This window comes from Vicia villosa, unplaced genomic scaffold (genome assembly GCF_029867415.1).
Source record: "Vicia villosa cultivar HV-30 ecotype Madison, WI unplaced genomic scaffold, Vvil1.0 ctg.000418F_1_1, whole genome shotgun sequence".
Classification (NCBI taxonomy): Eukaryota; Viridiplantae; Streptophyta; class Magnoliopsida; order Fabales; family Fabaceae; genus Vicia; species Vicia villosa.
In genome coordinates this window covers 53,442-124,940 of record NW_026705196.1, presented here as the reverse complement: position 1 = coordinate 124,940, position 71,499 = coordinate 53,442, and the positions used below count along the sequence as shown (strand labels likewise).

Here is a 71,499-nt window from a genome sequence, read left to right as displayed (position 1 = left end):
TAGGCTCTTTAAAACAAAAACAAAGATTGATGGTGCTGGCCTATTAGCTTCTAGGGTTTTATCACTTTATGCTTTCGTTCAATTACATTTATAGCATTCGATCAAATCATCAATTCGAAGCTGTTTTTGTTTTACCTTCATAAATTGACTATTTTGTCTTTCTTTTATGAACGAGTTCAGGAATCCAGGCGGTATGATCTACTACGAGATGAGGTGGCCCAGAGGAAACCCGGATGGGAGTTTCTGCAGGACGTAAGTTTCTTATACTGCGCGCTAAATATCGTTGCTTGTAGTCGGGGCTGGCCATGCTCTTGGCCTTGGACGCAAGCAGCGTAAATGTAGCTATGCAACATTTGATATTCATCTGGTTGATAAATGAAAAATGGATTATCTTTTACAATTTGTGATAATCAAGGTGATTTTTTAACTAGGTTGCTTGATATATTGTGTTATTCATATATTTGAAATTATAGCCTCTCAAATTTTGTCTTCCCTCTTGCTCAATTTTGCTTTTCTTTTAATTTATATTTTATAATCTTATCACAGGCCTTGATATCTATAGATCCTGACCGAGCAAGGGAGGATCCTGTCATAGTTAAAAATGTCCCATACTATAAGGCTAAGAAGGCGCTGGAGGAAGAGGTTATGAAGCTTGATCCTCCACCAAGACCATCGAATTGGGGTGTATGTATTCACTATCTTACGTTTTATTTATGCCAGTACATGTATATCCATTGAATTTGTTTTTTAAAAGTAATGTAAGTTGTAGTCACTTCTCTGAAACAAAGATGTAACTAACCAACGAGAATTAACAGGAGCTTGACCTTCCATTAAGCTCATCATCTTGGGGCGAGGAGGAGCTCAAAGATCCAGAAAAATTCCAGGAAATGACTGTTCTTCTCAAAGCTCAAAGAGAAATCTCTGAAAACATATTGAATGTACAGTGGGAAACTAAATGGCGTCAAGAAAAGGTTCGTGATTTGTTTTCTCGTTTCATCTCTTGTTTGTTTGCTCGTGCTAAAGTATTTAGCATACCTCGTGCTTTTTCTTCCATGCGAGTTTTGTATCTTTTTGTGCCGAGTGCTGACTGATCTTTGATTTGACCTTCAGGTGAATGAGCTGTTGGAAGAAAAGGTGCAGCCATACATTCAGAACATAGACAATGAAGTTCTTTCTGAGCCTATTTTATTAAAACCAAAAAAGCAAGAAAAGGTCTCTCTCACTCTCTCTGACTCAATGTATATATTATATAGTGATGATGTGACTTCCATAACATACATGTTACTCTCGCAGAATCATCGACAACGGAAGTGGTTCTTCTTTTTTTGACACGGCGGAATCACTTTTATTTGCCAGAACATGTTTGTATCCATAATTTTGTATACGTAGCACTCAGCGTCAAGCACACATGTTGCGCCTGTCTGCCATGGTCATTATTTTGCTGAGGAAACAATTGTTGGAGACACAAGAAATACAATTTATGAAAAGGAGAAGTTTCTGTTAAGTCTAGATGAACAGGCAACAAACAGCAATAACCTGCATGTACCAGAGCCTAAGCTTATGTTACACATGTCATAAGATGTTATATTTAGATTATTCATTTTCAGATTGTTTTAATTTTTGTTTTATGTAATGATATAAGTATTTATGCTAGTGTTTTGATATACTTGCAAAAATAACTTCTAGTATTATAAAGTTTTCAGATTATTTCAATAATTTTTGCAGAATAGTTTATGAATGTATGCTTGGGGGTGCTTATTCATTGTTTATTTGATTTTATCTGAAGGCATAAGGACTATTGAAGAGTAATTCAATATTCAGAAGATGGACTGATCTTCTGATGGTTACTCAGAAGATAGTATTGACCAGAAGATGCTGTCTGGGTCCCATTAGCTTAGTAAGGGTACTTTAGTATTTTGTAGTACTGTTTGTACCTTAGACTTGTTCACTAAGTCTAAGTGTTTTAGGGCTTATGTGGCAAGATTTTCTTTTCTTATAAATAGCCTTGTAGTAGCTGTCATTTAAGATAACGCAAGTAGAATACAACATTTATTCTCTCATCTCTTTTGCGCCGTTATTCTATTATTCTCTTTGTCACCATCTTTATTCATTGTGCACCAACAATTGGTATCTAGAGCTCCGGTTCCAAACACAGGGAAACACGAGTGAACGTGAGTTTGTGTGACTGTGTGATTGATTTTGTTTCTGGGAAACAAAGTTGTGTTGAATCACATTTTTCTTGATTGTTTGTGGGTTGGGAAACACTGTGTGAGTGTGAGTGAAATCTGTTTTTGTTTGCACAAGTTTAAAGATGAGTGGAAGCAACTTGAATACCAAACTTCCAGTTCTTGATGGTAAAAACTGGAATAGATGGATGATTCAAATGCGTGTATTATTTGGTGCTCAAGATGTTCTAGATCTTGTCACTGGAGGATATATTCCGGTTGCAGCGGATGCAACGGAAGAACAAAGAGAAGCGCAGAGAGAGACGAAGAAGAGAGACCAAAAGGCGTTGTTCTTCATCCATCAGTGTGTGGATGTGAATGTGTTTGAGAAGATTGCTGATTCTATGACGTCAAAGGAGGCGTGGGATATACTGGTCAGGTGTTACGGTGGTGACGTATCAGTGAAGAAGGTGAAGCTTCAATCCCTGAGAAAGCAATATGAAAATCTCAACATGAAGAACAATGAGAAAGTCTCTGAGTATATCTCTAGAGTGATTGTGATCACTAATGAGATGAAGGCTTGTGGAGAAACTCTTTCTGAACAAGTAATCATAGAGAAGATATTGAGGTCACTTACTCCTCAATTTGATTATATTGTTGTATCCATTGAACATTCTAAAGATCTGGAAACCATGAGAATAGAAGAGTTGCAAAGCAGTTTAGAAGCACAAGAGTTGCGTCTGACTGAGAGAACTTCTGAGAGAGAAGTTGAGCAAGCTCTGAAGGCTTCTTTTGTCAAGAAGGACCAGAAGCATAGACGTGGTGATAGATTCCAGAAGGAAGCCTTAACTTCTGATGATAAGAGATATCAGAAGGGAAAGGATAAGAAGAAAGTTCAATGTTACTGTTGCAAACAGTTTGGCCATTTTGCTAGAGACTGTTTGGCAAACAAAGGAAGGAGATCAGAAGAAGCAAATATAGCCAGAGGAGGATCAGATGATGAACCTGTGCTATTGATGGCTTCAGAGTCGGACAAAAGATGTTCGTCAGAATGGTGGTACATGGACACTGGGTGTTCAAATCACTTGACTGGAAACAAACAATGGCTGATAGACTTTGACTCTGAAAGGAGGACAAAGATCAGATGTGCTGATGATAAGTACCTATATGCAGAAGGTATGGGAAATGTCAAAGCCAAAGTGAAGAATGGAAGGACTGTTCTGATCAAGGATGTTTGGTATGTTCCTGGAATCAGAAGCAATCTGATGAGTGTAGGTCAGCTCATTGAGAAAGGTTTCTCAGTTGTTATGAAGAATAACCTCTTGAAGTTGTATGATTCCAATCAGAAGTTGATTATGCAATCTGAACAGGGAAGCAACAGAACATTCAAGGTGAATGTAGAAACAGCTGAAATAGAGTGTCTGAGTGCTGAAGGCTCGGAAGGTGATAGTAAGCTGTGGCACAAGAGGTTGGGGCACTTGAACTATAGAAGCCTGGGGCATCTAAGTTCTAAGAAGCTTGTACATGGCATTCCAAAGATTGTGAAGCCTGAGAAGTCATGTGAGGTATGCATGAAAGGCAAACAACCCAGATTGCCATTTGTATCAGAAGTTGCTCCAAGGGCAAAGCATGCTCTGGGAGTAGTGCACTCTGATGTGTGTGGACCATTTCCAGAACCTTCACTTGGAGAAAATAGGTATTTTGTGTCTTTTGTGGATGAGTTCACAAGAATGACGTGGGTAACTCTCATTAAGTTTAAGAATGAGGTGTTTACAGAATTCCAGAAGTTCAAGGTGAAGGCTGAGAAGCAGAGTGGTCAGAAGATAAAGATTCTCAGAACGGATGGTGGAGGCGAGTATAACTCTACAGAATTCCAGAAATTCTGTGATGATAATGGAATTGAGCATGAAGTTACTGCTCCTTATACTCCTCAACACAATGGTCTTGCTGAACGTAGAAACCGTACTTTGCTTGATATGACGAGAAGTATGCTTAAAGAGAAGAAGCTTCCTCATAATCTATGGGGAGAAGCTGTTGCTACAGCAGCATATGTGCTCAACAGGTGTCCAACGAAGAGGCTGAAGGAAATTGTTCCTTTAGAGAAGTGGACTAAAGAGAAACAGAGTGTTAGTCATCTGAAGGTTTTTGGTTCTGTGTGTTACAAACACGTTCCAGAAGCAAGAAGGAAGAAGCTGGATGATAGAAGCAAAGTGATGTTATTGGTAGGGTACCACAGTACAGGTGCATACAAGCTCTATTGTCCAGAGACTAACAAAGTTGAAGTCAGCAGAGACGTCATTGTGAAGGAATCAGAAGTTTGGGATTGGAAAGAGTCTCAACCAACTTCTGATGTAGAGATAACTTTTGAAGAAAAGTTAGAGTCAGAAGATGAATCTTCTGAAGACGAGTCAGAAGATGAAGCATCTTCTGAAGATGAGTCAGAAGGAGAATCTGATTCTGATCCAGATTCTGATGATGATCCAGATTCTGGTGGTAGTCATGATCCTGGAAGGGAAAACTCTGAAGACATAAGGTCTGGAGGACAAGCTTCTGGAGATGATCATGGAGGTGGTGACTCAGGAGTAGCTGACTCTGAAGTAGCTCAGCGACCACAAAGAGTCAGAACTATACCAAGAAGGTTTGCAGATTTTGACATGTTGCACGACACAGAAGTTGACTCAGAAGGAGAGGTCATTCAGTGTGCTATGTTAGTAGATTCTGAACCAGTGAGTATAGAAGAAGCGCTCAAGAAGAAGGTCTGGCTGAATGCCATGAAAGAAGAACTTGAGGCTATAGAAAGAAACAAGACTTGGAAGCTGACAGAACTTCCAAAGAATAAGAAAGCCATCAGCGTCAGATGGATTTTCAAGGTAAAGCTGAAGCCAGATGGATCAGTTGGTAAACACAAAGCAAGGCTAGTGGCTAGAGGTTTTCTTCAGAAACCTGGACTAGATTACTTTGAGGTGTTTGCTCCTGTAGCTAGACATGAAACAATCAGACTGGTGATTGCGTTAGCTGCGAACAGAGGTTGGTCCTTGATGCATCTGGATGTAAAGTCTGCATTTCTGAACGGTCCATTACAAGAGGAGGTATACGTGTCACAACCCCCTGGCTTTGTGAAAAAGAATAAGGAAGGGATGGTGTACAAATTACACAAAGCTCTGTATGGATTGAAGCAAGCACCCAGAGCTTGGAATTTGAAGATTGATTCATTTTTCAAGAAGCAAGGGTTTCAGAAGTGTGAGATGGAATATGGAGTTTATGTACAACATTCTGGAAGCAATATGATTCTGCTGTGTCTGTATGTTGATGACATATTGCTTACAGGGAGTTGTCCAGAAGATCTGATGAAGTTCAAGAAGGTGCTGATGAATGAGTTTGAGATTACAGACCTTGGGAAAATGTCATATTTTCTAGGGATGGAGATTCTGTACTCGGAAGATGGTATCATTCTGCATCAGTTGAAGTATGAGTTAGAACTTCTGAAGAAATTCAAGTTGGAGAATTGCAAAGCTGCTGTTACACCGTCAGAAGTAAATCAGAAGTTGGACTCTGATTCTGAAGGTGAAGATGTTGATGCTACGGTATTCAAACAGCTGGTTGGTTCTCTAAGGTATTTGTGTAATACCAGGCCTGATATATGCTATGCAGTTGGATTGGTTAGTAGGTTCATGAGTAAACCTAAGTGGTCCCATTACCAAGCTGCTGTCAGAGTCTTGAGATATGTCAAGGGAACTCTGAAGTTTGGCATATTATTTCCTTCTGGGAGAAAGGAAGAATCAGAGCTATTGAGTTATTCTGATTCTGATTGGTGTGGAGACAGAGTTGATAGAAGGAGTACTTCTGGATATTTGTTCATGTTTCTGGGAGGCCCTATCTCTTGGAGTTCCAAGAAGCAACCTGTTGTTGCTCTATCAACCTGTGAAGCTGAGTACATCGCAGGCGCTGTAGCTGCATGTCAAGCTGTGTGGCTTCTGAATCTATTAGAAGATCTGAAGATTAGAGTGAAGAAGCCTTTGAAGCTGATGATTGATAACAAGTCTGCAATCAATCTTGCCAAGAATCCGGTGTTACACGGAAGAAGCAAGCATATTGAGACTAAGTATCATTTCTTGAGAAGCCAAGTCCAGAATGGAACATTAGAAGTAGTGCACTGTAGCACTCAGAAGCAAGTGGCAGATGTTCTGACAAAGGCGATCAAGACGGATCAATTTCTGCTCTTGAGGGATGGAATTGGCGTTGTCAGTTTTGATTAAAGAATATGAATTAAGGGATGGTATTGAAGAGTAATTCAATATTCAGAAGATGGACTGATCTTCTGATGGTTACTCAGAAGATAGTATTGACCAGAAGATGCTGTCTGGGTCCCATTAGCTTAGTAAGGGTACTTTAGTATTTTGTAGTACTGTTTGTACCTTAGACTTGTTCACTAAGTCTAAGTGTTTTAGGGCTTATGTGGCAAGATTTTCTTTTCTTATAAATAGCCTTGTAGTAGCTGTCATTTAAGATAACGCAAGTAGAATACAACATTTATTCTCTCATCTCTTTTGCGCCGTTATTCTATTATTCTCTTTGTCACCATCTTTATTCATTGTGCACCAACAAGGACGTGTATATATGTTTGAGAGAGAATTTGTAAAAGTAACTAGACTAGTTTATTTGACTAAATATTTATTTCTGTTTCTTCAAACCTATTTAATCTTGTGTTGCTGATATTTTCCTGCATACTGTTCTTGTTCATTGGTGAGGAGGACCAAGTCTTATTCTGAGAAAAAAAAAGTTTCCTATATGTTTAGACAAGTCTTTTTCATATGCAACAACAATAACATCCGAACCTTGTCCCACTAATTAGAGTCGGTTACATGGATCAACTTTTGTTATAACGTTCTATTTAAAATCATGCTTTTATCCAAAATTTTAAACTCAAGATCTTTCTCAATAACTTCTCTTATAGTTTTTCTCAGTCTTCATCTTCTTCTAGTTTGATTTTTCTCCATCTAATCTACTCTCAATCTAATCTACTCTCCTTACTACAAAATCTACTACAAAATCCACAGGTCTTCTCTCTACATGCTTAAACACCTAAATTTACTTTCTACCATCTTCTCTGTTATAGGTGATACCTAACACTCTCTAATATTTTTATTTCTAATTCTATCCTTTCTAGTTTTATTACACATCCAACGCAACATCTTCATCTCTGTCACACTTATTTTATTCTCGTGTTGATACTTAAGTGCCAAATATTCTGTCCCATGTAGTATCACAGGTCTTATCACAATTCGATTAAATTTTCCTTCAATCTAAACAGTACTTTTACATTATATGAAACTCCTCGAACCGAACAATTTCCTCGAACCAAAAAAAAATTGTGGCGTGAATGATTCATGTTTGTAATTAGTTTTGCATTTTATATATTTAACTTATGATTTAGAGGGTAAATAGTTCTCTCGACGTAATATTCATCATAGAAAATGGTGTCGTTGAATGATTAATGTAGTTGATCTAGGATTGGTCGTTGTTTATATATTGTTGCATATGTATAGGTTGTGATAAATCATTATTATGATTCTAAGATATATAACCATATAATAGTGTTTAGATGAGTTAACATCCCAAACACCTACAGTCATAAGCTTTATGAGTATTAAGATTTAATTAAACTCCTCTCAATATGACTAGAAATCAAACAGAGGTTGTACAAAATTATTGTGTCTTATAGGTATCATTGTGCCATACAGGATATCGTTGCGTTCCTACGAGGTATTGTTTCGTCCAAAGGGATATCTTTGCACTTTACAGGGTATCATTGTATTCTATGAAGGGTTTTTCATATTAAACACTACATGGGAAACCTCACTTTAATATCATAAGCACTTATCTCACAAACGATAAATCAATACACACAAATGACGTTGTTCAAAGTCGTCCAAACTCCCACGGGAAAGACATTAACAATGAAGTTGATTAGCGAGCTATATCAATCATTTAATCTTTGCCTTCAGTCATAAAAAACCCTTCATACCCCAATACGAGGGACAGGATAAAGTCACGTAACCTTTAATGCAAACTTGTTTATTTTCAACGGTGAGAACAAGATAAACTCACTTAATTATTTAATATGAATGACAATATAGCCGTTAGAATAACGAGATAGTTGATCATTTTGGCTCATGAGATTGATCATCTAGATCAACTCGTCGAGCTTAAATAGTGTCATCGAATAAATATGTTAGCTTGTTTAAAACAAGTTAAATGACTCATCAAAATGCCAAGAAGAGAAAAATAACAAGATATGATCATTATGTTATCTCGCTTAAAATAAATTAAATGACTCATCAAATTTCAAGAAGGAAAAAATGATACAATATGATCATTAGAATAATAGTCGGGATCAAATCAGTATTCAGGGCTCATATTGAACCTATTAAGCTAATCTTAGGTCGTGGAATACTTTTTAATCACCATACTAATAATTAGATGTAGATAAAGTAAAACAAATCACAATTCATTCATATAGATTGACAAATACAAACATGAACCGTTCATGACTTAAAATAAGCATAGGTGAAGTGATACACGTACCGAGTCATAAAGACGAACTCAACACGCTACATATTCAAGGGTGAGTTTTTCACCATTTTGTTCAATGGAGTGAGGTCAAGTTAGGTGTATTTGAGATTTTTATCTTAAACCACATCATGCTACAATTTCGATGGTGAGTCATTAACCAATATCCCAAATAAATCATGGTCATACGCACTGCTATGTGATTAAACCATGATATCCTGCACAATTCATCCAGGTTAAATGAGTTATGTATATACATGCCTCTAAGGCAAGGTATTATTAAACATTTTTCCTTATTTTTCAACCACTTCACCCTTTGCACGTCTTATATCTGACAAAGGAACTGTGGATTATCATGTCTTCACCCTTAACCACTTTTCCATTTGCAGGCCTCGTGCCCGATGGACTCGGGTCGTAGACATCACATTAACCACTTCGTCTTTCATAAGCCTTGTGCTTGAGTAGTTGTGGAATTTTATGTCATAATCTAAGCCCAATAAATAAAAAACGGGTCAAACTATAAGATTCTTAACTTGCAAATTGGGTAGAAAGCACGATACAAAAGTAAGGTGATGGCACATGATAAACATACAAGATCTTCACATTCCCTAACTATGTAGGAGTGACATACTAAGACATTTCCTAAGCAGATTGATCATATCTCCTTCTTAAAACGCTAATTCATTCACTATTATAAATATTTGGTCAAAACTCGACTGCATGTGACCGTAAGAATTGACAAATGAATCGGTCTCTCTAGAAATAAGCCAATACTATAAATATCTAACTGGTCAGTTAAGTCATAGATATATTCACATATGGCCAGTTAAGTCATAGATATATTCACATATTAGAAGAAGAAAAAAACCACACACACATATATTCACATTAAATTTCAACAAAATTGAATTCACACGACAATAGTTGACCACATGCATAGTGGCTACATGCATTTACGTGATCAATGACTTGGTGATAATTCAATCTATAGATCTAAAACCACTCAATTTGAGATTTAAACATTTGCACGATGATCGAATGGTCATGCAATCATTGACTGTGTCACACTACACACAATCTCGATCGATCCAAAGTTAACGTTTGTGAGAATGCGACACTGCAGTACAATAGTCAGTTTGGTGCTACATCACTATCATTTGGCTTACACTTGGACAGAATGAATTGAATGCATGGGTTATTTGACTTTACTACCAATATAAGATACGTTAGGTCGTGGCCCCCATGGTCATGTTCTTGCCGACGGTATGCCCCATCTCATCCCTCTTTTTTCTTTATTCATCAACGGAAAAAATGTGACTTCTTAATGATGCCAAAGAATGGGTCAAAAGCATTTACCAATGGGAAGCATGAAAAATAATGAAGAAAGCAACCCGACATATTAACAATATTTGTTCCCATTTACTCAAATAATAAGACATTGCTACATTACCATGGTTGAAATCCAAAAGCACTAAATTGCTACTTTAGCTTAACTTATGGTTGAATAGTGTTGTATTTATTACACCTTATTTCCATATTTACAAGATATATATGGACACAAAATAGAATGTCAATATTTCTTTGCTAAATGCTATCTTGTCCTATCTAGATTTAATTATAATTATAAAATAAGAATATAATTGTCGTATTATGGCATGATCTTATCTTTATATAAATAAAACAGTAATAAAATAATCATAGATAAGAAGACTCACCCTTCTAATCATGCATTAGTTTTTTTATAAGGCATAATCATGTTTGACACACGTTTAAACACTAAATTAAAATATAATTCTTTTGTTGGAGTTCAAATCAAAACATGCATTTTAAATGTTACACAGTTTGAATACAACGATTATTGATTTAAGAATCTACAATTTCATACTATCTTACAAGGAATACTTCTTCATTTCATATAGTAAAGGAACACCAATTTTAAAAAAAATAATAAAGGAATACTATTTTTAATAATACGTACAGGACCTGTTTGTTTTAAGTGATTTTTTTTAATTTCAAAAAATTATTTAAATAATTTTTTTTTTTAAAAAAAAAAGGACTTTATTAGAATTAGATTAGATTATAAGGTTATGGATGCCACTTTAATATAAAGTATTTTCAAGTTATATGTGATTTTAAAATTTTTCAATACATTTTAATTAATTGTTTATAATAATTCAATTTTAGCGAAGTATATCCTCTTGGTGAAGAAGTGCAATTTATACTGTTGCACTAGATTATAGACATTGTTTAGAAGACCGTTTGTCCCTTGCGTGCCTAAACTAGCTTGCAACGAAGGAATATTTCATGTCTAGGAGTTATAGGTTGCAACGAAGGTTGCTTCAATGTTTTACCTTAAAGCGACCGTATAGAAAGTTGAAAGGTTGCAAGATCTTGGAAGGTTCCCTATCAACTGCCAGAGGTGATAGATTTTGCGGTGTTTGAACTGTAGGAGGAAATGGGATCTCTCTCACTAGATAAAAACAATGGTTGCATCAGTAATCACATTGTTGAAGTCACATTTTGTGGCTTAACAAGTGGCTTCAGTGTTGCCAAGATGGTAGGAATTGGATTGACGATTTGTATGAGGAAGAGATTGATGTTTCGAAAGAGAAAAGACTAAAGGTGAAAAAAATACACAAGAAGGGATGGGGGAGGGGGGGTTTAAATTGTGTATATGATAATTATTGTCTTTTCAAACTACAGCTTTTGAATTGACCAAGTTCAAATTATAAGCTAGAGTATGCAACAACAGAATAAATTAAAGTGTAGAAGCAATAAGTAAATCACACAACAATTATCCTAGTTCCTCTATAACGAGATTAGTCCAGTGCCCTTGTCACACAAGAGCTTTTAAATATAATCAGAACCTGATTACAATTTGCTTAGACACACCAGTCCAAGACTTCATGCTCAATCTCACTAGAAAGAGACTTCTTGCCTAAACCAACTATTTAGGACTTCCTGCTCAATAACACTAGAAAGAGACTTCCTTGCCTAAACAAACAGTTTAGGACTTCCTTTCTCAATCAAACTAGAAAGAGACTTCCTTGCCTAAATCAATAGTTCAGGACTTCCTTGCTCAATCAAACTAGAAAGAGATTTTCTTGCTCAAACACTAAGTCTGAGACTTTTACAAGTTCTAAACACAATGTTTAGGATTACAACAAGATGTACGTGATATACAATCAGAGGTATAAATAATACAACACACACAAAGACCTTGGTTTTTGAGATTTCTAAGATATACAAGTGTAAGAAACTCTAACGACTATGTGCAGCCACAACAACTATGTACATAATCTAAGAGAGCGAAACTATTTTTGTTCTTGTTGTATTATCTTGTTATTTCTTTTGAATCTTCTGCTCCTTTTATAGAGAGAACGAACGATACGTTGAAAGCTTACTTGAATAAGTGTCTTGGCTAAAGAAGCAGTTTTCAAGAGAGAGAGAGACGTTGGAGTTAGTACGATGAGGATCTTCATCTTCTGAATAAATGCTTTATCCATTGTGTCTTTCAAGTAAGGCGTTCATAGGCATGTTGGAGTAAACTGAAGAAATCATGTCAAGATGCCTTGAGCCTTATGCTAAAACCTCTAGTTGACTTTCTCCATAATTCTAGCAGTTTGATAAGATGAAGCTGCTTTTGCACAGAGTATGGAGAAGTAAATGTTTGCACTATGTTTCCAGCAAGGCGCTTAAAGCTCCATTTGAATATTAGAGGTTGAGTCAACATTGCACTGACGTCTTATTAGAACATTGGAGGCTGAGATAGTTTTGGCACCGAGATTCTATATGAAAATCAAATTCTGCTTCAATAGAATCTGAATTGCTTTTTCTTTATAATCAATTTAACTTAGTCAGAACCTAGTCAAATACCAACTTAATGTTCCTGCGCACTTAAGCAAATGTTAGTAAACCTTATTGTTCTTTAAGTACTTTGTTATCATCAAAATCCAAGGAGCGTGAACAAATTTTGTTTCAACAATGACTGGTAATCTGAAAGAGAAACGATGGGCGATCTGGAATCGTGGTGAAGAGATGATGATTCTTTGTGGAAATTCGTAAGAATTAAAAATCAACTCCTATAGATGGTATCATTGTTCCGAACTTAAACCAGAAACTAGTAAATATAAAATGGAATTGAGTTTTGATGTGGTGGAGTGAACTTCCAGTGCGGCGGAGCAGAAGTAGATTTACAAGGTTAACACTCTAACGATAAAAATCGTGAATGGGTGAAAAATTAATATAAGTGTATGAATGAGGAAATACTTGAAATAAGCAAGTTGGACTTTATATAATGTGAACTATTAAAATTGTTCCTGTGGAATAAAATGTAATGATCCCAGTCCAAGTTATATAAAGTCCCCCATTTCATACTTCTTTCTTTTTTGTGCAATGCTTATTATGGACTTATCGAATATTGCAGTTTTAGAATATAAATATCTAAATAACTTTTTTTTCAAGTAAAATTACTTATGTGTAGCCAAAGTTGAATTTTGAAATAATCATTTTTGGTACCACTCTATCATCTCTTTTTTATAAGTACTTCAATGTCATTTAGCTTAAAATACCTACACTTTCGACATTAATAACACTATTTTTTAAGGAAATTAATAACTCTAACTTAAGAGTAACTAATGAAATTAAATTTTATAGACCAGAAGAAAATTGAATCCAGCAAATTTGATGGAACAAAATTGAACTCCATAACACATTGCTAAACTTATAAAATACACATATTATACATAATATTAATTACGAGATAAATACCTCTTAATTATGTCCAACAACACTTACAGAACAAAAATGTTCACCAATATACATATATGAAAATTGAAAAGTAAAATAATAATTATATAATAATAACAGTAACATGTTTGATTTTTCTATCCAAGAATAGTAACAACACCGACCAAAATTGTAATGAAGTAAGCCCATACCCCCGACGGATTTGCATACGACACTCCAGCTGACTTCCCTGGCGCTGTTTCATTCGATGATGTCGGTGATGGACTTCCTGTGATGGTAGATGACGGTGTTCCTCGTGTTCCAGGGGTTGTGGATGAAGGTGACGGAGTTGTTGCTGCCGGAACGGATCCTGCAGGAGATGCTGCTGGAGCAGTGGTTGTCACTGGGGAACCTGCTGGAGTGGGAGCAGGAGGTGAAGTAGTTGTTGATATCGGCGAGCTTGCTGGAGTGGGAGCCGGTGGTGAAGCAGGGGTTGATATTGGGGAACTCGCTAGAGGTGAAGTTGATGGTGATGGAAAATTGTTTGATGGGTATGGAGATAGAGGAGATGGTGCTATTCCATTTCCATATGGTGTATCTGCTATCGATGGAGGCTGAGAGGATATTTGAGGTGATTGGGAAGATGAAGGAGTTTGAATGTAAGGTGGTTGAGATGTTGGTGAATGAGAGTTTGGGGGTGTTTGAATATATGGAGGTTGTGAAATTGGTGAATGAACACCTGGAGGTGTTTGAGAAGATGGAGATGGAGTACTTTTTGGAGGGGCTGAAATGTATGGTGGTTGTGATGTTGGTGAAGAAGGGGAGTTTGGAGGTGTTTGTATGTATGGTGGTTGTGATCTTGGTGAAGAAGTGATTGGTGGTGTTTGAATATAAGGTGCTTGTGATGATGTTGGAGAAGGAGTGTTTGGAGGTGTTGGAACATATGGAGGTTGAGAAATTGGAGAAGGGGTTTTTGGTGGTGTAGGAACATTGGGAGGGTGGCTGCTAGGGGAAGGAGTTATTGGAGGTGTGTAAGGAACATTAGGAGAATTGTGATTAGGAGAAGGTGATTTTGGTGGTGTAGTTGGTACATAGGGTGGTTGAGAGATTGGAGAAGGGGTTTTAGGAGGAATTGGTGTATATGGTGGTTCATTTTTAGGGGAAGGAGCTTTTGGGGGAGTGTATGGAATATTACTAGGAGGAATAGGATGGTAAGTAGGAGAGGGTGTTTTTGGTGGTACTGCTGGAACATAAGGTGGGTGATTGCTGGGAGAAGGAGCTTTTGGAGGAGTGTAGGGATGATTTGGTGGGGTGTGAATAGGAGAAGGAGTGTTTGGTGGTGTAATTGGTACATAAGGTGGTTGATTGCCAGGGGCAGGTGTTTTTGGAGGATTATATGGAGCATTAGGAGGGGTGTGAATAGGCGAAGGTGATTTCGGAGGAGTATATGGAACATTAGGAGGGGAGTGAGTGGGAGAAGGCGTTTTTGGAGGTGCAATTGGTGTATAGGGTGGTTCATTTCCAGGTGAAGGTGATTTTGGAGGAGTATATGGAACATTAGGAGGGGTGTGAGTGGGAGAAGGTGTCTTCGGAGGTGTAATTGGTGTATAGGGTGGTTCATTTCCAGGAGAAGGTGCTTTTGGAGGAGTATATGGAACATTAGGAGGGGTGTGAGTGGGAGAAGGTGTTTTTGGAGGTGTAATTGGTGTATATGGTGGTTCATTTCTCGGCGAAGGGGTTTTTGGAGGAGTATAAGGAACACTAGGAGGAGTGTGAATTGGAGAAGGAGTTTTGGGAGGTGTTATTGGTATATATGGTGGTTCATTTCTCGGCGAAGGGGCTTTTGGAGGAGTATAAGGAACACTAGGAGGAGTGTATATAGGAGAAGGAGTCTTAGGAGGTATTATTGGTATATATGGTGGTTCATTTCCCGGCGAAGGGGCTTTTGGAGGAGTATAAGGAACACTAGGAGGAGTGTGTATAGGAGAAGGAGTCTTAGGAGGTGTTATTGGTATATATGGTGGTTCATTTTTAGGAGATGGTGCTTTAGGAGGAGTATAAGGAACATTAGGAGGGTTGTAAACAGGAGAAGGTGTTTTTGGAGGTGTTATTGGTACATAGGGCGGTTGATTAGAAGGTGAAGGAGTATTTTTAGGGGGTGTGTAAGGAACATTGGGTGGTGTATAACTAGGAGATGGTGTTTTTGGAGGTGTAATTGGAACATAAGGAGGTGTAGGAAGCTTAGGAGGAGTTTGTCTTACAGCCAAGACCACAACAATTAACTTTTGACCATTCTCACAATTATGATCTTTTCCACTTATGAAATAAAAAGGACCAGATCTATCTAACTGAAACTCAGAATCACCATCTTCAAATTTCTTGATTGGATTCTCCTTGTTACACTTATCATAATCCTCTTTGTTCACCACCAACACTGAGTTTGACTCCTTCTTGTACTTAAAAACTATAACAAAACAAAATCATAATCACAATTAAACACTACTAATCCTCAATCAAGCAAATTAATTCACATAATAATTGATACTATTTTTTGTTGCATTAAATGAAAGTTACCAAGAATATCATTGACTTGGAACCTATTCCTCCCTGTCCATTGATTGTAACTTTCAGAAGGGTTCAACACCCATCCATCTTTTCCACCAGCATAAAATGTATAGCCTTGTGACCTTGAAATTAAACTAAAAAGAAACAACAAGATGTAAATATGTTTACTAAGAAGCTTCATGAGTATATTATTTGTACATATGAAATTGATGTGCTAGTATATAGGTTGAAGAAAAAAATTAATTGAAGATGATGAGTGAGAGTTGTGGAAATTATGTGAGTTTGGAAAAGTGATGGTGAAGAGAGTGAAATATAAAGAGAAAGTTTTAGTTGTTACCGTTGTTGTATAGTGATGAATGAATTATTAATTGGTGTACGAACAAGCGTGTGTAGCACGAGGGAGTTTCGTGTGAATTATGAGGGGCTTACAAGTGGCATAAATTATATAGTATGATAGAGATATTAATTTGATATATACTAAAGTTCATTTAATATGATGAGATGGATTTATACTAGTATATATTAACATGCAATTGCAAAGAAATTTCAAAAGTTAGAAAAACATTAATTATGAGATATTATTTTGTGGGTCGGGTCGGGTCGTGTCGTGTAGTGAGATTGAGAACTTTATTTTCCTACCGACGAGACTTGAGGGCAATACGTGTTTGGCCAAATGATAGAGATGTGAAGTTGGAATAAAAGAATTATTTGAATTAACTTTCATTGTTTACTTGCAATTATTTTAGATTCTTACTTTAAGTAAAGATGTAAAGGTAAAAGGTTAATAAAGATAATTGAAAGTTATGATTAAATTAATCAATCATGGCTTTACTTTTAAGCCTATGATCATGGTAAAGTTGAATTTGGGGATTGGAAGAGTTGTGCTTTGCTTTGCTTTACTTTTTGTTTACAAATTTTTTGGTAACACAAATTAGTGATCTAAGTATGGTTTGGTTGAGTCAACTTTATTTACATTAGTTAACTTTTCTGGTGAGTGAATTAGTTGAATCTATTGGTATTATTTATTACATGGTTACAACTTACAATAAGAGCCTGTATATTCTAATAGCTTCTTTACTATCCATGTTTACTACAAGTTGTGATCATAATTTTTGTCTGTGTTTGCTTCAACGTTCGAAAGTCTTCAGCGCACTCCAAGCCTGAATCTCACGAGTTATAGTTTGCATACATTCAATTGTCAAACAACAATAGGTTGGTCATTATCTTTGTTCTCTGAGAGGTTCAGTTTAGTCCATTTGACATGCCTTGTTAAAAGTAAGAGTGCCCCAGCTTGACACACCAGCCCACAAATCATACCAATCCATAAACCCTGTATCATAATTCAAAAGATGCATAATGATTAAGAATGAGGTTCAGAGTTTAGGCCATGCTGTTAACAAATACTATTTATTCTAACAAATTGACTGCTAACATTTATCAATAAAACATATTTTACCTTAAATTTCAAATTGGTCTTAAATCCAAGGACACTGATTTGTATGCTTTGCAGTCATACAATCACATTGTTCCGCCGCAGATCTTGATCCTTAGATGAAAATGTGTTGTCTCGTATTTTAAAGTTGATTTGATGAAAGTTAAAGAGAGTCATCGATCTTCATCTAACGATCAATCTCTTGATCGCGTACTTTCCTAGACTCTAGGAAATCTAAGTCCATAATGGAATATGCAACAATTATGGCAAAAGAGAGCATGTTAACGTAAACCAACTAACCTTGCAGATGCACTAAGACCATAAGTGATCATGTAAGCAACCAGTTGTGTATCTGTACTGCATAACAATAGTGAATCATATGAATACTTCTTCTCTTCATTTTAGTGATAGAAATATAAAGATATAAGAATCATACCATATTGCAATCAATGAAGTTGTTATTTCCGAGTCAGGCATTAATCCAGCTAAGAAAACCAAAACTTCCATAGCCCAATACTCCAAACTTGCAAAATATAAAAAGTAGTAAGCAAGATTCATAATATAAGGATCTTATCTTGATGCCGCAATTACGCGGTTAGGCTTTTAGAGACTTGTACCATAACATTGCTGCAGAGGGAAGAGCTAGTTTAATGGTTGTGGTTAAGTAATGAAATGATTTCATTGAAAATCCTCTCCATGTATTCTTAAACTTCTTTGCATACATAACATATGATCCTAACAATATTATTGATATCCATAGTGAAATAGAAGTTGCAATTGGCCCCCCTTTGAAATTAAGACCTGCCCAATAAACAAGTCCATAAGCAATACCAACATGAACAATTGCTGGGAGAGCCGAAAGGATAACGAGTGGCATTACTACAGATTACGTTTCTAGAAACCTCAATATGTTTTGCAAGATACTAAATGCAAATAATCCTGGTATAAGAAACTTCATGTAGAGTGCAGCCGTTGTAGCAATGTCTTGTGATTGATGAATTAGCACACTAGAATGTGTTCCGTAAGAAACCAAATAATGGATATAATGATGGAAGAAGAAATAGATATAATGCAGGAGCTTTGCAGATAAATTCCCAACATGTGATATTCCTCTGAACCAAATCCTTGTCCGCAGAGTGCGTCTAGTGCACCACTTAAACCAATCTAAGACAAAGAAAAATAAGGCAAAGAACATAGAGTTTAATAGTGTGACAATATTTACTTTGGATAAACATTTTAATTAAGTGTTTATAGCATAAGTGTGTAATAATAATAGTTGTGTCGGATAGTTAGATCAAACAAGGACATAAAACAACATTAGGTTTTCAAGGGCAAATACTCAAACAAACAAAAGAAATGTATGACCAAACCATATGTTTATATAATATAATTTATCAATACAAGTTCAAGGATAAAGACAAACAGACATTAAAGTTATTTAATAACATTATATCTAATGTTTTTTTATTGGCTGTATTTAATTAATGAACACATACAAGAATTCATTGTTCATATCAACATCTATTGAAATGGAAAAAAAATAATGCAAAAATTGTAAAGTACCGTAACACGACACCAGTGACACCAAACCATGAGTTAGCAAGATTAGCACCACTAACTAACAATTAAGACAGAAACCACCCATAGTGATTGAGTAATATAATAATTTTGTAAGAATCATTAGTAGTGAAAACATGAGTTGAGGAAGAATACTTTCTGACAGAAAGAAAAACGTATTTTTATTTGGAACATAATTTTAGATACAAAATTCTTGATTATTACAAGATGTAATCGTCTTTTTAGTCCGTGTTTGTTAATACGTTTGAAGAGTCTTCACTGGACGCTGATCCTAAAGCTCCAAGTTATAGTTTCGCCAACATCATGTATTCTAACGCAGATGTCATTGTGGTTCCAAACACAAATGAATTCTAATTGGCAGACATTCATTTTTCTAAACAACAATAGGCTGGTCTTTAACTTTGTCCTCTGAGAGATTCAGTTTAGTCCATTTGACATGCCATGTCAAAAATAAGAGTGTCCCAGTTTGACACACAAGCCCACAAATGAGACCGATCCATAAACCCTATATCATAAACCAAATTCAAAAGAAAACACGGTGAATATACAAATGAATTGAAAATCAAGATGATTTTTCTCGGCATCAACACGAGCAAGTTTTTGGTTTAAATTTAGATTAAATATTTGTACCTAGTTTTTGCTTATATTTAAAACTAGATGAAGTCACTATTTTACCTTATATTGCAAATTGGTCTTAAATCCGAGGAGACATGAGATTGGTAAACCAATGAGATAAAAAGTTGCAAGGTTGACATAAACAGCTAAATGCTGCCAACCACATCCTCTAGCCACCCCTGCATTATTTGAGACATGTTTATTCCTAAGAATGTCTGTTAAAGATCATGTTATGGAGAAAAAGTTAAAAGAGATAAAGAATTCAAACCTGATAAGACACCTTGGACAGAATCTAGTAATATTGAAATAGCAAGCAAGGGTGTTATTGAAGCAAACTCCTCTTTGATAACAGGACTATTACTAAACAGCTGAATCCATAAATCATGACCAAATACAAGTAACAAAACAAAACCCAATCCAAGGAGAAGAGAGAGCTTTAGAGAGACTCTCATTGCATGTTTAGCTCTTTCTGGGTGGCCTGCTCCCAATTCATTGGAAACTCTTGTACTATAAAATTTAAGATCAAACTTTTCAACATAAGTACAAGAACGTAGATTAAAATGCTTATGTCGAAAGAGAAATCCAATAAAATGCACCCATTGAAGGAGATTGAACTGTTTGCAGTCATACAATCGCGTTGCCGCAGATCTCAGCCGTTGGATGAAAATTGTGTTACAATTTCTTCATCGAACAACTGAGATCTCTTGACTGCTTGATTTCCTAGGCTATACGAAATTCAGGTCTAGAAGGAAATATAAAACAATACTAGAGAAGGAGAGTATGTTAACTTAGATCAACTAACCTTGCAGCTGCACCAAGACCGTAAGTGATCATGTAAGCAAATGATTCTGTATTTGCACTGCATAATATATATTTTTGGAAGAATAGGTCATACGAATCTTTATTCTTCGTTTTAGTAACGAAAATGTAAAGGTATGAGAAGCATACCATATTGCAATCAATGAAGTTGTGATTTGTGAGTTAGGCAGTAATCCAGCTAGGAAAACCATAATTTCAAAAGCCCAATACTCCAAACTAGAAATAATATAAAGTAAAATAGTAAGATTCATAATATAAGTATTTTACATTAAACAGAACAAGTGAAAGGTATTAGAAATTCCTACCACACCATTGCTGCAGAAGGCAGAGCAAGTTTCATGTTTGCAAACAAGTAATGAAATGACTGCATTGAAAATCCTCTCCACGTTTTCTCGAACTTCTTTGCATACAAGACATATAAGCCTAACAATATCATTATTATCCACATCGAAACAGAAGTTGCAATAGGTCCACCTATGAAATTCAAACCTGCCCATTCAACAAACCCATAAGCAATTCCCACATGAAGCAAAGCTGGAATAGCTGAAAGGTAAACCAGCGGCATGACTACAGATTGTGTTTGTAGAAACCTCAAGATGTTTTGCAAGAAACTATATGCAAATATTCCTGGTATAAGAAACTTCATATAGAGTGCTGCTGTTCTAGCAATGTCTTGTGATTGATGAAGAAACACAAGAATGTGTTGTGTATAGAACCAAATAACGGATATAATGATTGAAAAAATAAACGATATGATGCAGGAGCTTTGTAAATAAATTCCCAACATGTGATATTCCTTTGCACCAAATCCTTGTCCACAGAGTGTTTCTAGTGAACCACTTAAACCAACCTAAAACAGAAGAATAAGGCAAAGAGTTTAATCAAGTGACAACCTAAAATGATGTGTTTTTTTAATTTCAGCTACATAAAATGAGGTGAAAATTCCTAATTAATGAACACATACAGTTTTTTAAGGAAACAAACAAAAATTGTAAATTACCATAACAGCGGAGCCGGTGACACTAAACCAGGAATGAGCGAGAGTAGAACCGGCTAACTGAAGCTCACCAAGGTGACCAACAAGCATGACAGAAACCAAAGTGATTAAGTAATAGAACAAGTTTGTAAGAATCATTGGCAGTGAAAACATGAGTTGATGTTTGGCTTCCTCCATGTCCAAGACTTTGTTCCACCATCTCTGTGTCTTGTGGTTTCCGTTATCATCATGAGTTGAGAGTAACAGAGGTGTTTCTGAAATGCTACTTCCCGTTGTCGCCATGTTGAGAGAGATTTTCTTGCTGGTCAAATTTCTCAAAGCAGCATCACGAGAAGCACGGGGTTGCAAGAAATGAGGTGGACTGATTTAATAATGTTGTTTGGTATAGACCACACAAAATGTTTTTTTTCTTCTAAGGTTTCTAAGCCGTTGGATACTTGGATTTGGCGGAAGACAAGAATACAAGATGATCTGTTTCCTATTATTGCGCCTTTTAGAGTGTGAGTAGAAAATAAATGCATACTCTATTTAGCATGTGATGTGACATTAAGATCATCATCATTAATGTGAGATTTCTTATGGGTTGTACTGTATGATAAATTCAGTTGACTTTTATGAGCCATGTTTGCTTAGTTAAAAAACAAAATATCTATCCCATAAATTTAAGAAATTCTTGAAAATGACAAAATGTCTTCTAGATTTTACAATCCTAGAGTGTGTTTTTGAAGTCTCTAATGCTTGAATTCAAGTACATTTACGTGTTCGAAAATATAAAACCAAACTCATCATATTTTTACTATCTTTTCAAGTCTCTTAAATATTATAAATTTGTGTTTTAAATGACAATCAAATCATTATTTTAGACGCATCATTTTAGTCTAAAAGTAAAGGCATCTCAAACAACAAAAATAAATATTGTACTTTTTTTGTTGCAAAATTTTCAGCTAAAGAATATGAATGACGGAAGTCTTGAAATAATCTTTGTGATAGATAATTAAATGTAAAGGACTTAGATTTTGTCCTTCGACGAGCAGAAAGAAACGAGATGATAAAAAATAAATAGATCGTCTCTAGATTGCATTCTAGTGCATAGATCGGCCGAAAAGTAAGTGATCATCGTCAGACGACACGTTGGTTCTTAGATCGATAGGAAAATAAATGATCCGCGTCAGGTGGTACATTGATTCTTAGATCGACAGAAACGTAAATGATCGTCGCCAGACGGTACACTGATTCTTAGATCGATAGAAAAATAAATGATCATCGTAGGTTGCCTTTTTTGGATTGTGAAGCGAGCAGTGGAATTCTCAGACAAGCTGGTCCACGAATCAATGCTTTCGTTGGGGGAATATTTGAACCAGATCATAGTTAACTCGGTCAAAGTTAGTGACAAGAGCTTGCACTTTACCTCGTCAACACGTTGCCCATGTTCATCCGGATCCCCCTTTCCATCATAACTATTCTGCTTTGAGGGGGGGTGTTCTCTAGTGATTTCAATATCCAACTATCGAGGATACGAAGTAAAATATCGCAATTTTTAATTTGAAACTTCTCCATTTATACCTCAGGGAATGCGTGACATCCTCGGCCTCCTTCAAGGCAGAGAGGAGAAGTTTGGCGTCTTTGGCTTCTCTGATGACTCAGACATCTTGGCGCTGCATTCCAGCGAGATGCAGTTATATTAGGGACGATAGTATGACTCCTTCAGGAAGCAACCTCTTGCACCGTGTTGCCCTTCAGATTTGTATTGTGTAGGCTTTCTTTAAGGCGAAGCAACCTCTTATCTGTTGCCCGCGAATTCTGATGTGTAAACATTATGCAACAGTTCGTTAGAACCTTGCACGCCAAGGTTGGCTTGCAACATTTGAAATCAAGGCATCATCTCTAGTCTTGGTACCATCGGCGATGTTGGAGGTATGAACGACAATTCACCTTGTTGAAATTGTGGAGTTAAACCTACGAACATGGGGGGCTGAATGGGATCTTTATGTGGCGGAATGCTCATAATGACTTGATCACCGTTGTTTTTAGGAGGAGACAGTTGATCTATTGCAGTTGCGACTACTTCACGCAATGCAATTGAGCGAGTGACTTTGGAACCTATCATTGCAAACGTATTCGTATGAAGATTTGAGAAGAGTTATTGGTTTTCATTCGGAGAGGGTCAAAAATATAAATTCGATGTTCAAATTTAGAAGATGTAAATTTCTAAGTTGAGGAAGCTTTGATTCAGTGGATCGATATATGAATGTTCAAATATAGAAAACGCAAGAATCAGATAGTGAGTCTCATATAAGGCACATTTTTTTTGCAAGGGAATCATAATGGATCGGTGATCGCAGGATGCAGATCGATGAATACAAATTGTAGTTAAGAAATGACACGCCTCACTCTTATATAGCAGAGCAGTTATAACAACTTCTTGATCTTTAGACGTGGAATACAAAGATCCATTTGATGGATCCTAGATTGGGATCACGTGTGCTCTAGACTAGAATATCATACCTACACCGTGAGAGACGTGATGGCCATCCTTCTCTAGGCTGCAATTATTGGACTTTTTGGCTAGCCCAAAATATTTCGTTACCGACACGTTAAAGACAGAACACAAATATATATATATATATATATATATATATATATATATATATATATATATATATATATATATATAGAAGCTCCTTTCGTTTGCACGGCTAAGTTCATTCATATCTTATATCATTTAATAAGTCTTTATTGTTACTTATATATACAAAAAGAAGAAAAAAAAAAGACTGCTGAGATGGGAATTTTGTCTCTAAATTAAATACAATTGTTAATTAAAATAAAATAAATTATACTCGTAATGAATCGTAAGATAAAAAATTAGTTGCAACACGACTATTGATATTCAATTAAATAAAAAAAATTAATTTTATTAAAAAATAAAAAATTAATTAATTAGTAATATTTTTAGTGATAATAAATAAACAAAATTGATTATATATATATATATATATATATATATATATATATATGAGGACGTATCAAATGAGAACTTTGGCTATTATGAGAACTAAGAACTTTTAATAATAACCCTACGATTTAAAATTGAAGTGAAATCTGAAGCATTGATTTTAAATCGTAGGGTTATTATTAAAAGTTCTCAGTTCTCGTAATAGCTAAAGTTCTCATTATTTATATATATATATATATATATATATATATATATATATATATATATATATATATATATATATATATATATATATATATATATATATATATATATATATATATATATATATATATATATATATATATATATATATATATATATATATATATATATAGGAGGGTTATATTTACTCCACGAGTAAGTTATTATAACTTAATCCAAATCTAGACCAATTACTTATTATTTTTAACCATTAGATTTAGAAGAATCAATGGTCTAGATTTGGAGTAAGTTATAATAACTTACTCCTGTAGTAAATATAACCCTCCTATATATATATATATATATATATATATATATATATATATATATATATATATATATATATATATATATATATATATATATATATATATATAGGGAGCGTATCCGGTGAGAACTGATATCTTTTATGAGAAACGAGAACTAACAATATTAACCATCAGATTTAATTAACGCTTAAGATTTAATAATTCCACATAAGGAGTACTTTATTGATTCTTTTCTATTATGTTTAATAATTTCATAAAAATATAATCTTACCAAAAATATTTTTCAATATGCTATTTAATTTTACCATTAATATATAAAATTTAATTTTTTCCCTCATATCTGTACAAATTTTTTAACTCTCCTGATCCTTCATATTTATTGCAAAATAAAATCATATTTTTTTATTGTTATGGAATTGTAATATTATTTATGTTACTGAAATATACATAAAATATACACGTATGAAATATACAAATTTTTTTATATTAATATTTATTGTATTGTTAGGTAGTTCCAGATATTATTATTTATATATAAAAAATCATATTCTATATTTTTGAATTGTTAAATATTTTAATTTGGTTGATTTCTTTATTTCCCAATTTTTTTAACTTTACAAATTTTACCATGAGGACTATTTTAAATAAGTTTTACTATTGCTATAATATTTTAATAATTATGGCCTCTTTTTGATATTGACAAACTAGAAATTTTAATCTTATTATTTATTTAATTTTTTTTCTGTTATCATTCTTGCAAGTAGTATATTGAAAAATATTTTCATTCTTGCAAGAAGGATAAATTTATATTGAAAATAAATAAATAAATAATAAAATTAAAATTTATAATTTGCCAATAGTTAAGAGGTATCATAATTATTAAAATATTATAACAATAGTATAAATTATTAAAATAGTCACAATGGTAAAATTTGTAAAAATAAAAATTTCCAAACATGCAAATAAATAAATCAACAAAATTAAAACACTGGTAATATGTTTACATTTTTATATATTTTTAATAAAACATAAAGAATAAATTAAATGAAAATATTTTTTTCTTATAAAAGAAATATTTTTAATCAAATAAAAATATAGATAATAAATCAATAATGTATTTTTATTTAGTAGAACTTGTTAAAATAATAATTTCCTAAATAAATCATCCAAAGTAAAATATAGGTTATAATTTCAAATTCTTCAATATTTTTAATAAATGAAGATATAGGTGATAAATAAATAAAATTCTTAGTCAACAAAAATTAAATAAAGTTCTACACCTTAGACATGTCTATTCTACGGTCATGTCTATTTTAATAAAATAAATAAAATTCTTAGTCAACAAAAATATAGAATATGATTTATTTTTTTAATAATAAATTTAAAGAATCAAGAGAGTTTAAAAAAAGTTCGAGATAACATGGAAAAATTAAAATTGATATGTTTTTGATATAAAATTAAATAGCATATACAATAATATTTTTGGTAAGATTCAATTTTTATAAAATTTTTAAATATTAAGAATAATAGAAAAAGATTCTATAAAGTGTTCTTTATATGAAATTATTAAATCTGGAGCATTAATCAAATCAAATGGTTGATATCGATAGTTCTCATTTCTCACAAAAGATATCAGTTCTCACTGGATACGCTCCCAGCGGGAACACTTGGTTATTATGAGAAATGAGAACAATGAATCACGATCATTAAATTTTGATTTTGTTGATTTTAATGAACATGATTGATTTCTCTTTCTATATTGATTTAAAATAAATATTAAGGATCCTAGAAGGAGAAACCAATCCAGTCCATTAAAATCTAACAAAATCAAAATTTAATGGTCGTGATTCATTGTTCTCATTTCTCATTATAACCAAGTGTTCTCACTTGAGTCGTCCCATATATATATATATATATATATATATATATATATATATATATATATATATATATATATATATATATATATATATATATATATATATATATATATATATATATATATAGAGAGAGAGAAAAGGTGGAAATTGTTTTTTTCTCTCTCCTCAATTATTTATTTTAATAATGGAGGAGGGAGAAAAAAAATTAACACATACACATGTTTGTTTTAAAATAAATAGTAAAATGAAAATGGACAAGAAAATAATTAAAAATAATTTTGATGAAAAAAATACATTTTATTAATTACATAAAAACTTAACATATATATAAATTTAAATTTAATAATTTAGCATGATACACCAAATTAATAAATGTAATAACAATTTTAATGTCAAATGTAACAATCAGCATGCTATTTATTATGGAGGTTTTTTTTTGACAAAATTTATTATGGAGGTTAAAATTTAAAAGTTTTTTCTGCATTACAGGGAGTTAGTAGCAAAGATACTGACAATATAATTTTTTCTCCATTAAATTACTAACCATGCTTTTAAAGGAAATAAAAAGATAAAATATTTAATTTATGAGAATAGTACAAATTAAGAGATAAATATATAAAATATTTAAAAATCAAATGAATATATAGTATTTATTTTAATTATGTAATTAATTAAAATAAATATATAGTCAACTTTAAATTTAGTAATTAATTATATCACTAATTCATAAATTTAATAATTAATCATATTACACTAAATAAGTAAACTTATGCACATTTTTTAATTATCAATTCATTCTTTAATTAGAACTCTTGTAATATAATTTTTTAAACAGCAAAAGAAATATATTAATATCAGGCATAAGAAATGCCCAAGAACTAAACAAAATATTTTACAATTCTAAACCATCAGCGCAAGAGACCATGAACTAAAAAACACACACCTGACAGAACAGATACAGCCATAAGGAAACAAATTAAGGATAATACACTCCAAGACTTGCAGACACAAAACCAACATATCCCATGGCTACTTCAGGTGGATTTGGAATCAAACAACACGATATTCGGCGAAGGATAGCACAGCCAAAACCTATTAACTCATATATGCTTTGAACACACCAACAGTTTAGAACAACGATGCTAAACCCCTGTTATTAACTTAGAAACCTATTCCACTTAGCAAAGGCACTTGCTGCCAGTAGGTGTTAGATATATGGTATGATAATCCTGAATATCTTCAAGAATCGTGTTCGTTCACTTTCCGAACAAAGTATTTCGACCCTATTCTTGTCTGGGTTCACGAAATCTTTGCGGGGATAATTCTTGAAGAACAATCTGTTTCTGACAATGGAGAACATATCAGAATGTAGAGAGGAAGTATGTAATTTCGTATATCAAATCGAGACCAAAAGACTCCTTATATAGGAGACCAATAATAGAAACGAACAGACACACCTTTTCGGAAAACAGTTATGTCTGTTGGAACGGGTGCAACTATTCAAACGAATCGTTATGTCCGTTGGGAACGGGTGCAACTATTCAAACGAAACGTTATGCCCGTTTCTATTATTCATATTCAATTACGCGTTTGGCTCGACGAGCGTGCACTCCGCACTACCCTAACTCGTTTCAAACTTAACGCATAATTGCATTGGCCTATAGTAAATCACATTACTACCAAAATGCATTGATGATACTAAAATCACCAACAAACTCCCCCCATTTTAGTATAATCCTTGATTTACTTTACAGGTATAACGATCAAACAAATGCATAGAAGAAAATGTCTTACGATTGAATTTTCATCTTAGTACAAATACACATTCCAAATATTCGAAAATCAGGGTGTCATAATGATTGAACCCGTCAATCCATTTGAATATCTAAAGATATAGTACACATATGTTTCTTACAATACTCTACTATTCATACTTGACACTTTACAAGCCATGTGTCCTTATCCATTAATAAGCATATAGGAAGCCAAGTCCAGGCTTCTTGAAGCGGCAAAACTTCATGCTCATATAGGTGATCCTTTTAATCTTGCACCTGCTTTAGCAATTTTTCAAAAGAACCATTAAGAAGATATACTTCAACCTAGCCATCACTTGCAGATCTGAGCACATACCTTGGGAAGATAAACACAATTGCTCCAATCTTTAACTATGATCTTTCCACATTGAATTCTGCTTCTAACGTTGTATTAGAAGGGAATTGGGTATACCATAACTAATAGATTTAAATGGACTTTAATACCATCCCAATTACCGACTTCTTCACTAAGTCTCTTGCTAACTCCTTCGTCAAGTGGTCAGCTAAGTTTTGTTGCAACCGAACAAACTCAATAGATATCACCCCATTCATGATTAATTCCCTAATCATACTATGTCTAATACCCAAATGTCTAGACTTTCCATTGTATATTTGAATATATGCTTTAGCCAGTGTGGCACTACTATCACAACGGATAGAAATTGGTGATATCGGTTTAGGCCATATCGGAATCTCATATACCAAGTTCCTTAGTCATTCTGCTTCTTTACCAGCAGCAGCTAATGCTACAAACTCAGATTCCATTGTGGAACTAGTTATACATGTTTGCTTCTTGGAAGCCCATGAGATGGCACCTCCCCCAAGCAAGAACACCCATCCACTTGTAGAGGATGAATCTTCAACATTATTTATCCAACTAGCATCTGAATAACCCTCTAACACCGAAGGAAATCCCATATATGACAATCCATAATCTATAGTACCCTTCAAGTACTTGAATACCCTAGTTATTGCATGCCAATGATGTCTACTAGGATTACTAGAAAATCTGCTCAACTTTCCAACCGCATAAGCAATATCCGGTCTAGTGCTAATCATAGCATACATCAAAGAGCCTATAGCTCTTGAGTATTCGAGTTGATCCCCAGGTTTACCTGTATTTGGCATAAGCTTTTCTCCTAGATCCATGGGAGTACTTACTGGAGAACAATTTCCATAATTAAACTTCTTAAGTATTTTCTCAATGTAATGAGATTGCATAATTACAATCCCCTTATTCTCCCGTTTAATCTTAATACCAAGAATAACGTCTGCTTCTCCCATATCTTTCATGGAGAACTTTGACGACAAGAAATTCTTTGTTTTATCAACTTGATTTTGGTCGGTGCCAAAGATCAACATGTCATCAACATATAGACAAATGAAAACTCCTTTACCGGATGTATCAAATTTGCTATATACACATTTGTCAGCTTGGTTTAGAATGAAACCATTAGACAAAACAACCTCATCAAACTTTTGATGCCACTGCTTTGGAGCTTGTTTCAGCCCATACAACGACTTAACTAGCTTACACACTTTATGCTCATTACCAGGCATTACAAAACCTTCAGGTTGCTTCATATACACATCTTCTTCCAAATCACCATTCAGAAATGCTGTTTTGACATCCATTTGATGAATCACTAGATTATGAATAGCCGCCAAGGCAATCAATAATCTAATAGTAGTGATACGGGCAACTGGAGCATAGGTATTGAAATAATCAATCCCTTCTTTTTGTCTGAAGCCTTTGGTTACTAATCAATTCTTGTAGAAGTTTTGTGTATCATCACTATGATACTTCCTTTTAAATATATATCCAAAATATATTTAATGCATAGTAATCGTTGACGAACTTTTGATTTGTGTTTTCAACAATCCTTTGAGAACTTTCCTCACAAGGTTTTTAACTTGTGAGAATCTCGAATTCTTTATCCTCCGCAATAAGGTTCTCAAAATTCTATATAAGGGGATTTAATAAGACTCCAAATTCATAGAAGTCATGAACCATCTTTAAATGATCTTCATGTGTCTTATAATAAAAAGTCTCATTGAACATAAACATGTTAGTCACATAGAATACAAATCAAAACTCAATTGCATAATTTAAAATCATGAAATTTGATTACTCTAGTAATCAACCAGTCCATAATTTAATTTTTCAAAAAAGTATGTGCACATATAAAATCTTTATGAAGAGACACGACAGTTCAAAAGAAACTATCAAAAATTAAAAAAAATATTTAAAAGTTACAACTTTTCATCCGGATGCTATCGGTTTAATTTTAAGCGTTGCAAATAAATTTTCATTACCAATTTTCTTTTTCTAGTATGTATTCATGGCTTTCCATTTCAAATTAATTACAAATATGAATTCATGTTACTATGAATTAAAAAAAAAAAACTTACAATCCAATCTAAAATTTAGATAGGCTACTGTTACTATGCTATATGTTAGTGGCAAGGAAACATATGCCGTAAAATTAATTACGTAGTGTCGTACAGTACGTTTACGCGTATGCATGAAACAATCTTATTATGATTTCATTTAAAATCTAAATATTAATTTTCAGAGTGCTTTACGAAAATCATATTAGCGTACCTGAATCTGCGACAACAATTCTTGTTCGGTTTTTGATCTATGATGTAAAAGCCTCGGTTATCATTATTTGATTACTATAAGATTGTTAGAAAAATCAATTTCAGTCGAATGAAATCGAGGCTAGAATCGTGTACGAAACACTTTTCTTATAGTATTTCAAGCACTCCCAATTTGTCTTGGAGTTTCTACGCAGGAATACCCAGGATAATTCAGCCTTCTCGAGTTTGCGTAAGACCGGTGAAAACTTGAATGTAGCGAAGAGTGCTCTGGAATTATTTTAGAGGATTTGCATTTTTGTGATGTCGATTATTGTCCATGAAACTTGTCCAATTTTCTGAAACTTTTAGTCATCTCCTTGACGGTGCTTCCTCCTCCAGCCATGATTATCAGAAAGAATACTTTGTTCGTTTGTTAGATATATGGTATGATAATCCTGGATATCTTCAAGAATCGTGTTCGTTCACTTTCCGAACAAAGTATTTCGACCCTATTCTTGTCTGGGTTCACGAAATCTTTGCGGGGATAATTCTTGAAGAACAATCTGTTTCTGACAATGGAGAACAGATCAGAATGTAGAGAGGAAGTATGTAATTTCGTATATCAAATCGAGACCAAAAGACTCCTTATATAGGAGACCAATAATAGAAACGAACAGACACACCTTTTCGGAAAACAGTTATGTCTGTTGGAACGGGTGCAACTATTCAAACGAATCGTTATGTCCGTTGGGAACGGGTGCAACTATTCAAACGAAACGTTATGCCCGTTTCTATTATTCATATTCAATTACGCGTTTGGCTCGACGAGCGTGCACTCCGCACTACCCTAACTCGTTTCAAACTTAACGCATAATTGCATTGGCCTATAGTAAATCACATTACTACCAAAATGCATTGATGATACTAAAATCACCAACAGTAGGCCAATCTCTAGGACAGCCCCGAGACAACTCACAGATGAAAACACCAGCTCAACACGCAAACCTGTTGCTACCTACTTGAGTACTAAGATTATGCAGTATGTACCAGAACTGGCCGATTCACTGCTTGCGAGATAGTAGTTAAATTCAGGTGGCATATAATGTACCAGAACTGGCGAGAAAAATCTGTCATCTGATAATAGACTATATTTTGGGTTATAATATATGTCAAAGTACAAATGGCTAATAGTCCTGCAGGAAATATCAAGTATCAGCACTCAATCGATAAATCCAATGCATTTAAGATAGGTAAGTTGATATGTATAGAACGCTTCTCTGAATTGTCCGACATGTGTCATATGATTTTCATACGAGTATGAGACATCTATTCAAGTGTCGAAAACCCCAACACGCTCAATCCGGTGTCCGCCTCATAATTATACTACTTTCCTTTGGCAGCAAAACTAATTATCTAGTTGAAAGAATTTGTGGGATGCAGCAATTGGAGTTCCTGTCCTATTCTGGAATAGAAACCACTTTATAGAAAACTTAGTTACATCATATGTGTAAATATTTAACTCTGCAACACATGAACACTGTGGTTCTAAACACAGACTTATTTAGTCCTAATAGGCAGACATTCAGTTGTTAAACAACAATATGTTGGTCTTGATTTTTGTTCTCTGAGAAATTCAGTTTAGTCCATTTGGCAAGCCTTGTCAAAAGTAAAAGTGCCCCAGTTTGACACACCAGCCCACAAATCAGACCGATCCATAAACCCTATATCATAATTCAAAAGAAACATAATGATTAAAAATGTCGTTCAGAATTCGGTTCATGCTGCTAACAAATTCTCTTTCTCCAAACACAACACAGTTACGCTGCGAATTTGTGAGATAGCTATTTTACCTTAAATTGCAAATTAGTCTTAAATCCAAGGAGACATGAAATGGGCAAACCGATGAGATAAAAAGTTGTAAGGTTGACATAAACAGCTAAGTGCTGCCAACCACAAGCTCTAACCACCCCTGCAGTATTTCAGACATTTTCGCCCTAAGATTATTTTGATAATGATCATGATGTATAGAAAGCCTAAGTTACAACAGATGATTCAAACCTGATAAGACACCTTGGATAGAATCTAAAGGTATAGAAATAGCAAGCAAGGGTGCTATTGAAGAAAACTCCTGCTTGATAGTAGGACTACTACTGAACAGTTGAATCCATACACCATTACCAAATACAAGTATCAAAACAAAACATAAACTAAGGAGGAGAGAGAGCTTTAGAGTGACTCTCATCGCATGTTTAGCTCTTTCCGGTTGGCCTGCTCCCAATTCGTTGGAAACCCTTGTGCTATAAAATTTGAGTTCAAAATTTTCAATATATGTTCAATAAATGCAACTGAGGAAGGAAATTGGATTGTCAGCAGTCATACAATCACATTGTTTCATCGCAGATCTTGACAGTTGGATGAAAATGTGATGTCTCATATTTTAAAATTGATTTGATAAAGTTAGAATGAGTCATTGATCTACATCCAACGATTAAGATTTGTAGACCGCGTGCTTTCTTAAACCGTTGGTTCAGAAGAGAGTATGCAATAATATCGAAAAAGGAGAGTAATTCAACTTAGACCAACTAACCTTGCAGCGGCACTAAGACCATAAGTGATCATGTAAGCAACGAGTTGTGTGATTGTACTGCAATTTATTTTGAAGAATAACAACCGTGAATCTTATGAATATTTCTTCTCTTCGTTCTAGTGACAAAAAAAAGATATAAAAATCATACCATATTGCAATCAATGAAGTTGTTACTTGCGAGTCAGACATTAATCCAGCTAAAAAAACCAGAACTTCAAAAGCCCAATACTCCAAACTTGCAAAAGTATAAAAATAGTAAAATTCATAATATAAGCCCAATACTCCAAACTATCCATAAACCCTATATCATAAACCAAATTCAAGAGAAAACACGGTGAATATACAAATGAATGCAAAATGATTTTTCTCGGCATCAACAGGAGCAAGTATTTGGTCTAAATTTAGACTAAACACTTGTACCTAGTTTTTGCATATATTTAAAACTAGATGAAGTCACTATTTTACCTTATATTGCAAATTGGTCTTAAATCCAAGGAGACATGAAATTGGTAAACCAATGAGATAAAAAGTTGCAAGGTTGACATAAACAGCTAAATGCTGCCAACCACATCCTCTAGCCACCCCTGCATTATTTAAGACATGTTTACACCTAACAGTTTTTGTTAATGATCATATTGTGGAGAAAAAGTTAATAGAGATAAAGAATTCAAACCTGATAAGACCCCTTGGACAGAATCTAGTAATATGGAAATAGCAAGCAAGGGTGTTATTGAAGCAAACTCCTCTTTGATAACAGGACTATTACTAAACAGCTGAATCCATAAATCATGACCAAATACAAGTAACAAAACGAAACCCAATCCAAGGAGAAGAGAGAGCTTTAGAGAGACTCTCATTGCATGTTTGGCTCTTTCTGGGTGACCTGCTCCCAATTCATTGGAAACTCTTGTACTATAAAATTTAAGATCAAACTTTTCAATATAAGTACAAGAACATAGATTAAAATGCTTATGTCGAAAGATAAATCCAATAAAATGCACCCATTGAAGGAGATTGAACTGTTTGCAGTCATACAATCGCGTTGCCGCAGATCTCAGCCGTTGGATGAAAATTGTGTTACAATATCTTCATCGAACAACTGAGATCTCTTGACTGCTTGATTTCCTAGGCTATACGAAATTCAGGTCTAGAAAGAAATATAAAACGATACTAGAGAAAGAGAGTATGTTAACTTAGATCAACTGACCTTGCAGCAGCACCAAGACCGTAAGTGATCATGTAAGCAAATGATTCTGTGTTTGCACTGCATAATATATTTTTCCGAAGAATTAGTCATACGAATCCTTATTCTTCGTTTTAGTAATGAAAATGTAAAGGTATGAGAACCATACCATATTGCAATCAACGAAGTTGTGATTTGTGAGTTAGGCAGTAATCCAGCTAGGAAAACCATGATTTCAAAAGCCCAATACTCCAAACTAGAAATAATATATAGTAAAATAGTAAGATTCATAACAGAAGTATTTTACATTAAACAGAAGACGTATGATATTGTTGAAACTAGAGACTAATATTTTATCCGATGAAGTATATTATTTTTAGTCAATTTTAGCAAAACTATGTTTTCTAAGTTTGATCATCAAAAGGGACAAATAAAGTGAAAGGTATTTAGAAACTCATACCACACCATTGCTGCAGAAGGCAGAGCAAGTTTCATGTTTGTAAACAAGTAATGAAATGACTGCATTGTAAATCCTCTCCATGTTTTCTCGAACTTCTTTGCATACAAGACATATAAGCCTAACAATGTCATTATTATCCACATCGAAACTGAAGTTGCAATAGGTCCACCTATGAAATTCAAACCTGCCCATTCAACAAACCCATAAGCAATTCCCACGTGAAGCAATGCTGGAATAGCTGAAAGGTAAACCAGTGGCATGACTACAGATTGTGTTTGTAGAAACCTCAAGATGTTTTGCAAGAAGCTATATGCAAATATTCCTGGTATAAGAAACTTCATATAGAGTGCTGCTGTTCTAGCAATGTCTTGCGATTGATGAAGAAACACAAGAATGTGTTGTGTATAGAACCAAATAACGGATATAATGATTGAAAAAATAAAAGATATAATGCAGGAGCTTTGTAAATAAATTCCCAACATTTGATATTCCTTTGCACCAAATCCTTGTCCACAGAGTGTTTCTAGTGAACCACTTAAACCAACCTAAGACAAAGAAGAATAAGGCAAAGTGTTAGGATGCTAATACAAGAACTGTAACAAAATCATGAAAACTTCTAAAACTAATAAAGACAATAAAACTATCTAAGAAAATAAAGACATTTTTCATTCATTTGATAATTTTCACTCTCTCAATAAGAGTACATATATAGTGATAATAGTAGTGGATAGCGAAGTAAAGGCCCAAAGACTAAAACACCAACTAAACATTATTTAGCCCAACTAGGATAATTATCTTTCTAACTTAAATAATTAAGTTGTTTAAAAACTAATTCCACTTCCTATCATTACTCACCGCTTCAAGAACAACCTTGACCTCAAGGTTGTAAAATCTTATTACTACCTTTCCTGGATCCCACAGTCTGAACTAAAGACTCTGCTAGTGAAACCACATTCAGCCACAAATTTAGCATAATCAATGCGCATGTTTCTGTATACAAGGGCCTTGCCACATGTGAATGTGTATTTGCCTTTATATTTGCTAAAAAAACTCTTCTGTCAATCTTGATCTCACTGAAAATTGATAGGCCACAGTGAAGCTCACTAACCCCTTTTCTTGCATTCCAAAAAACAACCCAAAGTAATGGAAAGAGCTTTGTTGATCCATGTTACAATATACTGATAGAAAAACTCTTGCCCCCTCAAGTAAAACACCTGAGAATAAACCCGGCTAGATATGAACAAATTGTCACACTCATCACATTTTAGATAAAAGTTCACCACACACAGCGACAGTTGGCGATTCCAAACCTGTTCTATGAAAAATAGGGCCAAGGTCATAACCTCTTTTTGGAACTTTGTTATATTCCCGTATCGGCTAGGAAGATACTGCCTTGAAACATCAGTCACAGATATAACTGCCTCAGTCATTAGGATGCTAGAAGGCAGCTCCAAGTACATCAATGCAAATTCAGGAGTCATGGTAATAATGCGCCACAACCCGCTACAATACAGCATGCATGAAACAATTTGTTCAAGCTTTATTTTAGAATTTGCATAAGCATCCTGAAGCAATTTTACATTCTGGTGCAGAGCAGCAATAAAACCATATTTGGAGGCCAATAATGCTTAAGTATGTATACCCTATGAAAATTAACAGTAAGAATATCCAACCGGTGAATATCGAAGAGAACTCAATCCAAGCAAATTAAGTTCTTATGTCCATCTTCAACCAATAATTAATCTCAAAGGACAATGAGGTTCCCACAAGTCCAAGTCTCTGAGGTCCAATGAAGCCAATAATTGTTTTAACCCAACTAGGATAACTATATTTCTAACTTAAGGAACACATACAATTTTTTAAGGAAACAAACAAAAATTGTAAATTACCATAACCGCGGAGCCGGTGACACTAAACCAAGAATGAGCGAGAGTTGAACCGGCTAACTGAAGCTCACCAAGGTGACCAACAAGCATGACAGAAACCAAAGTGATTAAGTAATAGAACAAGTTTGTAAGAATCATTGGCAGTGAAAACATGAGTTGATGTTTGGCTTCCTCCATGTCCAAGACTTTGTTCCACCATCTCTCTGTCTTGTGGTTTCCGTTATCATCATGAGTTGCGAGTAATAGAGGTGTTTCTGAAATGCTACTTGCCGTTGTCGCCATGTTGAGAGAGCGAAAGAGAGATTTTCTTACTGGTTAAACCTCTCAAAGCACCCTCACGAGAAGCACGAGGTTGCAAAAAATGAGGTTGATTGATTTAATAATGTTGTTTGGTATAAACCACACAAAATGTTTTTTTTTCTTCTAAGGTTTCTTAGCCGTTGGATACTTGGATTTGGCGGAAGACAAGAATACAAGAAGATCCGTTTCCTATTATTGCGCCTTTTAGAGTGTAAGTAAAAAATAAATGCATACTCTATTTAGCATGTGATGTGACATTAAGATCATCATTAATGGAAGATTTCTTATGGGTTGTACTGTATGATAAATTCAGTTGACTTTTATGAGCCATGTTTGCTTAGTAAAAAAAATAAAAATTCTATCCCTTAAATTTAAGAAATTCTTGAAAATGACAAAATGTCTTCTAGATTTTACAATCCTAGAGTGTGTTTTTGAGGTTTCTGATGCTTAAATTCAAGTACATTTACATGTTCGAAAATATAAAACCAAGCTCATCATATTTTTACCTTTTCAAGTCTCTCAAATATTATAAATTTGAGTTTTAAACGACAATCAAATCATTATTTTAGACGCATCGTTTTAATCTAAAACTAAAAGCATTTTAAACAACAGAAATAAATATTGTATTTTTATTTTTTGCAAAATTTTCAATTGGACAGAAAACAAGTCAGCAGTATGGTATTACAGCTGTCTCTATTTAATTATATTTAACTATTGAATATGAATGACGAAAGTCTTGAAATAATCTTTTGTGATAGATAATTAAATATAAAGGACTTAAATTTTGTCCTTTGACGAGCAGAAAGAAACGAGATGATAAAAAATAAATAGATTGTCTCTAGATTGCATACTAGTGCATAGATCGACCGAAAAGTAAGTGATCATCGTCAGACGACACGTTGGTTCTTAGATCGATAGGAAAATAAATGATCCTCGTCAGGTGGTACATTGGTTCTTAGATCGACAGAAACGTAAATGATCGTCGCCAGACGGTACACTGATTCTTAGATCGATAGAAAAATAAATGATCATCGTAGGTTGCCTTTTTTGGATTGTGAAGCGAGCAGTGGAATTCTCAGACAAGTCGGTCCACAAATCAATGCTTCCGTTGGGGAAATATTTGAACCAGATCATAGTTAACTCGGTCAAAGTTAGTGACAAGAGCTTGCACTTTACCTCGTCATCCACATGATAGTAGTTCAGACAATCGTCAACACGTTGCCCATGTTCATCCGGATCCCCCTTTCCATCATAACTATTCTGCTTTGGGGGGGTGTTCTCTAGTGATTTCAATATCCAACTATCGAGGATACGAAGTAAAATATGATGTTTCTCGCAATTTTTAATTTGAAACTTCTCCATTTATTCCTCAGGGATTGCGTGACATCCTCAGCCTCTTTCAAGGCAGAGAGGAGAAGTTTGGCGTCTTTGGCTTCTCTGATGACTCAGACATCTTGGCGCTGCATTCCAGCGAGATGCAGTTATATTAGGGACGATAATATGACTCCTTCAGGAAGCAACCTCTTGCACCGTGTTGCTCTTCAGATTTGTATTGTGTAGGCTTTCTTTAAGGCGAAGCAACCTCTTATCCGTTGCCCGCAAATTCTGATGTGTAAACATTATGTAATAGTTCGTTAGAACCTTGCACGCCAAGGTTGGCTTGCAACATTTGAAATCAAGGCAGCATCTTTAGTCTTGGTACCATCGGCGATGTTGGAGGTATGAACGACAATTCACCTTGTTGAAATTGTGGAGTTAAACCTACGAACATGGGGGGCTGAATGAGATCTTTATGTGGCAGAATGTTCATAATGACTTGATCACCGTTGTTTTTAGGAGGAGACGGTTGATCTATTGTAGTTGCGACTACTTCACGCAATGCAATTGAGCGAGTGACTTTGGAACCTATCATTGCAATTGAGGAGTAAGTTATGATTGTGTTTAACATTTAATCACATGTTTATTTTAAATAAGATATAATCTATACCACAAATTTCATTTAATAGAATCTAAGGGCTATAATTGATTGTTCTCATTTCTCATTATAACCAAGTATTCTCACTTGAGTCGCCCCCTATATATATATATATATATATATATATATATATATATATATATATATATATATATATATATATATAAACTAATCTAGTCTATTAAAACCAACAAAATCAAAATTTAATGGTCGTGATTCATTGTTCTCATTTCTCATAATAACCAAGTGTTTTCACTTGAGTCGTCCCTATATATATATATATATATATATATATATATATATATATATATAATATATATATATATATATATATATATATATATATATATATATATATTATGAGAATGAGTAAGTTATATGAGAATGTGAGAATGAATATGAACAATTAGATTTTAAAATAAGATGGAAATTGTTTTTTTCTCTCTCCTCAATCATTTATTTTTATAATGGAGGAGAGAGAAAAAAGATTAACACATAGACATGTTTGTTTTAAAATAAATAGTAAAATGAAAATGGACAAGAAAATAATTAAAAATAATTTTGATGAAAAAAATACATTTTATTAATTACATAAAAACTTAACATATATATAAATTTAAATTTAATACTTTAGCATGATACACCAAATTAATAAATGTAATAACAATTTTAATGTCAAATGTAACAATCGCGTGCTATTTATTATGGAGGTTAAAACATAAAAGTTTTTTCTGCATTAAAGTGCATTACAGGGAGTTTTTTTTTTTTTTTTGGTAAAAACATTACAGGGAGTTAGTAGCAAAGATACTGACAATATAATTTTTTTCTCCATTAAATTACTAACCATAAATAAAAAGATAAAATATTTAAATATGAGAATAGTACAAATTAAGAGATAAATATATAGTAAAAAAAAAAAGAGATAAATATATAAAATATTTAAAAATCAAATGAATATATAGTATTTATTTTAATTATGTAATTAATTAAAATAAATATATAGTCAACTTTTAATTTAGTAATTAATTATGTCACTAATTCACAAATTTAATAATTAACCATATTACACTAAATAAGTAAACTTATGCACATTTTTTAATTATCAATTCATTCTTTAATTAGAACTCTTGTAATATAATTTTTTAAACAGCAAAAGAAATATATTAATATCAGGCATAAGAAATGCCCAAGAACTAAACAAAATATTTTACAATTCTAACCATCAGCGCAAGAGATATGAACTATAAAACACACACCTGACAGAACAGATACAGCCATAAGGAAACAAATTAAGGATAATACACTCCAAGACTTGCAGACACAAAACCAACATATCCCATGGCTACTTCTGTTTGGCGGTTTTGCAGAGTTTCAGGTGGATTTGGAATCAAACAACACGATATTCGGCGAAAGATAGCACAGCCAAAACCTATACGAACGACTCATATATGCTTTGAACACACCCAACAGTTTAGACCAACGATGCCAAACCCCTGTTATTAACTTAGAAACCTATTCCACTTAGCAAAGGCACTTGCTGCCAGTAGGCCAATCTCTAGGACAGCCCCGAGACAACTCACAGATGAAAACACCAGCTCAACACGCAAACCTGTTGCTACCTACTTGAGTACTAAGATTATGCAGTATGTACCAGAACTGGCCGATTCACTGCTTGCGAGATAGTTAAATTCAGGTGGCATATAATGTACCAGAACTGGCGAGAAAAATCTGTCATCTGATAATAGACTATATTTTGGGTTATAATTTATGTCAAAGTACAAATGGCTAATAGTCCTGCAGGAAATATCAAGTATCAGCACTTGATCGATAAATCCAATGCATTTAAGATAGGTAAGTTGATATGTATAGAACGCTTCTCTGAATTGTCCGACATGTGTCATATGATTTTCATACGAGTATGAGACATCTATTCAAAGGGTGGGTGTTGGAAAAAAATATTTTTTGAGAAGACTTGTTTATGTTTTCCAATAAGTGTCATACGATTGTTACACAAGTGTCGAAAACTCCAACACGCTCAATCTGGTGTCCGCCTCATAGTTATACTACTTTCCTTTGGCAGCAAAACTAATTATCTCTTTGATGATAGAATTTGTGGGATGCTGCAATTGGAGTTCCTGTCCTATTCTGGAATAGAAACCACTTTATAGAAAACTTAGTTACATCATATATGTAAGTATTTAACTCTGCAACACATCAACACCGTGGTACCAAAAACAGACTTATTTAGTCCTAATTGGCAGACACTCAGTTGTCAAACAACAATATGTTGGTCTTGATTTTTGTTCTCTGAGAGATTCAGTTTAGTCCATTTGGCAAGCCTTGTCAAAAGTAAGAGTGCCCCAGTTTGACACACCAGCCCACAGATCAGACCAATCCATAAACCCTATATCATAATTCAAAAGAAACATAATGATTAAGAATGTGGTTCAGAATTCAGTTCATGCTGCTAACAAATTCTCTCTCTCCAAACACAACACAGTTACGCTGCGAATTTGTGAGATAGCTATTTTACCTTAAATTGCAAATTAGTCTTAAATCCAAGGAGACATGAAATGGGCAAACCGATGAGATAAAAAGTTGTAAGGTTGACATAAACAGCTAAGTGCTGCCAACCACAAGCTCTAACCACCCCTGCAGTATTTCAGACATTTTCGCCCTAAGATTATTTTGATAATGATCATGATGTATAGAAAGCCTAAGTTACAACAGATGATTCAAACCTGATAAGACACCTTGGATAGAATCTAAAGGTATAGAAATAGCAAGCAAGGGTGCTATTGAAGAAAACTCCTGCTTGATAGTAGGACTACTACTGAACAGTTGAATCCATACACCATTACCAAATACAAGTATCAAAACAAAACATAAACTAAGGAGGAGAGAGAGCTTTAGAGTGACTCTCATCGCATGTTTAGCTCTTTCCGGTTGGCCTGCTCCCAATTCGTTGGAAACCCTTGTGCTATAAAATTTGAGTTCAAAATTTTCAATATATGTTCAATAAATGCAACTGAGGAAGGAAATTGGATTGTCAGCAGTCATACAATCACATTGTTTCATCGCAGATCTTGACAGTTGGATGAAAATGTGATGTCTCATATTTTAAAATTGATTTGATAAAGTTAGAATGAGTCATTGATCTACATCCAACGATTAAGATTTGTAGACCGCGTGCTTTCTTAAACCGTTGGTTCAGAAGAGAGTATGCAATAATATCGAAAAAGGAGAGTAATTCAACTTAGACCAACTAACCTTGCAGCGGCACTAAGACCATAAGTGATCATGTAAGCAACGAGTTGTGTGATTGTACTGCAATTTATTTTGAAGAATAACAACCGTGAATCTTATGAATATTTCTTCTCTTCGTTCTAGTGACAAAAAAAAGATATAAAAATCATACCATATTGCAATCAATGAAGTTGTTACTTGCGAGTCAGACATTAATCCAGCTAAAAAAACCAGAACTTCAAAAGCCCAATACTCCAAACTTGCAAAGTATAAAAATAGTAAGATTCATAATATAAGGATCTTAGCTTTTGTGTAACCTAGAAGATAATGTTTTAGCAAACTTTTCTTTCTAAGATAAATCATCAAAAGAGACAAATAAAGCGAAAGGCTTTTAGAAACTCATACCATAGCATTGCTGCGGATGGAAGAGCTAGCTTAGTGTTTGTGATTAAGTAATGAAATGATTGCATTGAAAATCCTCTCCATGTATTCTTGAACTTCTTTGCATACATAATATATGATACTAAAAGTACTATTGATATCCATAGTGAAATAGAAGTTGCAATTGGTCCTCCTTTGAACTTAAGACTTGTCCAATGAACAAGTCCATATGCAATACCAAAATGAACAAGTGCCGGGAGTGCTGAAAGGATTACCAGTGGCATTACTACAGATTGTGTTTGTAGAAATTTCAATATGTTTTGCAAGATGCTCAATGCAAGTAATCCTGGTATAAGAAACTTCATATAGAGTGCAGTTGTTCTAGCAATGTCTTGTGATTGATGAAGAAACACTAGAATGTGTTCTGTAAAAAACCAAATAATGGATATGATGACAGAAAAAGTAAAAGATATAATGCATGAGGTTTGTAGATAAATTCCCAACATGTGATATTCCTCTGCACCAAATCCTTGTCCGCAGAGTGTGTCTAGCGCGCCACTTAAACCAACCTAAGACAAAGAAGAATAATGCAAAGAACATAGAGTTTACTTTTATTGACTGTCTAATTAATGAACACATACAAGAATTCATTGTTCATATCAACATCTATGGAAATGGAAAAATAATAATGCATAAATTGTAAAGTACCGTAACAGCGACACCAGTGACACCAAACCATGAGTTAGCAAGAGTAGCACCAGCTAACTCAAGCTCACCAAGATGACCAACAAGCATGACAGAAACCATAGCGATAGAGTAATATAATAATTTTGTAAGAATCATTGGGAGTGAAAACATGACTTGATGTTTGGCCTCCTCAATGTCTAAGATTTTGTTCCGCCATTTCTGTTTCCTATCGTCCACAGTTGCATGCAAATTAGGTGTTGCTGTGCCATCCGGAATGCTACTGGTTGCCATGTGAACTATCTTACTCTTATCTTCTCTTCATTTGTTCTACCTATTTAATTTATCATATATCTGATTTTTTTACAGAAGAGAATTGTTGCATGTCATTGATCAAAGCAAAATTAGTGCATGATGGGACCATCACTAAAAAACAAAGCCTGAATTAGTGAAGCAAAACTTAAAAAGTTACCGTAGTAAATGGATTCTGCAACAGTCATAAGTGAAAATTAAAATGTTTGGAAGCATAGTTTTGGACAACATATTTTTAGGTACAAAATTCGTGTTTATTACAAGATGTAATCATCTTTTAAGTCAATGCTTGTTCCAAATTATAGTTTCGCCCAGATGTCATTGTAGTTCCAAACACAGACTTATTGAATTCAAATTGGCAGACATTCATTTTTTAAACAACAATAGGCTGGTCTTTATCTTTGTCTGCTGAGAGATTCAGTTTAGTCCATTTGATACGCCATGTCAAAAGTAAGAGTGTCCCAGTTTGACATACAAGACCACAAATCAGACCAATCCATAAACCCTATATCATAAACCGAATTCAAAAGAAAACACGGTGAATAAACAAATTGACGCAAAATATATGTACATACTTTTTGCTTATATTTAAAACTGGATGGAGTAACTATTTTACCTTATATTGCAAATTGGTCTTAAACCCGAGGAAGCATGAAATTGGTAAACCAATGAGATAAAAAGTTGCAAGGTTGACATAAACAGCTAAATGCTGCCAACCGCATCCTCTAGCCACCCCTGCATTATTTAAGACATGTTTACACCTAACAGTTTTTGTTAAGGATCATATTATGGAGAAAAAGTAAATAGAGATAAAGAATTCAAACCTGATAAGACACCTTGGACAGCATCTAGTAGTATGGAAATAGCAAGCAAAGGTGTTATTGAAGCAAACTCCTCTTTGATAATAGGACTATTACTAAACAGCTGAATCCATAAATCATGACCAAATACGAGTAACAAAACAAAACCCAATCCAAGGATAAGAGAGAGCTTTAGAGTGACTTTCATTGCATTTTTAGCTCTTTCTGGTTGGCCTGCTCCCAATTCATTGGAAACTCTTGTGCTATCAAAGTTAAGTTCAAACTTTTCAATATAAATACAAGAACGTAGATTAAAATGCTTATGTCGAAAGATAACTTATACTAACTAACCTTGCAGCAGCACTAAGACCGTAAGTAATCATGTAAGCAAATAATTCTGTGTTTGCACTGCATAATATATATTTTTCGAAGAATTAGTCTTACGAATCTTTATTCTTCGTTTTAGTAACAAAAATGTAAAGGTATAAGAACCATACCATATTGCAATCAATGAAGTTGTGATTTGTGAGTTAGGCAGTAATCCAGCTAGGAAAACCATAATTTCAAAAGCCCAATACTCCAAACTAGAAATAATATAAAGTAAAATAGTAAGATTCATAATATAAGTATTTTACATTAAACAGAAAAAGTGAAAGGTATTAGAAACTCATACCACACCATTCCTGCAGAAGGCAGAGCTAGTTTCATGTTTGTAAACAAATAATGAAATGATTGCATTGAAAATCCTCTCCATGTTTTCTCAAACTTCTTCGCATACATGACATATAAACCTAACAATATCACTGATATCCACATTGAAACAGAAGTTGCAATAGGTCCACCTATGAAATTCAAGCCAGTCCATTCAACAAATCCATAAGCAATCCCAACATGAATCAATGTTGGAATAGCTGAAAGGATAACCAGTGGCACGACTACAGATTGTGTTTGTAGAAACCTCAAGATATTTTGCAAGATGCTATATGCAAGTAATCCTGGTATAAGAAACTTCATATAGAGTGCAGCTGTCCTTGCAATGTCTTGTGATTGATGAAGAAACACAAGAATATGTTGTGTATAGAACCAAATAATGGATATAATGATTGAAAAAATAAACGATATGATGCATGAGCTTTGTAAATAAATTCCCAACATGTGATATTCCTTTGCTCCAAAACCTTGTCCACAGAGTGTTTCTAGCGCACCGCTTAAACCAACCTAAGACAAACAAGAACACATATAATATACAAGAACTCTTGTCATGATCAAAATTTAAGAAAACAAACAAAAATTGTATAAATTACCATAACAGCCACGCCAGTGACACTAAACCAAGAATTAGCGAGAGTAGAACCGGCTAACTCAAGCTCACCGAGGTGACCAACAAGCATGACTGAAACCAAAGTGATCAAGTAATAGAACAAGTTTGTAAGAATCATTGGAAGTGAGAACATGAGTTGATGTTTGGCTTCCTCCATATCCAAGATTTTGTTCCACCATCTCTGTGTGTTGTGGTTTCCATTATCTTCTTGAGTTGCGAGTAATAGAGGTGTTTCTGAAATGCTACTTGCCATGTTAGCTTATCTTGTTTCTTTTGTTATGTTATGATTTTGTTGTATATAAAGACGGGTCAAATCTCTCATCGCACAGTCGCTAGATGCAACCAGGTCGCGACAAATGTGAAATAATGTAACGAGTTCAACTCAGATACAAACTCATGATTCGTTTCGTATCACAAAATTAGATGAAAGGATAAAAAATTTGGCAACGCAAAACACATGGTATCGTAGAGAATTGGGTGAAAAACATCATGAAAGGCAAAACACATGTGTTCAGTTTATTAAAGGTGAAATTTGCTTATAATATGGGACGGAGGGAGTACATACTTGCAAAAGTACCTTTCACTATGTTTTCATTATTGGCTGCTCAGTATCACTCATTACATTGAAAGAGCATTACCAGATTAAAAAGGCGATATATTATTTGACAAAAATGGAATATATAATAAATTATTAATTCATTTATTATATTTAAAATAAGATAATATTAATTAATAAGGCAAATGCTGACGAGTGTTACAGTGAGGCAGGTCATTGGTCAAGAGTTTAAAAATGTATGTTTTTAAAAAAATAATTGTATTTAATCTATTAAATATAAAAATATTTGACTTTTTTAAGAGGAAAAGTATGTTTCATTAGAAAATTTTTATTCAATGAATTGAAAATTAAAATAATTAATTAATTTAGATAATATTTGTTTTTATTTAAAAATCTTAAAGGACCGTGTGCTTGGTTGAAGTGATTTTAAGGAGAGAGAAATATGAGAGAGAGAGAGAAAAGATGAGAAGTATTAAATTCACCCTACTTGGTTAAGAAGAGAAGTATGGAAAAGAGACTTAATATAGTGGGATCCACATGCTTTTTCTTTCTTCACAGTGTTGAGAAGAATGTGCAGAGAAAGTCTGTTGTATTTTTTCCCCATTAATTACCCTTCATAATGTGTGCTTTCTTCAATTACTTTATTTTATTTTGAAGGTTATTGTTGTCTTTTTGAAAATAATAACACTTCTTTCTCTTATATTTCTTTTATCTTTTTTTTATATCAAACTTCAAATCTACTATATTTCTCATCTACTTCTCTCTTCTCTCACTCTTTCTCATCTCTTTCTCTCTTTTCAATTTCTTCTGACAACCAAACACACCCAAAAAGTACTATGAGACACTCGTTATCATGACCCATTATTTAATTAAATTTATTTTAGAATTATATTATCTTTAAGTTTATTGTTTCTCTTTGCTAAAAACCAAATCAAATTGAAAGTAAATTTGAAATTCAAATGGACTAGAGTTTTTAATTAATTAAATACCATAAGTTGATTTTATATCCGTGTTTATTCAAAGATTTAATCAAGTTAAATCGAGAGTCAACATGAGACTCTAGTTTATTTTCTTTTATTAATAACATAGAAACTTATGACTATTTTATAATTATTTTAGGTATAGTTTGAATAATATCTTTTGAAGTTTGTATTGGTCAAAAAGTACATGTGTGTTGTTCCTAAAGGGCAGAAATACTCTGAAGCCTTAAGAGGTATATATTATGTTGTATGGTGGTTAGGACTTGCTCACAGCGGCGAGAAGCCCTGTACGAAGGTGTTTTACAGTAGTTTAGAGGTCTTGCTCACATGAGGTAAGATACTTTGTTATTTGAGTGGTGTGCTTATGTATAAGCGTATGTGAGATATGATATGTTTGACTTAAGATATTTTCTTCCTCTCACAGGGGAGATGTAACACCCTTCTAAACCCCGCGACAATTAAATAAATAATCAGAGTAAAAACATAAACACAAGGGTGCCACAATTATTTAAAAACAAATAAACCAACTAAGGTCAAAGTCATGCTTCATTAGGAAACGATTTACCAAAACATAATCATCTTTATCACAGCGGAATAAGAAACATCGTCAAATACAACCAATGGAAATATAGTCCAACACCAAATAAAATAGAGTAAGCTCATAAAACTATAAAACTATCGTTCCCCAGTGTTACAAGATCAGAGCATGACCGACACGACCCAACATAAACGGATAAACTCTACGAGTCATCCTCACGGAGCATTAATGCCGCTACTCCTCAATCTGAAAATGACAACATGTAAGGGTGAGTCTCATTCTCAATTAGTAAATATTATGCAATTCATAAGCAACAAGCATCATAATATACCGTTCACCCAATTATACACATTCAGATTCACATTTATTATTCATCAATTCACACAATAATAGATTACAACACATAACACAGAAATCCATACAATCATGTTATGACAAAATGCATATGACACAACTGACACTATGCATGTGATACCAATAAACCGTGGAATCAATCCACCTAACCGATCTACGCCTCATCGAGATACGGCCAACCGACAGAATTTCCACACAATGGGAAATATGTCCACCATCGATCCAAACATCACCGGGATCCATCACTGAATGCATATGAATGAATGAAACACACATAACATACTTAAAAACATCACCGAATCACGATGAACAACTCATCTCAACACCACATCACCGAATAAGTATGTACATGTTTTCAACATCATTCAAATAGTCATGCATTCATCACAATCATAATAATAACCACAACCAATTCATCATCACATCGAATGCATTGTCACACCTATATCATATGCACACAATGTTCAATTCTCATCAAGTAATTAAATAAAGTTTTAAAGAAATAAAGCCGGCCACTGCCCATATGTATCATTCATCATGTAAAACATTTAATTACTTGCACAACGCCCAAAACGACACTAAGAAAAGATTCACGGATCAAAAGATACACCATTTTAAAGTTTTAGAAAAATTCCCGCACAGCAAGGTTCGCTCAGCGACGCGAGGCAGAAGCGAATTCCTTCAGACCTCCGCTCAGCGGGCCTCTAGCGACGTTAGACAGAATCTAACCAGGTCGGGTCCTCCGCTCAGCAGACCCCCCCCCCCCCCCCCCCGCTTAGCAGACCTGCAATTTTACCAATTCTCAGATCTGCGACAGACCTGCGATTTCACACCCTTTTCACCCAAAAATGATTCCAGACATCATATACAGGCATACAAACATCATACCTTCAATCATACACCACAAAACATCATTTAAACTCATTATTAACCAAATATTTCACACAATTTTCATCAATTCAATCCAAATTATAACACCCTAACCTAACAATCCCAATGTCTAATTGAACCAAACCATACATCAATCTACCTATCCCTTAAGACCACATAAGAGATACTAAAAGGAAGAGTCCCCCCTTACCTCGATTCACGGTTGGATTCTATTTCTCTTCGCGTTCTCTCTACGTATTCCTCCATGTTCTTCGTGCCCTAGCTCTCTCCCTCTGCCTCCTCTCAAAACTTTGATCGTACAGAATGAATCCCTCTTTCCTCTTTTCTCTTTTTACCCCTAGGACCCCTAATATGGTCTTCCCATATTGCCCTCACTTACTCTTCACAAATGACCATTCTTACCCTTAATATCTCTAACACTGATATTATTTTATTTTACTAATTAAAATAATTCCACTTATTATTCTAATTATTCTAAAATACGCCAAAATTCATCGATACACATAAGCCTCACGCAAACCACCACGACATCAGATGAATCACCAAGACATCACATAAGTCATCATAATCTCAAACATCACAGATCATCAAAAATCATAATAAGGACTCAACATATCATCACATTTTCAATACTTCACAATGACTCATAGATTCACACTAAAATAATTAAATAAATAATTAGTCTAGAATTTGGGGTGTTACAGGAGAGATGTTTATAAAGGCTTCTTGGGCCTAGGATTTGGATAATCCTTAGGGGCGGCAACCGCTCCCGTGATGAGGGGAAGTTGTTGACCACCTAGTGGTGGACTCCTTCTTCTTTAACTAAAAGATTTAAACACATCATCAGTTTCAAGGGAGAGTCATGGGCAACACCATTTCTAGGTAAGGGTGCCCTTGTTTAGGACACACAAATATAATATTACATAGTCCCTTAAGCATGAGAGCTTTGTTAAATGCAAAGTATTTTAAAGGCGTCGTTTATTTGTGAGGTACGCCCCTCGCCCTTCGGCGAATCCCTTAACTGATAGAGACTATTTATTTAAGGGGTGAGTTCCTTAGCTTGGGGCAGACCTCTCAACTGAAGGTGACTATTTATTTAAGGACGAAGACTGGGTTATTGTGGAGGCTTGTCCGTCATCAAAGAGGGTGACAACGCCTGTATCCTTCGATCCTCCTTCCTCATACTTTTACCTCTCTTTCATAAGGATATGAGGGTTCTTTTCCCCTTCCCCATTTTTCATGGAGGTCTTAGGGGTCTTCAATGTTGTTTCTTCCCAACTATTCATTTATGTACCCGACTAATAATTTTCCATTCATTTTGTAGGTATTTGAGCATGTATGGAACATTGAGTAATAAAACTTGAAGGGTGCAATTTTGGATCAATAAGAGAATAAGCAGTTGAAGAAATAAGAAGATGTAGACTGGTGTGGTTCTTCGGGCGAGCCTGCTGCTTATGGTGTGAGTTGTCGGGCGAATCTCTCCTTCTTCGGGCGAGCGTGGAAAATAAGTAGTCTTGCTTCTGCCTTGGCTCGCCTCTATGTCGTTAGGCGAAAGAATAAGGAGTCATCGGGCGAAGCTTCCTTTTGCCGGGCGAAAAAAGATATTTTGCCAGCTTATTGACGTGGCACATGCTGTGTGGCCAGAATAAAGCCGCTCGCCGGGCGAAAAAATATATTTTGCCAACTTATTGACGTGGCATAGGCTGTGTGGCCAGAATAAGGCCATTCGCCGGGCGGAACAATTGGATCGCCGGGCGAACGCGTAGAGACAAAATTTTGTATATATTTCTATTTCATTTCATTTGTTAGTGTTATGTTTTTTGGGGTGATTTTTGTTCTCCCAACTTCATCAACCTCATTTTTCTCTAGGAATAGCTTAGATAATAACTCTAGGTCTTGCATTCGATGATTCGGAGGTGGAGCTCATTAACCAGCGCTAATAAACCGGGAGATCTGTGGTTTTATCTCTCTCTATCTCTATGTATTTCTCTTAGTTGGGTGTTGTATATGTATTTACTTTGAACTCATGTATATTTTTCGCCCATGGCGTTATATAAAATCTGCTTTACAAATATTTATTGATGATTGTCTTAGATTTTTGCTTTATGCTCGAGGTTTGAGTTGTTATAGACACATACTGCTCGAATCCTTATCTAGGATGATTATCTGTTAATTTCATAATTCTAGAGATAGATTTAGAGCTAAAAATCTTTATGGGTGTCGAAGCTTAATGCTTCCGTGTTGATTGTGTCGGTTGAGAGATCATCGATATGGATGTCTGTTGTGTTGTTAAGGTGGTTGAGAGATCGTCGCCGAGAGGATATAGTAATTCTATCTACTTTGGGTTAGAAATGACTTAGGGTGTGAGCGATACTGGATGATACTGATGAGTATTGTAGGTTAAGTGTAACTGGTCGATAAGTTTAAGTTTATGATAAGTAGATTATGTACATGCTTGATAAGTCTTTTCTTTATGAAGAATGAATTCTCTTGTGTTAATATTTACTTTTTTGTTTTTATGCTTTAACCATTTAATCCAAACTCATAACTATTAGAAACTTCATGTAAAGTGCTGCAGTCCTAGCAATGTCTGGTGATTGATGAAGAAACACAAGAATGTGTTGTGTATAGAAAGAAATAATGGATATAATGATTGAAAAAATAAAATATATGATGCATGAGCTTTGTAAATAAATTCCCAACATGTGATATTCCTTTGCACCAAATCCTTGTCCACATAGTGTTTATAGCGCACCACTTAAACCAACCTAAGACATACAAGAAGACATACATACAGTACAAGAATTGTCATGATCAAAATTTAAGGAAAAAAATAAAAACTAATAAAATAAAAATTGTAAATTACCATAACAGCCATGCCGATGACACTAAACCAAGAATTAGCGAGAGCAGAACTGACTAACTGAAACTCACCGAGGTGGCCAACAAGCATGACTAAAACCAAAGTGATCAAGTAATAGAACAAGTTTGTAAGAATCATTGGCAGTGAAAACATGATTTTATTTTTGGCTTCCTCCACGTCCAAGATTTTGTTCCACCATCTATGTGTGTTGGGGTTTCCATTATCTTCTTGAGTTGCAAGTAACAGAGGTGTTTCTGAAATAGTTAATATTTTTAACCATTAGATTGAAAAGAATTAATGGTCAAGATGTGGAGTAAGTTATAACAACTTACTCTTTGAGTAAGAATATCTCTCCTCGCACACACACACACACACACACACACACACACACACACACACACACACACACACACACACACACACACACACACACACACACACACACACACACACACACACACACATATATATATATATATAATGCCAAGGTTATAAAATTTTAAAAAAATTGTGCAGAGCTTATTCCAACATTAGGACAACGTTTTCGAGTGTGTCGGGGCTGAGTCATATACCACATAATCTTACTGTTTTGTCAGTCACATCCATTTTGGTTCTAATATGTGTTTTGTTGGGGCATTCCTTTTTCTTCCTTCGCATATTTTTGTTGAGGCAAATTATGTTCTCTTAATATGTAGGTCAATATTCATCTTGCTACCACAGGAAAGCTATTGTTGTACACACTAAAAATGTTTATGACTTTATAAACTTCAAAACCATACAAGGAAGTGTCGCGGCAACATATGAACATGTCGTAATGACATGAGATCAAGGCATACAGAAGGCTTGAAACTTTCCGCAATCGCACCAACCTCTATGTAGTTCGAATTGATAGTCTCCCTTGGCCTCCTCTCATTGTGGTCCATTTTCTCCTCCACACTGAAAATGTATATATGATGGTAAAAGCATATAACAATATGTGTTTAAGCTTTGATAGTTTCCTCCTTCATTACTTTCATGCAGCTTTCACTGGACAATTATCCCTCTTGTAACACCGAACTCCATTTTCGCCTCTAATTGCAAATAGTGATCCCAACCTAAAATAGGTTACTCTCACCAATGCAGTTATTGCTAGGTTTCTAATGCCTTTGAAGACAAAGTTCATTAATTCCATAAGGTTTATTGTCATGTGGCCCTATCCTCGACCCTCATCAAATGCCCTAGTCCACTTCTTCACTAGAATATTATCGAGCCACCTTAATGAATTTATATTTGACAATCTAATTTCCTCGCAATAATGTCTAAATGATGGTTGATTTAAAGCATACCCCGTATTCCCAACTTTTTTTTGAAGGTTCTTGTCTTTGATTTCCCGCGTGAAGTTTTGTGCAATATGTCTAATGTAGTAGACACGGGTAGAAGGATGATTTTGTCATTCGTTATCAGGATTATTGTAATTAATATCAATAGATGCATGTCTATTTGAAATCAAATAGAAGTTGGGTTGTGGAGCAACGTGTGTTCTGAGATTCTTGAAAAAGAAACTCCAACCACCAGCAGTCTCACCTTCAACCAGAGCGAAAGCGGTGAAAAAGATATTATTGTTGTGATCTTATGCCACTATCATAAGTAATGTGTCATTGTATTTCCCGTACAACCATGTTCCATCAATTTGAATAATAGGTTTGTAGAACGCAAAACCTTTGATGCATGGTGTCATACCCTAATTTTTGCCCCGCATTTTTATGTATCCACTTGTATTACATTTGGAAAAAATCAAAAAAAAAAAATAGTTATGCTCATTTTCCACATTACTGTTCAATTTTATGGTTTATAATTTTTTTTTCATTTTTACTAACTTTATGGTTTACAATTTTAATTTTGAAGTTCAATTTTAATTTTGAAATTAGAGTTAATAAATCATTTGTTTTTTTTTATATTCTTGTTATATTTTTTTGTATGTTTTAGTTGTTTTTGTAGGTGTGGTGCAAGTTAATATAAGAAGGGCTTAAGTTGATTCAATTTGCCAAGGCCCATTACCAATTTCATTTTGAGTCCAAATTATCTCTTTACGATTTTTGTCAGCAAGGACCAAATTCCATCCATTTTTCATTCATCATCAAAAACCAATTTCATTACATCTGCCGTAACTCTGCCCAATTTTTGTTTCAAGTGAAGGATTAAAAAACACTTAGAAAGGGGGGGTTTGAATAAGTGTGACTTTAAAAACTCTTAAGACAAAAATAATGAATACGATATTTTTATCCTGGTTCGTTGTTAACGAAACTACTCCAGTCCACTAATCAATCTTGATTACAATGGTTTTCCATTTAGATACCCTCTAAGTCTTCTAGAGTATTCTGATCACACATTGATCACTCTAGGAAATACACCACTTAGAAACTTCTAAGTCTTCTAGAGTCTACTGATCACAACTTGATCACTCTAGGAACCTTTTACAAATCAATGTTAAATAAATGTTTACAAGAGTATTCAACTGCTTCTTAAAAAGCCATAATCACAACTGTGATATTTCTCTTAAGTTCTAAGCTTAAATCTCACTAAGATATTACAAATGTAGTGAGGTTGAAGATGAAGTTTGAGAGCTTTTGAATTTGACAGCGTTTTTGTATTTTGCGCAAGAGTTGTGTGTTCAGCTTCTCATCAAAACTTCTATTTATAGGCGTTATGAGAAGATGACCGTTGGGAGCATTTAATGCGTTGCGTGATCCGTACAGCTTTACATTTAATGTTTCACTCTTTTGTCAACTACCTCGAGCCTTGATTTTCCTGCTTTAACTGACTTTGCCTTTAATAGCTTCTAACGTTCCTTTTGTCAGTCAGCGTAGCCTGTCATCTTGTACTTGCTTCTGATATGATGTTTGTAGATACAAAGTTTGAATATCAGAGTCATTCAGCTTGGTGCAGAGCATCTTCTTGTCTTCTGACTTTGAAGTGCTTCTTAGCGTGATACCATAAGAACTTCAGTGCTTCTGCTTCTGAACTCAAGTTCTTCTGATGCTTCATAGACCATGTTCTGATTCTGCTTGACCATCTTCTGATGTCTTGCGAGAGCATGTTCTGATGTTGCATACTTGAACCTTCTGAGTCCGTGCTTCTTGCGCTGAATTGTGCATACTCTTTATATATTTCCTGAAATGGAAAATGCATAGAATTAGAGTACCATATTGTCTTATACAAAATTCATATATAATGTTATCATCAAAACTAAGAATATTGACCAGAATAATTCTTGTTCTAACATCAAGTTCTTATGGTGCATTCTTAAAGCTATGTGCAAGTTATAAATATGGAGATGTTATGTTCATCTGAGGCTCATTTCATCTGGTACTTGGTATTGAGCTTGCTTGGTTGGTAAATCCAAAGGATGAGAAATCTACATTGACTTCTTAACGTTAATTGTTGGCTTCTTGTTGGTTAGACTATTCTTTTACCTTAGCTTTTACTTTATGCTTTAGGATAGTTTCTTCATCTCCTCCCATCTTCTTAAATTTCAAAATCTTCTCCCTTTTTCAAAACCTTCTTATGTTTTCAAACTATCTTAAACTCTTTTGATAAAACTTTCGTTAAAATCTTTTGATCTTTGTGGCTTTATCTTAAACATCTTACTCTAAATATTAGGCACGAGTAATCTTCATAGTCTAGATGTAATATCCTATCCCCTTGATATTGATTGATATAGTTGATTCTTCTCCACTTGAAAGAGTTAGTGGCATACTCGTTGATCTCTATCGAGTTGGAGCCCTTCTTTCACTTGTGACGCAAAGAATCCACTTGTTCTCATGTTCAAGTATGGTTAGCTGAGTTTTCTCCTCTGAGGCGACAAAATGTATATCCGATCTTAAACAAAACTCTTATTTTCCTTTTAAGCGGAACTACATTTGCTCTGACTTCTCCATTGCACTGATGAAGTATGTAAGCACAAGATGTAATTTCTTGCCAATCATAATTTTAAAATCAAGCTCTTTCTTTTGCATATAATCCTCTTTTTACACAAATTTTCAAAAAGGTTTCTGTGGAGTACCCCAGATATGAGGGGTGCTAACACATTCCCCTTTTATAACCAACCCCCGTACCTAAGATCTCTGTTTTTTGTCGTTTTTTATTTAAAAAATTCATTTGGGTTTATTTCTCTCTTTTCCCATTTCCTTTGGAAACAATAAAGCGCGGTGGCGACTTTCACTAAAATAATGAGTCAATTCAACCAATGGCTTTGATCTCAATTTTCCCCGCTACACATGGTTGAAACGCCCAAAAGAGTCGATGGAATATTCTATTTCCACTAACACAAGTTTTGTTCGGCGTAAGTCTCTATAATTGCAACAGTTCCTGGAGCATATATCTTAAGTGCCACCAAATATTTTGAAAGTTCTTTATATGAATCCTCTCCATTTCCATATACTCGTTCGAAAACCTTTGTTCTTGAAATCAATGCTTTCTCGTATGAGGGAGTATAATTGTAACGTGTAACGATATGAGAGATTATTATACTTACCTTCACTGATGGGTCCTTACTAACAAGAGGCAAAATGTTTTGACATATTATTTCTGAGCTTAGTTTACGATGATCTTGTGCAAGATTAGTGGTGATGCAAATGTGAGATGGATTCAGAGAACTTATCTCCCATGAATCACTTATCTTCCTGTAATACGCTTCCAACTGAAGCATGCAAAGCTCGTTAAAACAAAGAATGACATTAATCTGATCAAGTTTTCCAACAATTTTATTTTATCTAAACAAACCTAAAAATCATTTTACTTTCAATAGCATGCAAATAGCTTTGTTAAGATAAAACAATCCTTGTGGATATGAACATAGATTTTTATTATTTTGATATGTTTAGTACACTTGCTAGTTTTTCATTAGTTGGAAAGTCAATGTAATTTATTTTGTATTCATATTGTAGTATATTATCCATTATATGTATATATTTTATCGGGTTAATTGTGATAGTATAGATACATTTGATAAAATATGCTAATATTGTCATACTGTTATGTTAAAAATGTCAAAACTTAGTTCAAAAAGCAAAAACATAGAGAGATTAATCAAGATATTTTCGTTGGAGATTTCTTGAATAGTCCCATATTCGGGCCATCAATGAGTCCTTAGTCCAGGAGTCAACAACCTCGACGGAAGAGATCGTGGCAAGAGTGTAATATTATATCGAAGGAGAAAAAATAATGTTGAAAAAAGAACATGAGATGCAAGAGAGCGAGGTGGTGGAAAATCTGAAGTATTCGACCAACGAAGGAGTCATAATGCAATACCAGTTCGAGAAAAAGGTTGAGCTCAAGCCAACCAGAAGACCATTAGAAAACTTCATCCCACTGAACGCAAAGATAAAGATCCTCCAAGACGTCTACCACACCAAGTTAATTCACGAACCCCTTTCCCCCAAGGGAGATGTGATGGAGAATGAACTAGAGAGGTGGTGTAAGTATCACATGATATGTGATCACCACATAAATGATTGTCACCGCCTGAAGCGAGAAAATGAAAAGTTAATTCAAGAGAGTCGCCTACAAAGATACGTACGGGGTAGCTCCTAGATTCCTAGCGAAATAACACCTTAGAGATGTTTCTATTCATAAATCTGGTGTGAAATGAAATGAGGAGAAACCTTCTTAATATAGAAAAAATTGGCTGAAAAAGTGAAGTGATCCATGGGCCAAATTAATTGATTTAATCCATTAACACATATTTTAATCGACTAAAAGGATTTCTAAAATGAAAAACTTAATCTAGAAAAGGGTTTTAAAAACGCTAAAACAACTATATGATTTAATCGAATGATAGCTTTTCTAACTGATTAAAGGTCTTTCATCTTGATTTAATCGATCAGATCAAGTCCTTATTCGATTAGGAAGTAAATTAACTTTCCTAATTGATTAAAAACAATTCTTAATTAATTTCATACATGCCTTGATTGGTTTAAGAAGTTTTAATAAAAACAAAGAAGGTTCGAAAATATTTTATGTATGTGTGTGATTGTCTTAGTGCTTTAATACTTACTCTTAACCATTTCAATTTAAACTGATCACTTTAAGACTCTAAGTGCAGGATCATGTGTGCTTTCACACTTTCTCTTTTTTAGGCTTCAAGATTCTCTACTTGATTCAACAATTGATTATCACTTCAACTAGATCTTTAAATCTTTAAATCTTGATTAGATATCTTCATCAGTAGCTTACTAAATAGTTCATATAAACTTCCCTTTTTGACTATTTTCTGAAAGAAATCTTAACATCAAAAAGTCATTTGACTTATGGAGTTGTCATCTTTAAGAAGCTACTTGACAGTTTTTCATTAGTTATCATAAACAAAACCAATTGACGGTTATACTGCAAGCACATAGATCCATATTCTCTCCTTTTTTTTATGATGACAACTCATCTCTTAAGGGGTGGAGAACAAATAAAAAGATAGATAAAAATTTGTAGTGGTTAAACTTCCCCCCATCAAAAAAAAAATATACTCTACTCCCTCTGAGAGTATATTTCTCCCTTTTTATCATTATCAAAAGACACAAAAATAAATAGCACAAGCACGTAGATCACATAATTTTGAAGCAACCAACTTGCAATTAATTTGTAGTAAATAAGAAAAGATTAATCCAAAAGATAATTATACATAAATTGAATAGTTACAAAAGGGAAGACTTATAAGCAAGCAAGCAAAGGGAAAAACAAGCAAAAACTAATGAGTGTCATCATAATCATCGAAAAAGCTCAAGAAGCAAAGGCATTTAGGAGTCAGCAAACTTGCGATATAGGTAATCAACTTTGACATCTATCTAGTTTAAGGTTCTGGCGTGAGTTTCCTGGTTTATGATGATTGTGTTGAGCAGAGCTTCAGTAGGTGGTGTTTGAGGAATCTCATAGTTAAAATTCTCTAGATAAAAAACTCGCAGATAAACAAAAATAGGCTTAACACACTTAAAACTGGATCCCCAGTGAAGTCGTCCACCTCTAGTCACAAGTTGAGTCTTATTCCTCTCTCTAGATTTATTGTGCTTTGGTTGTTTTTGCCATAATTTGAAAAATGGGGAGATTGTTAGATCCATGGTTTTAGAATTGGAAACATTTTTGTTAAAACATGGTTCACAACAATATGTTGGGAGAGATGTTCTAACATGTTGGTTAGATTCAATAAAGATAGATGTTCTGACAGATGTTGTAACATGTTGTACTAGAACATCAGTACAAGCTGTTTTAATTCTTAACAAATTTGATTTTGTGATATTCCTTTTGGATATAAATCTCACTTATTTTGGCAGTTCAAGAAGATTTAAGATGGAACAAGTGATTTGATCTTCAACTCTACATAAGATTCTAAAATAGGATATTGAGACAATTTAGGAAACGTAATGTTCTGTTCCAAAATTTAAGGAGAATTTTCTGCATAATTGGTGCATCTCTCATCTTGTGGATCAAGGAATATTTAGGTGAAGATTTTGAACCCATGGACTGCTGAGTAGTATTTAAAGGGATACCTAAACCTAATGTAATTAAGTCTTTCACCATTGTAAAATTCGGAGAAGCTTAGAGTCTTAGGTTTTGAGAGTCTCTTGTGTTTTTGTAAGTTTCCCATGTATATTTTGATATAGTGAGGTAGATTGATTGTTACTTGATAGTTTATCAAGTTATTATTCTCATTCTTGAAGCTTTTAAGCATAGAGTTGGGTATTATTCTCGATAAATGCTTTTAAGCAAATCTGAGTTGTTATGTATTAGAAGTGTAATCTTTTGTGTTGGGATATAGTCACTAGGACTGTAATTAGTTTTTGTCATTCGGATTATCACTGGTTTTTGTCATTGGGATTGTGACTGTTTTATAACTGAGGTGATTGGTTGTAGAAAGTGATAGGGGGTCTCATATCTAGAGGGTTCTAGGTAGAAGTTGCACAAGGTATGTGTCATACCCCAAAATTTACCCTCACATATTTGCAAACGTCATTTTATTTTGAATAAGTGACGTAGCACAGTTGGTAAAGATTTAAGGTTAAAAGATACATGAGCGAGAGGTCCCGGGCTCGAATCTCACTTCTAACATTTCTCCTTTTATATTTGTTTTCTAATTTTAATTCTAACTTTATTTCCATTATTCAAAAATCATAAAAATTGCATTTTTTTTATTATTTTAATTTAATTTTCGCACTAATTAAATAGGCATTTTTAAAATGGTCAATTTTCACTTTTATGCATTTTTTAGTTAAAAAATCACCAAAAATCATAAAATATTCAAAAAATCCAAAAAAGGAAGTTTTTAATTTTATTTGTTCTATTTTTAACATTTTTCACAACTTGGGTAACAAGTAAAGATCTTTTTAAGAAAATATTAGTTAATCATTTAAAAGATCACAATCAAATTATGTTAGTTAATGAATAGATAAAAAATACACAAATAAACAAAAATAGGCTTAACACACTTAAAACTGGATTCCTAGTGAAGTCGCCATTTTTCTGTAGCGGGGAAAATCTGAGATCGAAGCCATTAATTGACTCGACTCAATATTTCAGTGAAAGTCGCCACCGCGCTTTATTATTTCCAAAGGAAAAGGGAAAAGAATGAAGAAAACCCAAAGTTTGTTTTTTAAAACAAAAAAAAAAGAGATCTTAGGTACGGGTGTTGATTATACAAGGGGAAGGTTTTAAGCACCCCTCATATCTGTGGTATTCCACAGGAACCTTTTTGAAAATCTGCGTCGTGTGTGCTAAAAAAAGGGTTTGTTTTATTTTTAAAATAAGCTCGTCAAAGCGTTAAGCTTTGTGCCTACATACCTCCTCGGTGCAATGGAGAAGTCAGAGCTAATGTAGTTCCGCTAAAAAGAGAAAACGGTTTTTAAAAGGAATAAACACTTTATCATCGTCGGAGAGAATACTCAGCCATTGATCTTGATCATGAGAACAAATGAGTTCTTTGCGTTGCAAGTGAAAGAAGGGCTCCAACTCGGATAAAATCAACAAGTATGCCACTAGCTCTCTCACGTGGAAAAGATCTTATTATATCAATCAATTTCAAAATCGTGGGGTATCGCAACTCACTACAACAATTAATCGTGTCTAAACTTTTGAAGAAAAGCCACTAAGGGCAAAAGATATTTTTAAAAGAAATATTTTAAAAGATATTACAAACATAAGAAGATTTTGGAAAAGGGAGAAGATTTTGAAAATCTAAGAAGGGGAGGAGATGAAGAGGCTATCCTAATGCGTAAAATAAAAGCTAATGAAAGAAACGGTCTAACCAAAAAGAAGACAACACTTGACATTATGAGTCAAGGTAGATTTCCCATCCTTTGGAATATCAATACTAAACCAACACATTATCACTTGGGGATTCAGATGAACTTATTATTTTAGCACCACTTTGCATTAAGCACATTAAAATTCTGACGAAAATCGGGCAGAGTAACGACTGTTTTCGGGTAAAATCCTTATCTCAATGCCTTGGAATTAACCATCAAGGACTTTCAAGGAAATACCTGCACACATAAACAGACAACAATCCAATGCCAGACAGACATAATAACGACAGAGTAACAACAAAATCATAAGGTCCAGAGGTACTAAGTCCATAAGTCCAAGTCTCCAAAATGCTCGGGATAGTAACCAATAGTCCAAAACAACCTTAGGTGTTTTTTAGATTTTTAGTTGATTATTAGTGTTTTAGCACAAAAATAAAGTATGGTCCAAGTGGACAAAAAGAAAATAGCGGAAACATAAACAATACGTCCAAATGGACAAAGAGAAAATAACGGAATATAAACGTCCAAATGGACAAATAGAAAATGGCGGAAACATAAACATGATGAAATGATAAAATAAAACGATAAAGCGAGAAATATAAAGAGCAATATAATAAAATGCGGAAATTAAAGTCAATTGTTAGATGTTAAAGATAACCATCTTGAAACTTGTCAAGTATGTTATCAAAGTTAGTAATAAAGATCGATGGTGAGTGAAGGATGTTCTCGGATTTAAATTCAATGGAACTTTATCAGAAGCTTGATAAGATCATAGCGACTACACGATAAACTTCCATAAGTCATAAATCAACCGCATGCAATTCTCTTCCATGTTTAATCTTTTTTTATTCGGGACACGAAATATTGCGCTATGTAAGCAGATCGCCAAGTGATTTATGTAGAAATCACCCTACAACGAGGCTGGTCAAAAAATTTATATTCTAATGCATGCGAGAGAAGCGGTATGTAGATCATTCTCTGAAAGCAATACCGCACGAAAAGAAAATAGGTAACGATCTAGTCTTTACCAAGAATCCATAGAATTCTCAAGGTGTTAAGACTTTCATCGATCAAAAGAAAAAGAAACAAAAGATGGAACCACATTCAAAGGCTCCTTTCATCCATAATTTCAATCACTTAATATTGCGGATTCAGATTTTCATCCTATCGACGCCCTAAGTCCATTGATATTAGAGAGAAATTAGGCCTCTAATTTCTGATTCAAAGAAAATATCAAAAGAATGGAGTAGAAGAAGAGTTAGAACCAAAAACAAGTCAAAAATTGCAAAAACAAGCATTCTGCCTCACTGGAAATCGATTTCCCTCTGTAGGAAATCGATTTCCTGCCTGCAGAATTCAAATCTTGCGCAAAAAACAGAATGGAAATCGATTTCCCTCTGTAGGAAATCGATTTCCTGCGCACAGTTTTCAAAAAACAGCATTATGAAGCATAAAACTTGATTTAGACAAACATAGAAACACCTTATGATCACATATCAATTGGAGCACGAATTTTCCTTCAATTCACCATCAAATAGGACCTATATAGCATCAAAGATGCATTGAACACAAGCAACAAAGATCTACATCTTAGAGTTTAGAATTTTACCACTTCTTGAACCAAATGTTGGAGTAGCTTCAAGAACAAGCACAAAATGAGTAGATCCTTCAAAATTGGAGATGAACAATCAAAGAAAAGAGTGAAATGTAGGAGGTTTAGTTCAAAATTAGCAAGATTCAAGGTGAATCCTACTAATTCTATGAAAATGAACTTTGGGTGAGGGTTTTGGAAAGGGTGAGAAATGAATTTGCAAGAACTTTTTTGGTTCTCCAAGCTTATGAAATGAGGGAGGCAAGGCCTCTATTTATAGAATTGGAGCAAGAGTAGTGGTAGTTTGGTCATTTTGCATTTGGTAATTAATTTGTGCTTAATTGAGGTTAAAATGGGATTAATGAAGGGAATTATTTTTGATGAGGTGGAAAATTGGTAAAATGACAAAAATGATCAAAGAAAATAGGTGCCAAAATGATGTCATGCTTCCCTCCCTATTTTTTTTGAATTTTCGCCCCAGGAAATCGATTTCCCATATAGGTAAATAGATTTCCACCTTCAAATTTTCAAAAATTTTCTTCTTGCACTGTTTTGATTTTTGCCCGATCTTTTACCTGTAAAATATAAACAAAAGAGACAAAATACATATTTTTGGATTTTGGTTAGTAATAAACAAATTAAAAACTAGAGGTGCTTGATGATTCCCCTCAGAGATAATCACAGTATCAAGAATAGAACTTCACAATAGTGCTCTTGATTGATGATTAAAATGCAATTAATGTATGATCTTAGGGTCAAAATTGGGGTATGACACACTGCTCCAAACATTGTCCCAAGGAAGGTATCTATCGAAGTCAGGATCCCCTGAAAAGGAAGACACTAGAGATAGATCAAGTCTCAAGATTCTGGATAGAAAAAGCACTAGACTCATAGCAACACGTGAAAGATCAAGAGAGCAAGGATAGCAGGATTCTTGTAATCACAACTGAAGATGCTAAGCTGATGACAGGTATGAGTCCTACAAATCTGTTGAGCTGGTTTAAATCAAGTTCGACACACCTTAGTGTACCTCACCAGAATATAGAGTGGAATGTCATAACTATGCCTTACTACATCAAAAACAAGGTGGAGGACAAATGGAACCTCATGCAAAGGTCAACTACTGATCTAGATATTGCCAACAAGCTAGATATCCAGGAGGATCTTCAGCTGACATCCCACCACAATAGCTCTAGTGTAATCACAAAGTGCAATTTTCTCTCAGAAACAGGTGTAGAGCTAACTCACATTGTTGAAATGCCTCAAAAATCTCGGCTCATTTCACTTAAAACATTACCGTGTCCACACATACATACAGAAGTGACTAACCCTGTCAGAACCCTGGTTGATGCAAGTATGCGAATGGTGCATATGATGCATATCAAAGATTATCCTAACAAGAGTGACGAGAATGCTTCTAACAAAATCAATGACATCTTCAAAAAAGCTCTTGATGCTACACAGTTTGAGAACTTGCGAAGCAAGTTGGGACTCTGCATCCTTGAAGAACCATAGTGACAAAAAAAAGGTGGAAAAGACATTGTTGGTGGCCTTGGCAACATTTGTGGCCAAACAGGGGGAGAAGTAATACATGTCACCCCAGAACAACAAGAATGGTGGTTGTGTGTGATCAACAATTCTAAATTGTTTATTTGTGTGTTGATCTGTTTATGCTTGTGCTACTCTTGTGGCTGTTTGTCTGGTTTGTCTAAGCATTGTGTGCATACTGATGATGTATGCTGTCTGTTTTGTATTAGCTTGTTTTATTGTGTTTTGGTTATCTTTTGTCCGCTGCAAGTATTTCTCTGGTATGGTGTGACAGGTTGTTTTAGCCAAAAAATTTCCAAAGGGGGAGATTGAAGGTGTTTTCATGTTGGCTGCATTAATGGTAAAACATACCTGGTTGATATTGTAGTATGCAGGTTGCATGTGTGTGAAGCTAATACAGGTTTTGTAGTGAATGTCATGATCAATGTCATGACATCCGTGTGTGACAGCAGGAGCTGTTATTGTTTATTAAATATGTTTCCTGATTTATCTCTTTTATCAGTTTAGGAAACTTTTTATTGAGTGCTGAATATTTCGTCTAGAAGATCCTGCTGACAGCACATTGTGTAACAGACAGATGGCGTGTGAATTAGGTTAACTTGGTTAAACCTAATTTGTTTCTTAAAAAGCCAAAGGCCCAAGACTGCATATAAAAGGACTGCAATCCTATTTTGGAACGCAGGCAGAAGATTTTATTTGTGAAGAACTATTGTTCTGTAACTGTCTCGTGTGATCCAAGCAATTGTCCTTGATGATTGCGTTGGAATAGTTTCTGGTTGTGTAATGTCACTCTAAGCTTTTAAGCACGAGTGTGTGTCTCTTGATTGAAGCTTTTAAGCAGATTAAGGTGTGTTCTTGAAGAGTGTCTTCTATCTGTAATTGTTATTTGTTTATGTGTAATCACTGCTGTGATTGAGGGGGAGTGGAATGGAGATATTCCATATCTAGGGAGAACCTAGGTAGAAGGGTCATTGGGTAGTGATTAAGTGATAAGTTATAAACGGGGGAGTTTAACTTTGAATTGATACTACTGATAGTGGACTTCATCCCTGGCTTGGTAGCCCCCAGAGTAGGTTGTTTGAACCGAACTGGGTAAACAATTTTGTGTGTTCTTTATAGTTTTTATGATGTTCTATTATTATTGTCTGTGCTGCTTAATTGTGGATGTCATAACACCCAGTCTGACATCGAACGTGTGTTACTAGAATTTTCAGGAAGAGAATACAGGTTGCAGCATAGTGGATGGGACGAATGTCTGGATTCACATATTCCACTGTGAGGGGAAATCTGTGACCCGCAATTGGATAAACCAGAAGAGATTTAGATGCACACACATAACTAAATTCATCAATAGGTTCAAGATACTCAACAAATTAAAGGGAGCCAGAGCATGAAAGATCATAGACAATAACAAATTCTTCCAATGAGATAGAAATTTCATGGTTACATACCTCTGACAATCACCTCATTTTCATATATGAGATTTAAGTAAAACATCCTCATCACCTTCAGGAACATCTCATGATTTATTGCATGTGAGATTCTTCTAATGAACTTGGAAGAAGACATAGAAAAGTTCAAAATTTCCATAAACACTCTCATCCACATAGTGTATATGGATGGGATGTTTTCCAAAAAAGTTTTCATGGAACCTTTCTTCTTGCTCTTGGGACAAGATTTCATCAGGTATATAGGCTAGAGCATATGAACTTGCATATGTTTAGACTCTTTTTGGTGCCATTGATGATGGTAATGATAACACAAAAGTAGCACAAGAACACAATAATACAAGAGCACAAGATTACAAAATAAAGAGAAGATTATGATAGGGATGAGAATATAGGATTCCTGATTACCTATTTATAGTATGGATATAATTGATTAATTGATGCTTTAAACAATAACTGCAATTATGCTCATAGATTCTAAATTTATAGATGAAGAAAATGTGTTACTTTTCAAGATTTAATTGATTAAAATCCTAAATTTAATTGATTAAAAAGCACAAAATTTGAATTTCTAGGGATATAATCGACTAACCATTTAGGTTAAATAGATTAAATGGTAGTTTTTAAGCTTCTTTGGTGTGCTTGGGACTTCAGTGACTTTGGACTCAAATTTGATTTTGGCACCTCCTCTTTTTAGGTTTCATACCTTTTTTTACTAAAAACTTCATTTTTCAATCAAATGATTAGTAAAAAATAACTTAATGCACTATGCAGCTAATTTAGCACTTGTTAGAAGAATAACAAAAAAATTTCAAGTTTATCTCTACCAAGTAATTTATCTTAATCCACAAGGAACTTTGAGAAGATATTTGTATCATATTATAGCGAGGCATAAGTTTGATTTTTTATGCTAATAACTTATTAGTAATTGATCAATATTGGGAAGAAGACTATGAGATATTATGCCTTCACGAAGACTCTCAAAATAATTTCGAAGGACCACCAAAAATTGAACGAGATGCTGCTTTTATATTTAGTTACATTGTATACTTTGACGATTTATAATTCGATGATTTGATAAGAGCCAATTAATATCATAAATTAGTCATGAACGAATAAAATTCTTGAATGGCCATACATTGTTTTCCATAATGTCACCCTCCAACTAATATCATTTTACAAAATTAAACTGATTATACAAACATTTTAAATAATCTTAAACCTCCTTAATAATATCATATTTTGCTAATTCCACAACTATTTGATTGAGAAATAAAATTATTTATCCACTTCAGGATCTTGAAATTATTACATCTCATTTTTCCAACTTTTTTGAATATCTCATTTCATCTTTATTATATGTGGGCTGAATAGAAGTTCTATCAACATAACTTCACATCATCTTTCCTTTCATCTTTCCTTTCGAATTTTATTTCATTACATAACTCTGAAAATCATAATTTTAGCCTATGAGCTAATTAAGCACTAACAGAATAAAGAGAATCTACTATTATAAGAATTTAAAATACAAACAGATTTAAATGAAGAGTGACCCAAAATAACTTCTATCAATTTCTTTTTGAAAGAAATAAATCATCACACATAAAATGACGAGACTAATCAATTAAATGAATTAAATGAGTAAGAAAACAAATCATAACAATAAAGTTAGAGAACGAATTTTTATTGTTACAAATATATAATTCAATCAACCAACTTCTTATAACATGTACACAAAAGAAAAAGAAGAGACGAAAGATAAATGAAACTAAAATTCTCATTGGAAATGACAAAAATCTTAACAAATACTTAATTACATGTTAGTGTTACTCATAATATAATATTCTCTCTCCTTATTTATAAAAAAAATTACTTTAAATTCAATAAATTACTAATGTATCTATTCTATTATTTAAATATATTAGTTATTCAATATATATAAAAAAATATTTTTTTCTTATTTTTATAAATAAGACCAGAAAAAAATTATTTTTTAAATTCAATGAATTACTAATGTATTTATTCTATATATTGTCAAAGTATATTAGTTATTCAATGTATATAAAAAATAATTTTTTATTTTATAAATAAGACCGGAGATAATAATATTATTATCTAATACTTAAATCTCAAATCTTCACCAACAAATGTACTAATTCTCTAAGGTTAAAAATATTTACAGTATTAGAATGTGATTTTCCCCTCAAAATAGAGGAGGGTAGACTTTAAAGAGGCAAGCATAATTTCTTCTTTCAAAAGAGGAAAATTGTATAAATTATTTGGTTCCACAATTTCTATCATCATCCCAAAAGTTAAAAATAGTAGAAATGAGTAACCATTATAAACATGATAGAAATTATAGATCACCAGATCATAGAAATATTCATTATTGAAATGGCAATTTATTTTTCACTTTAAGCATTTGCTTATACAAAGGCAATTAATATGCATTTTCATACTCATAATAAAAAAGCATGTGAATCAATGCTTAACAACCAAAGAAGCACTAAGCATCTTGCACATATTGCTGTGCATGGTTAATCATAATAATTGTTTATAAGAACCAAACATAGGAAAATAATTACTAAAATTAAAACAACCAAAGAAAGTTTGCAATGGAGTTACATTACATTACATTGCATGTCACTCTTTCTTTTCTTCAATCTTTTCTTCCTTCTTAGCTTCTTTCACTTCTTTCACTTCCTTAGTTGCTTTAGCTTCCTTGCTCACTTCTTTCACCTTTGCCTTTCCAGCCTTTGGCTTCATGAAGCAAAAGCATGAGCAACAAGGACACTGAAACAAGAACTTCATTTTTTTTTCTTCAATCCAAAAAAGTGCTCAGATCTAAATGTATAAGCTTTTGTGTCCTCTTCTTCTTATCTTGTAAATAATTTATTTTATTTTTTTCTTTCACTAAGAAGCTGTATATTCATTGGATTCCACTTTCAATCACTTTCAGTGTAGATGCGTTTGTCTAATAATGCCAGCATTTGAGTGAGGTTATGAGGTGGTGGGGTTATAGGCTTAGCTAGACCATGTTGAAAATAAGTCACAATAAATGTGTCACGTAGTTATTGATTTTGACACATGAATATATGAAATCAATGGTAAAGATGATTTAATCATAATTTAGTGAAGATGAAATATGATTGATATCAAATCAATGGCTGAGATTGTGTGTGTGTTTTTATATCTGCAGGAGATCTAGATCTCCCAAATATTGTGTGTGGGTCATGTTGGCCATGCTTAGTGAGAAAAGAGTGTACCTATGTTTGTTTGTATACCAAAAGGGTTACTCTAGCATGTGAAGTGTATTATAACTCTATGCTTAAAGTTGGCTTTTAGATGTTAAATGATAGACGTAATTTCAAAGTTTAGTATACTCTATGTTTAAGTGTGACTTTTACAAAATTATATAATGATTTACCGCAATTATATCAAACTCACCCTGAATTAAAATATTCACCATGTTATTTGAACTTAAAGGGCATGGTTAACGAAATGTTTATATGCATGGGCTCATTTTAGTAATGCTACATTATTGTCCAGGGTAAAGGATGGTATTTTTAAAAGAGGACAAAGGACATTCTTGACTGAAATTGCTGACAATTTCTGAACGACTTGATAATAGTTAGTCCCCTTGTGAATTGTGATCTTTAATACAGGATTACTTTTTTTCCCTACAATATGCAGTGCTATTGTCCTGTAGTTGCCGACTTGCTTTCAAGATTTTTCTACTTGAACGTATACCTATACTTCGTGTTTTTTTAAGTTACACTCTTAATTAATAATATGATTGCATTATGTTATCCGCCGCATATAAGATCCAATAGTGCAGAAGTTTAATAGTGGGAGATGCATGACTGTGTTCGGTGCAGAATAGATAACTTTCTTTTATCCATCCAGCTGGGGAAATATTCTCATGCAAATTCAATCATGGCAGTCTAGAATGATCTAATGTCTGGCCACATCTCAAGATCCCTCACACACAATCGGTTGCTAACTAACTCTTCTATTTAAAGAAATAATCGCGTCATTTATCAGGTATTCAAATCATTGTCCATTCAAACTTCATTTATCACCCTCTTACTGACTTGAGCGTTGGAGTGCTAATCTTGTTTGTCAATCATATATTTAGTGCATCAGGAGCCTTAAACCACCGTAACAAATGGTGGATTCATCCTCTCCGATCATCATCTAGTTCTAGAGCAAAACATTGTCGCCGTCTGTGGAAACTGACTCTTAATTCTTGCGATTTTCCACGACCTAACATTTTTCGATTCAACTGAATCGCCTTCGCTAGGAATCCGGATCTCCTTCAATCGAAGCAAAAAAATTTGTATGTAGATTAATTTTGTAAAGTTCGGATTCGTACAACTGATGGAAGCCTAAAAAACCATTTGCTCCTCATTCATCGGCAAGTTGCTAAAGCTGCTAGAAACCTTATGCATCATCCTCCAATGATGGACGACCAAGGCGTAACAGTTGTTCCATCTGTTCCTCCGCCGCAAAGTTTAGTCCAACCTAGGGAAGATCAAAGAGTGTTCCCAACCCCTTTGTTCCTCGGATCTACACTATAGTTCCATCTAGGAAAATCTTCGTTCAAAACCTCCCCTGCCACCTGTTGAATGCAGTATAGGGCAAGCAACAAACAAGATTTGGAAATATTGATCCAGGAATTATCGTCCACAGAGATGGAGAGATGCCATTCAACAGTTTCTACGGTTTCGAGCTTGGGTTTGAATGAGCAAAAAGTAAACAAAGATATAGACAGGAAAGAATAACAAACACATTCTTAGAAGAGAAAGAACTTATCAGGAATGTAAATATATTCACTCTTCACAAACATACACTTACCAACCCATTATATTCAACCTACGATACTCGTCTATGTCATCACGTATCTCTCACATAAGCGTCCATCTCTGGAGCACAAACGAGATCATCTCACAACTAAGGTTATCTCTAACGCGAAGTCGCGAGAACATCCGTATTCTCGCGTCGGCAATCTCTCGCGCGCCGCTCAAACACGAAAGCATTAAGTACAGATACCCACAGTGAATGCTAGCTCTAAATCGATCTCTAGAGTTCAGAACCAACAGATTATCATCCTAG

The 71,499-nt window shown here is 34.2% G+C and overlaps 7 protein-coding genes across 14 annotated transcripts in view; 1 reads left to right on the top strand and 6 right to left on the bottom strand.

The window, feature by feature from the left end:
• LOC131627989 (uncharacterized) overlaps nucleotides 1-1,716 on the top strand; it is a 3,844-nt gene extending 2,128 nt beyond the window's left edge. Inside the window, exons 8-12 of the mRNA XM_058898850.1 lie at nucleotides 181-252; nucleotides 547-684; nucleotides 816-971; nucleotides 1,111-1,212; nucleotides 1,294-1,716. Of these exons, the coding sequence (XP_058754833.1) occupies nucleotides 181-252; nucleotides 547-684; nucleotides 816-971; nucleotides 1,111-1,212; nucleotides 1,294-1,329 (504 nt within the window). The 3' untranslated portion in view covers nucleotides 1,330-1,716. The remainder of the gene's footprint in view (nucleotides 1-180; nucleotides 253-546; nucleotides 685-815; nucleotides 972-1,110; nucleotides 1,213-1,293) is intronic.
• An 11,737-nt stretch (nucleotides 1,717-13,453) lies between these two features.
• Nucleotides 13,454-16,335, bottom strand: LOC131627987 (proline-rich extensin-like protein EPR1). The gene is made up of 2 exons (XM_058898846.1): nucleotides 16,038-16,335; nucleotides 13,454-15,927 (listed from the first exon to the last, which is right to left on the bottom strand). The coding sequence occupies exons 1-2, from the start codon at nucleotides 16,207-16,209 to the stop codon at nucleotides 13,622-13,624; spliced, it is 2,478 nt and encodes an 825-aa protein (XP_058754829.1). The 5' UTR covers nucleotides 16,210-16,335; the 3' UTR covers nucleotides 13,454-13,621.
• A 654-nt stretch (nucleotides 16,336-16,989) lies between these two features.
• Nucleotides 16,990-21,920, bottom strand: LOC131627988 (protein DETOXIFICATION 18-like). 2 transcript variants are annotated; one of them, XM_058898849.1, is made up of 7 exons: nucleotides 21,473-21,920; nucleotides 20,778-21,322; nucleotides 20,602-20,688; nucleotides 20,456-20,512; nucleotides 19,922-20,160; nucleotides 19,714-19,832; nucleotides 16,990-17,358 (listed from the first exon to the last, which is right to left on the bottom strand). In XM_058898849.1, exons 1-7 carry the CDS (start codon nucleotides 21,749-21,751, stop codon nucleotides 17,227-17,229), a joined length of 1,458 nt encoding a protein of 485 aa, XP_058754832.1. In that variant the 5' UTR covers nucleotides 21,752-21,920; the 3' UTR covers nucleotides 16,990-17,226. The 2 variants fall into 2 exon arrangements, with proteins under 2 accessions (XP_058754832.1, XP_058754831.1); XM_058898848.1 differs by lacking the exon at nucleotides 16,990-17,358 and adding an exon at nucleotides 19,183-19,543 and having other exon boundaries at nucleotides 21,473-21,916.
• Nucleotides 21,921-32,349: 10,429 nt separating this feature from the next.
• LOC131627983 (protein DETOXIFICATION 18-like) lies at nucleotides 32,350-37,809 on the bottom strand. 7 transcript variants are annotated; one of them, XM_058898841.1, is made up of 12 exons: nucleotides 36,755-37,476; nucleotides 36,300-36,658; nucleotides 35,445-35,989; nucleotides 35,154-35,240; nucleotides 35,009-35,065; nucleotides 34,475-34,713; nucleotides 34,267-34,385; nucleotides 33,950-34,089; nucleotides 33,802-33,858; nucleotides 33,273-33,511; nucleotides 33,065-33,183; nucleotides 32,350-32,935 (listed from the first exon to the last, which is right to left on the bottom strand). In XM_058898841.1, exons 3-12 carry the CDS (start codon nucleotides 35,924-35,926, stop codon nucleotides 32,804-32,806), a joined length of 1,671 nt encoding a protein of 556 aa, XP_058754824.1. In that variant the 5' UTR covers nucleotides 35,927-35,989; nucleotides 36,300-36,658; nucleotides 36,755-37,476; the 3' UTR covers nucleotides 32,350-32,803. The 7 variants fall into 7 exon arrangements, 4 of the variants coding, with proteins under 4 accessions (XP_058754824.1, XP_058754822.1, XP_058754823.1 ...); XM_058898839.1 differs by lacking the exon at nucleotides 36,300-36,658 and having other exon boundaries at nucleotides 37,334-37,808; XM_058898840.1 differs by having other exon boundaries at nucleotides 36,300-37,476.
• Nucleotides 37,810-41,550: 3,741 nt separating this feature from the next.
• Nucleotides 41,551-44,515, bottom strand: LOC131627986 (protein DETOXIFICATION 18-like). The gene is made up of 8 exons (XM_058898845.1): nucleotides 44,389-44,515; nucleotides 43,941-44,270; nucleotides 43,257-43,801; nucleotides 43,024-43,110; nucleotides 42,876-42,932; nucleotides 42,347-42,585; nucleotides 42,139-42,257; nucleotides 41,551-42,009 (listed from the first exon to the last, which is right to left on the bottom strand). Exons 2-8 carry the CDS (start codon nucleotides 44,208-44,210, stop codon nucleotides 41,878-41,880), a joined length of 1,449 nt encoding a protein of 482 aa, XP_058754828.1. The 5' UTR covers nucleotides 44,211-44,270; nucleotides 44,389-44,515; the 3' UTR covers nucleotides 41,551-41,877.
• LOC131627985 (protein DETOXIFICATION 19-like) lies at nucleotides 44,420-46,941 on the bottom strand. The gene is made up of 7 exons (XM_058898844.1): nucleotides 46,333-46,941; nucleotides 45,702-46,246; nucleotides 45,526-45,612; nucleotides 45,380-45,436; nucleotides 45,053-45,291; nucleotides 44,845-44,963; nucleotides 44,420-44,733 (listed from the first exon to the last, which is right to left on the bottom strand). Exons 1-7 carry the CDS (start codon nucleotides 46,600-46,602, stop codon nucleotides 44,602-44,604), a joined length of 1,449 nt encoding a protein of 482 aa, XP_058754827.1. The 5' UTR covers nucleotides 46,603-46,941; the 3' UTR covers nucleotides 44,420-44,601.
• Nucleotides 46,942-68,740: 21,799 nt separating this feature from the next.
• Nucleotides 68,741-69,342, bottom strand: LOC131627974 (uncharacterized). The gene has a single exon (XM_058898830.1). It carries the CDS (start codon nucleotides 69,193-69,195, stop codon nucleotides 69,028-69,030), a length of 168 nt encoding a protein of 55 aa, XP_058754813.1. The 5' UTR covers nucleotides 69,196-69,342; the 3' UTR covers nucleotides 68,741-69,027.
• Nucleotides 69,343-71,499: the final 2,157 nt, after the last annotated feature.

Excerpts from the sequence above, each read along its gene's own strand:
- LOC131627987 (XM_058898846.1), bottom strand. The coding sequence starts at position 16,209 with ATGAAGCTTCTTAGTAAACATATTTACATCTTGTTGTTTCTTTTTAGT. Across the intron at positions 15,928-16,037 it reads CCAAGTCAATGATATTCTTG|TTTTTAAGTACAAGAAGGAG; the intron begins GTAACTTTCATT and ends GTTTTGTTATAG.
- LOC131627988 (XM_058898849.1), bottom strand. The coding sequence starts at position 21,751 with ATGGCGACAACGGGAAGTAGCATTTCAGAAACACCTCTGTTACTCTCA. Across the intron at positions 21,323-21,472 it reads TCACCGGCTCCGCTGTTATG|GTTGGTTTAAGTGGTTCACT; the intron begins GTAATTTACAAT and ends CTTCTGTTTTAG. Across the intron at positions 20,161-20,455 it reads GGTCTTGGTGCAGCTGCAAG|TACAAGAGTTTCCAATGAAT; the intron begins GTTAGTTGATCT and ends TAAATTTTATAG.
- LOC131627983 (XM_058898839.1), bottom strand. The coding sequence starts at position 37,612 with ATGGCGACAACGGCAAGTAGCATTTCAGAAACACCTCTATTACTCGCA. Across the intron at positions 34,714-35,008 it reads GGTCTTGGTGCTGCTGCAAG|TACAAGAGTTTCCAATGAAT; the intron begins GTCAGTTGATCT and ends TAAATTTTATAG. Across the intron at positions 33,859-33,949 it reads ACTTCATTGATTGCAATATG|TACAATCACACAACTCGTTG; the intron begins GTATGATTTTTA and ends AATAAATTGCAG.
- LOC131627986 (XM_058898845.1), bottom strand. The coding sequence starts at position 44,210 with ATGGCAACCAGTAGCATTCCGGATGGCACAGCAACACCTAATTTGCAT. Across the intron at positions 43,111-43,256 it reads CCATCCGCAGCAATGCTATG|TTTGGAGTATTGGGCTTTTG; the intron begins GTATGAGTTTCT and ends ATACTTTGCAAG. Across the intron at positions 42,010-42,138 it reads AGACTAATTTGCAATTTAAG|GGTTTATGGATTGGTCTGAT; the intron begins GTAAAATAGCTA and ends ATTATGATATAG.
- LOC131627985 (XM_058898844.1), bottom strand. The coding sequence starts at position 46,602 with ATGGCAAGTAGCATTTCAGAAACACCTCTATTACTCGCAACTCAAGAA. Across the intron at positions 46,247-46,332 it reads TCACTGGCGTGGCTGTTATG|GTTGGTTTAAGCGGTGCGCT; the intron begins GTAATTTATACA and ends TGTTTGTCTTAG. Across the intron at positions 45,292-45,379 it reads GGTCTTAGTGCTGCTGCAAG|CACAAGAGTTTCCAATGAAT; the intron begins GTTAGTTAGTAT and ends TAACTTTGATAG.
- LOC131627974 (XM_058898830.1), bottom strand. The coding sequence starts at position 69,195 with ATGAAGTTCTTGTTTCAGTGTCCTTGTTGCTCATGCTTTTGCTTCATG.